Source organism: Mesoplodon bidens (genome assembly GCF_964165515.1).
Source record: "Mesoplodon bidens genome assembly, chromosome: 4".
Taxonomy (NCBI): domain Eukaryota; kingdom Metazoa; phylum Chordata; class Mammalia; order Artiodactyla; family Ziphiidae; genus Mesoplodon; species Mesoplodon bidens.
This window is the reverse complement of record NC_138160.1, coordinates 115,575,814-115,647,902: the sequence shown is the minus strand read 5'-3', so window position 1 is coordinate 115,647,902 and position 72,089 is coordinate 115,575,814. Positions and strand designations below refer to the sequence as shown.

At 39.7% G+C, this 72,089-nt stretch overlaps 3 protein-coding genes and 1 pseudogene across 4 annotated transcripts; 2 read left to right on the top strand and 2 right to left on the bottom strand.

Annotated features, from left to right (window-relative positions):
* Positions 1-1,636: 1,636 nt before the first annotated feature.
* Positions 1,637-9,216, top strand: LECT2 (leukocyte cell derived chemotaxin 2; the record flags this gene model as incomplete). The annotated part of the gene is given in 5 exon segments (XM_081231956.1): positions 1,637-1,682; positions 3,120-3,215; positions 3,218-3,224; positions 4,697-4,833; positions 8,996-9,216. Coding segments are annotated over 5 exon segments (453 nt in total). The 3' UTR covers positions 9,163-9,216.
* A 5,132-nt stretch (positions 9,217-14,348) lies between these two features.
* On the bottom strand, positions 14,349-25,692 carry LOC308615280 (F-box/LRR-repeat protein 21). Its single transcript, XM_081230579.1, has 6 exons — positions 25,527-25,692; positions 21,839-21,934; positions 19,363-19,729; positions 18,750-18,872; positions 15,621-15,792; positions 14,349-15,282 (listed from the first exon to the last, which is right to left on the bottom strand). The coding sequence occupies exons 2-6, from the start codon at positions 21,919-21,921 to the stop codon at positions 14,639-14,641; spliced, it is 1,389 nt and encodes a 462-aa protein (XP_081086705.1). The 5' UTR covers positions 21,922-21,934; positions 25,527-25,692; the 3' UTR covers positions 14,349-14,638.
* A 26,434-nt stretch (positions 25,693-52,126) lies between these two features.
* Positions 52,127-52,945, bottom strand: LOC308616359 (small ribosomal subunit protein uS2-like; annotated as a pseudogene). Its single transcript has one exon. The product of its transcript is annotated as a small ribosomal subunit protein uS2-like (transcript).
* Positions 52,946-62,485: 9,540 nt separating this feature from the next.
* IL9 (interleukin 9) lies at positions 62,486-65,682 on the top strand (the record flags this gene model as incomplete). Its single annotated transcript, XM_081232614.1, has 4 exons — positions 62,486-62,767; positions 63,008-63,040; positions 64,284-64,415; positions 65,572-65,682. Exons 1-4 carry the CDS (start codon positions 62,654-62,656, stop codon positions 65,680-65,682), a joined length of 390 nt encoding a protein of 129 aa, XP_081088740.1. The 5' UTR covers positions 62,486-62,653.
* Between the last annotated feature and the right edge of the window lie 6,407 nt (positions 65,683-72,089).

Below are 72,089 nucleotides of genomic sequence, written 5' to 3'. Positions count from 1 at the left end.
GGTATATACTCTAACTGGTATTGTTTAGTTACTGCTGCTTAACATACCACCCCAGAACTCACTGGCTTCAAATGACAACCAGTTATTCTTGCTCACACATTTGTGGGGCGTGCTAGGCTGGCTTCAGGGGGCTGACTTGGCTAGGGTGACTGCTCCAATGTGACCTGCATTCTCTTCCTGAGGCCAGCAGGTGAGTCTGGGAACGCTCTCCTCACAGCGATGGCAGAACACAACAAGGCAAATGGAAAGACACAGACCCTGTAGGACTCAGGCTCTATGGACACATTGCCACCTCTCCTTCGTTCTATTGGTCAAAGCAAGTCATATCACTGAACTACAAATCAGAGGTCGGGAAAGCTCCTCTGCCCCCAGTGAGACACAGCAAGGGCACTGATGCAGGGAGGGGTGAAGAACCAGGGCCACAATCTCAGTCTCCTGCAGACCCTGACAAATTACTTAAACAGGGATGTTTCCATAGGAAATTCCAGGGCCTCAATTAATATTAAGCATAAAAAGGCGGAGGTGCTAATACATGTTTGGAATATACAGAAAAGTAAAGAGAATAATATAACAAGTACCCATGTATTGACCTTCAATAATTAATAAATTAACGTTTTAACATATTTGCTTCTGATCTTTTTCTTTTTTATAAAGTATTTTAGAGTTTAAGCACTTTACATATCCTTTCACAATTCTGTTTCTCCCCCTCCTCAGAAGTAGCTATTATCCTAGAGTTAGTTTGTGCACATTTTTGTATTTTTACTATACATGCAGCTATTCACAAAGATAATACATTTGCTTTCAAAATTTAATAAGTGGTTAAATTCAATCCTGTGTATAACATTTTAAAAGTAGCTTTTTTATTCAAAAGTGTTCAACAGTAGATCTAGCTGTTTTAAAACATAGACTGCCTTCACTTGAACTGCTAAATTATATTCCAAATGTTATTATTATACTCCATTGTATGACTACATCCTAAGTCATCTTTTCCTCTGCTTATGGATACTCTGGATATTGTTAATTTTACATTGTTACAAACAAGCAAACATTTAAAATCATATATTTAAAGGAAAAAATATAATTTTATCAAAATAGTAAAATTATTTGCAAACATTACACAGATGAAATTGAACTGATGATCCAAAAGAACCCAAGGGATATATGCTAAAGAATATGTTATAGAGGGTCATACATTATTAATGGTCTTTTCTGAAATATGTCCTACCCAGGAAATGAAAGGTAGATCTTCTAGAAGATAGTACTAAGCATTCAATTTTTCACAGGATATTCTCCCACCAGTCACAGCCCAGGAAAGAGTCACTCTTCACCCAGCCTTATCACTTTCTGTTAATATTTAGTCAGCATTTCCAATAAAGTTAGCTTCCTCAGAACAAAAGCTTTTACATAGGTCCTACATGTGAGCCAAACAGCTATCCATGGAATATTAGAATCTGATTCCCCCCCGTTCTCGTATTTGTTTTGTGTGTCTCATAACAAATTAAAGATATGAGAGATGCAGCATTCTAAGGCTAAATAGCTAGAAAATACTAATTCAAACTTGAGTATTCTTCAAAGAGAGTGTAGGGGCAATCCTAAGTATCAGAGGAAGAAGCATCCTAAGGGAGACCAAAGCCAAATGTTTTCCACAGGAGTCCTCCTTCTGGCTGTTTTGATTTCACCTGGTAAGTCAAAATTACAATTTTACAATCTTGGCTGACTTCTGAAAACTGATTTCAAGGATAGATTTAAAAGTCATTAACATCACAACCACAACAGAAACTTGTCTATTTGGTTATTAAAAGTGGAACAGGAAGGATACACGGGGGAGAGGGGTGGTCCTCAATGATTTCCACCTGAATGTTCTGTTTCTTTAATGAGAGAAATAGAAAAGTCTTTCTGTCTTAGTCTAGGACTTAATCGGAACAAAATTAGAAAATAAAATTTTGTATAAGAATCTGATTTATAAAACTCCTGATACAGACTAGTATGGATTAGGAAAAGGGGAACTGACACAGCAGAAGAGAAAATGAATAAATTAATAAACTGTCTAATGTATGTCTCAATTCTGAAGGATAAATATTAGTTGCCAAAGAGATTTGAAGCTTGGCTCCAAGGTATAAGACTTATGAAACCCACCTTTTAGAGGTATATTCAAGAATAGGCTTAATGGCCATATTCTGTAGCTTCTCTTCATAGAAGAGAAAATATAGAAGATAGAAGATAAAATATCTTTAAATAAAACCAACAACTGAATTAGCAGATTCTTGCTTTTGCTTGTTTTTGTTAGTCTGTCCTGAAGTAACAAGACGAGTTTCTTAACGCATCTCTCTGTGAACGTTAACAATTGGAAATCCAGGAAATTTAATTCAAATGAACATTTATCAAGTGCCTACTCTATTAAAGAGAAGTCGCACTAAAAACAAAGTTTGCACAAAATACACAAAGAGAGCCAGCATCCTCCTCCATGTTTTTACTGCTTCATAATTTTTCAAATAATTGTTTTATTCCCTTCCCCACTTTCTCTTCTCACTCCAGTCTAGGCTAAATTAGTTTGACATGTTCTCATTTCTAAGAATCTCCTCTTCTATGTTTGCAAATATGAAAGAGATTTATTTCGTGTTAAATAAACTTTGCTAGTGCAGAGTTTGCTTCTGCTTTAATTCAAACATTTTCTTGGATTTGATTATGAAGACTAGCAATAAAGAACATTTCAAAATTACTTTAGAATTTCTAGAATTATTTGTTTGAGCCATGCTGTTTATTTTGTTTAACCTAAACACAGTGGTCCCCATACCAAGTCATGAGCAAACAAAAATCTGAAAAGTGCAATCTATACCATTGTTTAATGAATAATCTGAAATAAACTATAATGATAAAGGTAAATGCTTATAAAGAAACACACAAATACTCTACATGTCATAAAACAGACTTCCGTGACCAGGGGAAAAGCCCATTTTATAGCTGAATCAGGAGTTAAAGGAAAACTACACCCCTTAAACCACAGAAAAATTAGAAAGTATAGTGAAAACAGAATTTTTCAATCTACTGGGAGACACAAGGATAGTAGAGATTGGGAATATGTGGTCAGGAAACGTGCTTCTCCTGTTTCTCCTTTTTAGCACTGGCTGGGCCATGGGCTACTATATGTGCTGGCAAGTCTTCCAATGAGATCAGGACATGTGACAGCCACGGCTGTGGCCAGTACACGGCTCAAAGATAACAGGGTTTCACACATAACGGTATCCTCTTTTGGCTCTTAACCTCTTTGCTTAGTGTCCTTGCCCGAAGTTTCTTCAAGTGCTCACCATCCTCTCCCTCCCGACAGCAGGAAAATTCAGAGATATAACCAGTTACGTTACCATGTTTGGAGCAACTTCCAAGAACAGGGCGTCAACTCTGGGCTCTGAATTAGGAACAGAGCATTGAACAAGGGCCAGAGAGAGGAGAGCAGTGTTTTCTCTCAATGTTTTCACACATTGACTCATCTCACCTGGCTTTTCCAAGGTGAAAGCCAAACATTACTGTCCCATTTTATAGATGAGGAACTTGAACTGGGGCACCAAAGGGTTAAGGGACTTGCCAAACACAGTTGGAGGTGATGAAGGCTGGACTAGAATTCAGGCTTTTGGATCCTCTTCCCAGCAAACCATGGTGTTACTGACCCAGGCTCTGGGAGGTGAACACCAGAGGCTGGCCCTAAGCAGGTAACCTCTTCCAGATGGTGAGAGACACAGCTGTGAACTTTCAGCAGTGCACAGTACTACCTTGGGAGTGCCACTTTCTGATGAAATAGCCATGTGTCCAACTGTATCACTGATCTCCATCCTAATCACAGAACAACTCTCACTCACACAGATACTACTTACAAAGCAACCTCACATACCTGGAATAGGGCTAAGAGACAGGACATAGGGGAAAGTGGCCTCTGAATTGCCAAAATTAAAACTCAATTAGTTCATACCCTAAACTTTATACACTTGACTCATTCAATAACTTACTGGTTCCTCACCTGGAATCTGCTCAATGTTGCTTTACACATTAATGCTAACAATCCTTATCAATCTGACTTTCAGGTAGACTAGTAGAAGGGAGAAGAGGCTGGTGGAGAACTGGCATAGTGTCAACAGTGAGGACTGTTGGAGACGACAAATCTCACAACCTTGGATCATTTTATGTTTGTGCTCCACACACTTTAATAAATGCAGGAGGTATCACTCACTATATTAAAACCATACACAATAAGTGATGTTTGTAATGACTTATGGACCACTGAGAGAAAAATAAGACTAGGGTAACATATGATTCTTTTATAATAAGTTCCCAGAAAAAGTCATCTCTTTTCTAAGTGGTCTGGCAGGGGTCAAGATTCAGGTATCTATAAAATTTACTTACACGGATTGCCTCATTTCCCCAAAATGCCATATAATAATAATGGCTAACATTTTTAAAGGCTTCCTGTGTTTTACTATCTTAAATGTTTTAACCTTTATAACATGGTTATTACAACCTGCAGAGAAGGAGGTGAAAATTGGGTAAACAGAGTGAGGAAACCTGGGACATGCCAAAACGTTCCAGCAGCTTCAACTTTTGATACCCTGGTCTGGGAACAGTGGGCTAACACCATGTTCTTGGGCAATAAAATTCCCAGGGCAGTTCCTCAGTCTGTTCATTCTTATTTACATCCTGGAAATCACAGACTTCACCAGGGTGTGGATGTCTTGTGCTCGGATGGATCTACTGTGTATGCACCTTTCACCGGAATGATTGTGGGCCAGGAGAAACCTCAGAAAAACAAAAATGCCATCAATAGTGGTGTTCAGATCTCTGGAAGAGGTAAGGGGTGGTGTATATACCTGTATAATGCCTATTCTATACAAAGACGTTTCATTCTTCCTTCAAAGTGACAAAACCTAGGACCTAAAGGACAAGGGTACCAAACTAAAACAGCCCATGCATTTTCAAAGATGTTCCACCACTTTCCCTGAAGTCATCTTCTTTATGCATACACTCCCCACCTAACTCTATAGTTGACTGAAGGGCTTTCTTCCTGAGGCCCCATGTGGCTTTGCTTAACAATCTACAAGCAAAATCACTTTCAGCATTACAGTATTAACTGTAATGAATAGACGCTTTCATTCACCCAAATCCCACAATTCGAAAATGTTGGCATTTCTGCAAGAGTTGATGTGAACTATTTTCAAATGCTCTATGTTCTAGGTAAAGCTGGGTCTCCTGGTACTCCAGGTTCTGGGCTTATTGTTTGGTTGTTTTAATTCTATTGATGTAGAACATACACACAGCAAAGTGCACAAAGCAAAAATGGCCAGCTCCATGAATTGTCACAAAGTGAGCACACCTGTGTAGCCTGTTGGTTACACCAGATCAAGAGTATCAGCAGCAGTCCAAAGACCCCTTGTGCTACCTTTTAGTCATAATTCCCAGCAAGGGTGATTACTATCCCACCACATATTAGCTTTGCCTGTTTCTGAAAATGATTTAAATAGAATTAAACGGCATGCAGTTTTTTGAGTGGGGCTTCTTTTACTCCACATAAGGTTTGTGAGATTCATTCATGTTTTTGCATGTAGTTTAAGTCCCTTCATCCTTATTGATGTAGAGCATTCCATTGTATGCATATATCTTCATCTATTTAATCATTCTTCTCTAAACAGACATCTGGGCAGTATCCAGTTTTAGGCGATTATGAAAATGCTGCTATGAACTTTCTGTACATTTCTTTTTATGAACATAAACATGCATTCCTGTTGGGAGTGGATCCGGAGGACACTCCTCTAAGGCTGTGAGAAACACTCTGTGAGGGAGCCCACATCCTTGAGGAGTTTATCTGGTGGCTATCCTCTCTAAGCCTGAAATGACAAGAGGAACTACTGCCACTGAATGGAGTCCACTCAGAAGCCAAGGCTGTCATGGTTATCCAACAGGGAGCAAAGCTGAAGCAGTAATCAGATACATCAGAAGCAGAGACCTGTGGCATTGTCTAGTTAATCATGGTGACCTAGAACTGAATACATGGGCAGCCTACTAAAGCCTTATTTGACTTGTATAAATGGAAACACTCTAGGTCTGATGAACAAAATTCTGACTTCAATCATGACAATACTGGGTCTCAAAACCTTCCTCCCAACCCCATCCACCAATTCCCAGACTTGAGCCAGTTCACAGCCCCAGAGCCCCTTGAATGAAAGGGAGGCTGAGTCCTTCTGAGGAAAGGCCCTATTACAATGCCAAAAATTTATACTGTAACCCTTACTTCTAGCCATCCCCAAAAGGACCTGCAGCTTTTAGCAGGATGATTGTATACTGGGGAAGAAGACACTCGCTCAAAACTGACAGTAATTCCTAAAGACCCAAGCCACTATAGTCCATCAATCAGACTAGGGGCTTCTAGGGTCAGGTGATCAACATAGTTTTTTCCTAGGGTGCATCTTACAGTTGACCTAGTGCATCCACATATCCACCCTGTGGTAATTTCGCCGGTACCAGAATGCATAACTGAAATCAATATACTCAGCAACTGGCAGAATGCTGGAGGAGTGGAGTTGCTGGGTTACTTGGTATATGTATCTGCAGTGCTACCAGGTACTGCCACCCAGTTTCCCAAAGTAGTGGTACCAATTCACAGCCCCAACAGGAGTGTATGAAAGTTCCAGTTGCTCCATACACAATACTTGCTCTTATCTAGCTACCTTTCTCATTTCAGCCATTCTGATGAGTATGTAACGGTATCTCACTTAAATTTAATTTGCATTTCCATGATGGCTAATGATATTGAGCCCCTTCTCATATTTATTGATAACATGGATATTGTCTTTCGCAAAATGCCTATTCATGTATTTTGCCTTCTTCTTATTGGTATGTGGGAGCTTTTTGTGTCTTTTGGATATGAGTCCTGTGTCCAATATATGTATTATAAGTATCTTCTCCCACTTTATGGGTTCCTTTTCACTTTTCTAATGTTTTTAATAAACAAAAATTCTTATTTTTAATGCAGTCCAATTTAGTAATATTTTCCTTTACTGTTGACACATTTTTATTACCCGTTTAAGACACATTTGCCTGCCCTAGTCATAAAGGTATTGTCCCTATGTTTCTGGGTACAAGCTCTATTGCTTCATCATTCATACTGAGATTTATAATCCATCTGGAATTGGCTTTTGTGTAAGGAATGAGACAAGGATCAAAATTTCCCCCCATATCGACATCTGACTCAGTACCATTAACTTGCCAAGACCATTTTTTCCTTACCGCACTACAGTATCTCTTGTCATAGATCAGGGTCTGAATATACATAGGTCTGTTTATGGTCCTTCTATTGTGTTTCACTGGCCAGTTTGTCAGTCTTCCACAAATACTGCACTGTCTTAATTACCATAGCTTTAAAATACATCTTGATATAAATAGTATAAATCTTCCAACTTTGATCTTCTTTCAGATTGTCTTGGCAATTCTTGGGTTATTTGCATTACCAAATAAATTACAGAATCAGTTTGTCGATCTCCACCAAAAATCTTGCTGGGACTTTGGGTTTGCATTCATCATACAGGATCAAACTGAGAAGAACTGTTATCTTAAAAGTAATGAAAGTCATCCAATCAATGAACTTGTTAAATCTTCCATTTATTTAGGTCTTCTTACACTGTTGTATTAGTAGCTTAATTAGAGTTGTATTAGTATCAATGTAGAGGTCTTGCACATATTTTTGTTTAATATATGTACATAAAGTGCACCTTATTAATTTTCCATAGATCTTCTATAACAGTACTGTCCAACAGAAGTATAATAAAAGCCACATATGCAATCTTAACTTTTCAGTAATCATATTAAGTAAAAAGAAACAGTGAAATTAATTTTAACAACATATTTAACTTAATACCTCCAAATTATTATTTCAAAATGCAATTAATATAAAAATTAGGAATATTTTACTTTTTGGGGAGTACTGTCTTCAAAATCCAGTGTGTATCTTATACTTAAAGCACATCTAATTCAGATTAGCTATTTCAAGCACTGACTAGTCATATGTGGGTAACAGCTACTGTGTTGGACAGGACAATTTTATAGCCTTACTTACGTTTTCTGTCCACTTGACCTGTTTTCACTGATGCAAGTGTGTTGAAGTCTTCTGCCACTACTGGGTTTCTATCTATATATCCTTGTACCTCCTGTATTCTCTCCTTTATATAGATGGTTTCTGTGTTATTTACTGCATAGATAATTATATCTTCATCGGATTTAGCATTATACATTGTCCTCCTTTGTCTTGTTTCAATGCTTTTTGGCCTGAATTTCACTCTCTGGTAACAGGATCATAATCCTTGCTTTCCTTTTTCCTTCCATTTACATAGCAAATCTTTTCCAGTCCTGAATTTTTAGCCTTTTCCAATTACTGTTTTATTGTATATGGCATAGAATTGCATTTTGCTTTCCAAGCCAATAGGAAAATCTTTTTACTATATGAATTAACATTTATAGATACAACTCATATATTTGGTCCAAACACTGTCATTATTTTATGTTGTAATTATGGTATTATAATGGTATTATCTCTATTTCTCTATTTGATGGGTCTTCGTTTAAAATTTTTCTTTTGATATTTAAAAAGATTTGTATTCTTGTGCCTGTTATTTCCATTTTTCTTTGTCTTTAAAGTCTAATAGTTTTATTGGAATCTGTCTTGGAGTTGACATTGTTCTGGGTCAATTTTCTCAGTTACCTGGTGTTTTTCTGCTATTCTTCAATGCCTTTTTAAATACTCATTTGAGCCTATTCTTCCTTAGGCATCTTGTAATTTTAATCTTCATTTCTGATATGATTCTGTCATCTTCTTCTACTCCCTCATTGAGTTTAATCAACCTTCTTTTCTTTTTGTATTTTTTAATTCATTTCTGGGTTTTTTTTTCTTTTTTTTACAATTTCTGATTCAAGGCTACCAAAACCCAGATAATGAATAATTTTACTACTTCTTTTCTTTTAGGTTTCTGTATTAAAATGTTCTACATTAAGCCAATTAAATATAAAGGTTCTATCAAGAAGGGAGAAAAACTGGGCACTATATTGCCCTTGCAGAAAGTTTATCCTGGCATACAATCTCACGTACACATTGAAAACTGTGACTTGAGTGATCCTACTGTGTACCTATAAATGGAAGACAAATAACCAGATCTTCTAAAGAGAGAGCCACCTTCTTAAAACCTGGGTGCATGTTCTGCTTTTCAAGAAACCTGTGTTCAAACAGAAACATGATGAATGCAAGAAAGAAAAAAGCATGTTGGTTTCAACTTATTGCCACTTTGATGTTTTGAGGGTCAATTAATCTCTCAGGTCTGATCTGTAATCTATGGGATCTGGGGTGTGTTTTTTCTTAAAGATTTCACAGTCCTGAATACATAAGATAAATAAACATATGAATTCAAACTGGTCCCACTAGCTTTCTGCTTGAAAATAAGAAAAAGCCTGAAGTGTTTTTAGGGTACAAGAATAGAGTGTTGTACAATGCTAGACACATAACCTGATAAATATTAGGTGAATAAACTGGAGGCTTCTTTTTTTTTTTTTTTTTTTTTGCGGTACGCGGGCCTCTCACTGTTGTGGCCTCTCCCGTTGCGGGGCACAGGCTCTGGATGCGCAGGCTCAGCGGCCATGGCTCACGGGCCCAGCCGCTCCGCGGCATATGGGATCCTCCCAGACCGGGGCACGAACCCGTATCCCCTGCATCGGCAGGCGGACTCTCAACCACTGCGCCACCAGGGAGGCCCGGAGGCTTCTTTTGAGTTAAGGTAGTAAAGAATTTCAGCAATAGCCTTAGGTTTGTCAAAGTGCTTGGAGGGTGAGGGGTTTACACGGGTAAGACAGAGTCTGCTGGCCTTTATATCCACACATTCCCATGCTCTATCTAAGCAGTTGATCTTCCAGGTAATGAATGACAGCAGTCCAAGGTAATATGGAATATTCTAGATTTCAGATTGCATTACAGGGAGTACTAGAAAGAGAAAGAGGTCTATCCTAACCTGAAGTATCTCATGGAACCAAGTCAGTCAACCTCATCTAGCCATACACCTATCATAGCTACTGATTCTTACACATCATTGTATATCCTTATTATTCTGTCCTGGTTATGCTGACAACAGGTACAAAGGAGAAATAAAACCATATGAATGTTCAAAGGACCAGAAATAATATGGCTCTGTAGATTTTAGGCAGTCAGTAAGAAATGAGTAAGGAGAATTCATCTTTCTGGAAACTTTCTTCATGAATTTTTGCTTAAACTCTTTGGAATGCAGAAAACTCCTGTAGAATGACTCCATTCCTAGTGTAGATATGCTATAGGAAATGCAGTCAATTGAACTTTTTTACTGGAGAGAAGTGGCTGCATTTGTACACTAGGACATATGTATAAGAATGTTCATGAATCACTATTTGTCATAGCACAACCTGGAACAACTCAAACGCTCATCAGTAGGAAGATGGACAAATTGTGGTTTAGTTATAGATGGAATATTATACTGCAGTGAACCTCAGCTAAACATAACAAAATAGATAAATCATAGCAATATAATTGAGTAAAAAAAAAAAAAAAGCCCAAAGGATCACATATAGCATGATACTCTTTTTATAAAGTCAAAACAGTTAAAGCCAAAATGTAATTTTTAGGAACACATATACATATGTGATAAAAATATATAAAAAGGAAATCAAAGGCTTCCCGGGTGGTGCAGTGGTTGAGAGTCCACCTGCTGATGCAGGGGACACGGGTTAGCGCCCCGGTTCGGGAAGATCCCACATGCCGTAGAGCAGCTGGGCCCGTGAGCCATGGCCACTGAGCCTGTGCGTCCGGAGCCTGTGCTCCGCAATGGGAGAGGCCACAACAGTGAGAGGCCCGCGTACCGCAAAAAAAAAAAAAAAAAAAAAAAAAAAAAAAAAAAAGGAAATCAAGCAAATAATGAACACTAGTTATCTCAGGACTGGATAGGGAATGACCACACAGAAAAATTTAAGTTACTATCAATGCTCTAGTTTTATGGTTGGGAGGTGATTTCATGAGTATTTATTATTATGAAGAAGATGTTATGGAGGCAACAGGACTTACAGGTGGGTGTCCAGGAAGAAGAAAGAGTCAGTGACGGCTCTCAGACAGTTTAGAGTCTATACAACACAATTAGTATCTTCTCATATCCAGCTAGATACTATTCTCTACTGTGTCATAACATCTTATACAAGGCTAGCAAATGAATACTTTAATTTTTGGTTAAAAAGAAGAAAACTATAACACCAGCACTGTGTGGTTTGATTATCTACCATACTCATCTCCTTAGTGCCAAATAACTTTAGATTGTTTCCAAAGATTAATTTGTTTTCAACGGACAAAGGCTGTGTTCCCACTGAGATCACAAAAAAGGAAATAGCATACAGATTTCAAAGGCAATTTTAAAAGGAGCTCTAAAATGTTTGAACAATGAAATATATGCTTAGCCTTCTAAATAATCAACCTTCTGAAGTGACTGTTTTAAAAACCAGACTCATTACCTGGAACGGAGAGCTTCTCCAAGGTAGAGCAAGAACACTGCCTTCTGCCTAGATTTCCACAAGCACTCTCATATCTGTTGAATGGAAATGCAAACTTTAGACTAAAGGACTTCTTTCCTAGGAATCAGCGCCCTCTGGTGCATTATATCAGAGGTTTTTTTTGTTTGTTTGTTTTTTGTTTTAATTTCCTTTTCCTTTAGGTTTGAGTGTTAAAGTGTTCAGATTAAAGTATTGTAAAGGTTCAAATGACAGAGAAGTAATAGCCCTGAGTAACTTAATTTTCTTTACTGAAGGCGATTATAGTATATATTAAAACTTTGGTGTCAGATATTAGGTTAAATGACTATAAAATCCATTTTTATTTAGAAAATGTTTTGAGTTCTCTCAAAGAAAGTAATTAATGAAAGAACAAGATAAGTGGCCAATTTAAGAGGCCAAGGCTAGAGAGGGAATAATTATTACATCCTTGTGACAACATTTATCACACTTAGCGCATATTAACAACAATACATATAACATTAAAATCTGCCTATCTCCCCAATATTTAGTAAAATACAAATGAGGCAAGGCTTATAAGGAAGGAAAAAAACAAAGAGGATCCTATTTTTGTGTCTCTTCAATATAACCTACAATAGAACCTTTTCTCCCATTCTCTCCATTTACAATTTGCCCACAAAATTATCCTAACTTTTCCAGAACCCTCTAACACATGCAAAAAAAACCATTTTAAAGAACAAGTTTGCTTACAGAACTACAATATTTTTCAAAGGCTAATGTTTGAAATCCATCTAACATTGAACTCACTCATTTATCTAGAAACCTCTGTTCTTAGGTAAGCAGTACTTTTCATGGACTTCCAAAGTAATGGCGACATTTTCATTCGATGGAGCAACAAAAATACTCTACTTCCTCATCTTGTTTTTGGCTATCCTAAAATCTTTGCTCTTCAATTTATCAAAAGTAAACCAGATCAACCAGGGTCATTTAACTGAACTGATCAATTTTACTCTGAGTTTTGTTCTAAGAGTCACTACAGCGCTTAGCTAACTAGGTTTGAATACTGGGCCACCAAAGACCACTACTTAGAGCAGCAACTGCTCATTCAATGCGAAAGAGGCCACTGGTACTCATTCTCCCTCCATGCTAGTGGGCTCACCTCCCTTCTCTAGCCCCTCTCTGTTTTGCTTCATTATCCTCTAGTGCAAACACCACTGGCATTCTATCACCTCACCATTCAGGTATATACACTTAAAGTAACACCAGGTGAGACTGGAGGTTCATCTCTGCAGTGTTTCCACCACTACTCTGATCTCCAATCAGACTGACCTCTCCATCTCACGCCGTTTCCTTTATGGTTGTTTGTCCTGTGGTTCTAATCAGACTTTAAGCTGTAATATGCTGCTTCTGCACTCTCCTGAAATCTCAAAGTATAAATTACATGATCTGCAATAGTAATAACTAACTTTAAGAAATGGGTTTTACTTTTGAACCAGAAATATCGGTCCCACAAGCATTTATTGAATGTGTTCTGAGACTTTCAAACACAAAGGTGAATGAAATGCCTGTTCTCAGAGTCACAGTAACAAAGACCGTGGTACAGTGGTGAGAGTATATGCACAAGAACAGTCTCTAAATAAAGGGATATAAACTGTGCTACTTTTTAAAATCACCATTTAGAAATAACAATATATTTTAATTCCTTAATAGATGAGAATATTTAAAAATTTTTTCCTATAAAAATATTCAAAACTGGAAAATAATGAACATATTTCAATTTTTTTTAGTTTAATTGATTTCTTAGAAATTTAAGGTATTGGGGAGAGGACTTAGAGGAAAAAGTCTGAAAAAGAAAGTACTTATATAAAACTTGCTGAATGCCTACTATGTGCTAAACACTACGCTAGATGCTGGGGATACAACAGTGAGTAAAACCCAGCCTTGATCTTGCAACGATGGAGCTTACAGCACAATGGTTGAAGCAGATAATAATCATACAAGAGCAAATTACAATAGTGATAAGCACCACAAAGGGAAATCACAGAACACTGAGACTCACGGAGGCTTCCCTGAGGAAATGACATCTAAAGGAAAGATGCAGCAAAGAGAGTAACTGAAATAGAAAGAATATGCACAAATGCACTCTGAATAGAGGGTTCATGGCAGTCTTAAGGAACTGAAAGAGAATGGGAGCAGAAGGGCAAAGGGCACTTGGTAGGAGAAAACAAGGTCAAAGAAGCAGGGAGAAGCCAGACCTTGTAGGGTCTTGTGGGTCATTTTAAGGATATATGTTCACCTTAAAGGCAACAAATACACAGCCGTTAGAGTTTTAGCTGTGTTACTTATTAAATTCTAAGACCACTTCTGCAAAGGATCTGGCATAGTTTCAGATACACAGTAAATATATTCAGTAAATGCTGATTCCCTCCCAAGCACACTCTGAAAAATTTACCTTTTTATCTCAGTAGTGTATTTAATCAATTAGCAATCACAGTATCTTTAGAAAATGAATTAGCATTATTTAATTTTAATCTAATGCCCATTTTCTCCCAAGTTAATATAATAAAGTAGAATTCAAAGTGCACTGAAAATTAGAAGTTATTTATTGAATCATAATATGATCTTACATAGTGCTAAAAATGGAGTACAATTAAGCCAGCCTCTGTATCTCTATTTTGACTGTACTCTTAGTTTTTAATACTATTTTGTAAAATATATCAATACCAAGATGAAACAAAAATGATTAATATAAAGTTGTAAATGACATAATTTAAGGGATCCAAAGCTCAATATTATAAATTTATTTAGCAAGCGAAAATATACCTTCAAGGAAGGCTGAGGAACTTATCTAGAAACCAACTGTTTCTATCAACTATCTAATACACATACAGTGTCTGTGCCCTATATACGGTTTCTGTTTCAAATTTCTCTTATTTTCTCATATGTTTCTGCTGTAATCCATTAAGACAGTTTGCAAACAATAAAATATTTTACCTAAGACATTTCAGCAATGCATCTTAAAATTTACATTTGCAGAGACAGAAAGAAGCTAATTTTATAGATTAAAAAGAAAAAGTTAAGAATCTTTGGTAATCAATTACCAGAGAGGCATGACATCAGGGAACCATACTCTTCCCAGGTATTTGGAGACTTCAGCATGAATGTCATCTAGGCTATAATCATCATCAGGGATCAAAACTTCCTCCATGATAGACAGCTGGGTTAGCCTTCTCCCACACAGTCTTACAAACGCAATGAATGCACTGCAGCTAACTTCACATTCACTGAGGCCCAAGGCTGTTAAGTTTTTACAGTGTTCAGCAATACAAATAAGTTCATTATCAAGAGCCTGAAGACCATTAGCACATACTACTAACTCTATTAGTCGTGGACAGTTAAGACCTATCCGTCCTAGAACTGCTTTGCTTATGGAACGACCAAAATAAAGGTGAGTAACAGGGGTTTCTTCTTTGAAGAACATCTCCAATTCCTCTTCATATAAAAAGAAGTACATAACAACATTAACTCCAGGGGAGTGTTTAATGAGTACATCCCAACTTTGCTTTTTAATAGAACGAAATTTGATTTGTCCAGGATTTTCACTCACAACATCTATTCGAAGATGTTCAAGGTTAACATGGGTCTCACTTGAAAGTGCCAGGAGAAGTTCATCACTTAGCATGTAATAATTTAATGCCAGTTCTCTAAGACCTTGACAATGGTCAGCTACACAAAGGATTCCTGCAGGAAATGGGGAAAAATCCTTAAACACAAAGAATATGGAAACTAATGTAACATTTTGTGAATTTAAATTTGATATTATTATTTGCTAAAATAGACGTAATGATTTCCGAGGAGAGGGATGCCAAGATATATATAATTATACATGTAATAAAAAATATCCGTAACTAAGATACTCCTAGGAGAAGCAATTTAAACTATACGTAGCTTATACATTAAGAGGTCTTTTGAAAAAAGATGAATGAATTATGTCTCATAAGCATGTAGTTTTCAATAGGAAATTGCATTATTACTACTATAATAAAAAACATCATGCGAGCTTAAAAAATATAACCTACCATCAGATGAAACATGAGGACAGCTACTCATTTTGAGGCGTCTTAGAGTATCACTATTATTGGCCACAAGAATCTTCAAAGAAGGATCATCTACTGGTGTGTCTTCAATTTTGATTGATGATAATGATTTTGAGTTGACAAAAACAACTGTAAGTGCTGACACAAAATGAGACTAGCATGGCAATAAGAAAAAATAACAAAAACATTATTTAAACATCTATAGCTTCAATTAAGTAATTAATTAAAACTACTTATATCAACATGCTTACACTAACATAATAAAAGCAATCAACATATTACTATTTTTCATAGTGCCATTAGCCAGTAGAAGACATTTCTATAACAAAGTATAGTTTTATACTTTTACCATTAATAAATGGAATGGTAAGAAAGGAAGAAATTTCAAAGATTTCATAAACACATCTTCCAACTATTTTCAATCTTAAGGATTTGTTTTTCAATATTAAAAGGATATAATCATATTTATTTCCTAGGATAGAGGTTGGCAAGTTATGGTCCACCACCCAAATCCAGTCCACAGCTTGTTACTGTATGACTCATGCGTTAAGCGTGGTTTTTACATTTTCAAATGGTTGAAAGAAAATTTTTAAGAAGTAATACTTTGTGATATGTGAGAAATATATGAAGCTCTTTCTGTGTCCATAATTAAAGTCTGACTGTAATACAGCCATGCTGCCTCATTTATGTAATGCTACGTCTGCTTTCACACTACAGTGCTAGAGGTGAGCAGAACTTATATGACCCACAAAACCTAAAATTGTGCTTTCAGGACCTATTCAACCCCTTAGCCTAAAAGAAATAGAAATCTTATCTGTTTTATTCACTCCTGTATTTCCAGCAACTGAAATAGTATCTGGCACACAGTAAAAGGTCAATATTTATTGTTGATGAATAAATGAATAAATGATGTCATATTCTTCCAAACTTTTTTCTAGCAAATTATCTAAACAAAGATACAGTTTGAAAACTTTCTGTTTTGAAGATTGACAAACTAAAGCTTATTTACAGTTTGACTTCAAAATGGATGGAATTTCACAAGTTTTCAGATCCAGTATTTTTTGACACAGAAAGTCTGGAAACAAAATCCATGCATGATCATTTTTCCTTTTTCAAAATCAACCTGGATTCTATCAAAGGCTCTATTGTCCCTATCAGAATGACCAAACTGGTTATACATCTCAATTCATTTATAAGAAAACATTGGTTTATACTAATTGTAAACTGAGTTACACAAATTTTTAAATGGTGGACAGCTAATCCTCTTTACTAAATTTTATGGTGCCAAAAATTATTAGAGGAATAGAAATAGATCACTCATTTTCCTTAAGAAATATAAGGTTTATTTTCCTTTTAATCAACTCTCACCCAACTCTTTTAGTACTGAAGGACACATTTAAGCATTAGAGTACATATTTCATTACAGTAACAATATATTAGTTTAGTACTTCTTATGCCTAGCAAAATGCTGTATTTTTACATTACTTTCCTTCAGTTTACAAATGAAAAAACTGAGGCTCAGAGAGATCCACAACTTTGCAGAGCTCATTTTGCTGTGGAGGCAGAGCTTGAAATGAAGCCTGCTAATCGCTGGTGCTCCACTCTGGTGACTGCATCGGCTAACCCAGAAGCTAGCCCTGGAAGCTGATGTGCAACATGAGAGACAGCCCAGAATCTAAGAATTTCAGTTTGATCTGATTCCCTAGCTCATAAACAAGGAAATAACTATTTGGAAGTAGTAAGTTTTCATCTGGTTACTTAAATTACTTGAATCCCCAAAAGACCCATTCTTTTCAGGCTAGCAGAAATGCTTGCTAGAAGAGAGCCATGACCCAGTTAACAAGAAAGGAGATGCTACTATTCCTCTGTCCTCTTCCATAGGAAGGCTTCCATTAGCCAGTTTTACTAACAACCATAGTGTAGTGCTTATTACATATCAGGCACTATTCTAATTCTGGGTTTATAATGGTAAATAAGCAAAATAGAATCCCTGCCTTCAAGGAGTTGATGTTTTCTGTCTGAGGAGAAGAGAGTAAACATGTTAAATAAACAAGGTGATTTCAAGCCCTGATGAAGGATATAAAGAAAATAAAATACTGTAATACAGTAGTGAGTAACTAGAGGAGGGGGTGTTGTTTTAGCAAAAGTGGTCAAGGAGGGCCTCCCTGAGGAAATGGCCTTCAAGTTGAAGACTGAATGAAGAGAAGACAGTCTTCAGTTTCTGTGGCAGAGACTGCTAGTTGCTTCCTAGGAATCATCCATCCTTTCGTTTTTGGTAATCTGGTTCCAATTCTTAGCTGGGCACATTGCCACCCAGCTAAAAGACTGTCCTAGCCTCCCAGAAATGTGGTGTGGGCACAGAGCTAGGCTGGCTGACAGACAGAAGCACCATGAGGTACTTATGGCTAGTCCTGTGGTACTTACAGCTTGAAAAAGGAGAGGGCACACCCTCCTCCCCCCATTTCTTCCCTCTAGCTGTCTAGAACAAGGACGTGATGGCTGGAACTGAGAAAGCCATCTTGGGCAATGAAAATGAAGAAAACACCTTGGAGAGAATGGAGCGCCTAGAAGGGGTGTGGTTTCCAAACAACTTCATACCAGCTATGGACTGTGGCACCTATGGATTTCTTTAGTGTAAGAGAAATAAACCTCAGTCATGTTTTCAAGCCACTGCTGTTTTAGAATTTCTACTGTAAGGATGTAATCATCATCCTAATCAGTATAGGACATTTAGTTAAACATTATATTGTTCCACCTCCAATGGAAAGACTATAGAATTACAGGAAAGACATCCACTATTGGCCCTACATACTCTACGTTCAAAGTAACTAAGTAAACTGGCACTTGAAAATTCTAAGTATAACATCTAACTTTTATATTAATGACATCTACTGTGAAACAATTACTAAAATTACAGAATATATCTAAAGAATGAAACCATGCATCAGCTATTTCATCAAAAACAAGTGCCAGTCAACAGAAAACGGCTTTAAATAATTATTTGAATGCAAGTAGGGTTATGGTCTGTTTTTAGGAATAGAATTATTTTTGACTAGTTCGACAATATTTAAGAATTTTAGTAGATCTCACAAAAATGTCTAGCATCTTTACCTTTGACACATTCATAAAACTTGGCTTGGCCGTTGAAATCAAGCCCAAAGTCTGGATAGAACAATTTACCAGCTGAGAAAGTATATCACAGGCAGCTTCCGCTGATTCAGTACTACTATCAACCTATGAAGACAATTTAAAATCTTAATTTCCTGAATATAACTTATCAGAAAGTTAACGGCAATGTAATTATTTAACAGAATTCAATTGCAAAACCATACTTATCCCTTCAAGCTATAAAATAAATTAGAATTTTTTCTCTATACACACTATCTCAGATAAAAAATGAAAAATAGAAATGAGGACAAATGAATTTTCTAAGCACTTTAAACTTTCGAATCTTATTTACACTTTCAAATTGTATTTATACTTTCAAATACAATTACCTGAGTTTTAATAATGGCATCTACATGAAGGAAACTGAAGTTTAAATTATTCAATTATAGCTCAAGTGCAACACCTAAATCTATGCAAGTAACAACAGATAAATAGGAAATAGTTTGGGATTAAAATTCTGCAAAATTCATTGATTGCTTCAATATAATGATCTAGTTATACATAAATGTCAACAAAACTCAAGTCATTGTTTTTATTTAATGTTTATTTTTCTTACCTTAAAGCTGACGTACTGGAGATGGGCAGCATGCTTTTTAATGATCTGCTGAATGAGATCAGGATGAGTGGAGTTAAAATATGAAGTAGCTGACTTGTTCAGTTCAAACTCAAACTTTCTCCAAAGGTCAGGAATATGAAAAACTTCATTCCATCTCCTACATACAGAAGATGCCCGGGCCCGATCCATTAAAGGAAGATACTGAAAAATGCGTAACACTACATAGGGAGGCAAACTCCCCCAGTCCAGAAGGACAGTGTATGTATGAGTCTGGTTGAGAGAAGAGTAGAACCCAAGTTTAGGCTGTTTCACTGCTGGTGAAGACTGGACGACTTTATTCACAACAGATAAATTGTTCCTCTTCATTCTGTAAACATTAAACAATGTTAAGTGATCATTTTCCCCATATTTCCATCATATATTTTGCTTTAACTGTATGGAATAACAACATTAGAAAATGAGAAACAGTTTAAGACAATTTTGAAAAGAATTTTCCACTTTCATGCGTTGATAGGTACTACTATGTGCTAGGGATACAGAGATAAATAGGAGGGGACCTGCTCTCAAAGAGCTATGGTGAAACGGCAAAATACAGTGATAAATGCCATCACTGAAGTTGGGACAAGTTGCAATGGAAGATTAAGGGAAGGGCATGTATTTGAGTTTGTATGTGGGAGGGAGTGGTTGGGGAGGCTTCCAGGAGGAAAGGTCCAAGGAAGCAGTGTAAGTGCCAGGTTTATTCCTCGTCAATGACTGTATTCTCACTATCACACTGCAATTGTGCTAAGAACTCCCAGGGGGTCTGGGAGCCGGTAAAACATAATTAAAAGCATAGATCTGGGTAAGTCCCAGCTCTGCCATTTACCAACCATGGGATCTTGTCTGAGCAAATTAACTTAAGCCTCAGTTTCCTCATCTGAAAAGCAGGGAGAACTGCAGTACCAATCTCATAAGGTTATTGAGAGGATTAAAGTATCTTAAGTGCCAGGACACAGTAAGTGCTCAATATATGCTATAGTCATTGTTGTTATATTAAATTGTCCAGTGACTCTTCCTGAATAAATTTTATGACATTACTTAAGTTGGAGCACAATTCTAACAAAAAGTCAAATGACCTGTGACAATGTTCAGATGACACCCAGGACACGTGAGCTGCAGAGAAGTGGAATATAGCAGGGACAGAAGCTGTGTGACCAGCATACTGGGTCCTTACCAGCCAATGTAAAATAGCAAAGGAATGAGCATTCTTTCCCAACGAAAAGAAATGATGACTCTCCAGGTATTAGTCAGCTTGAGACACAACTAAGTTCCAACAAATTTCAGGTCTAGATATACCCCAGTATATAATCCTGTACATATTTTACATAAGAATCTAAAGTATTTTAAGTATACAATAATTTAAAAGGTAAAATAATGATATGAGTAGTTCTGAACTTATGCTGACTATTTAACCCTCTCTTCACCCCTGAATGTTAGGAATGTATATGTGGAAGACTTGGTGTCATAACTGAAACCTACCTTCAAATCTAATGAAATATCTATTTAATACGTAAATATCTCTGTCTTGTGAGTCACTCTGTCTGATGTGAAACATTTCTTAACCACAACATAGAGTTTGATCCCAGAAACAGGAATGACCTATAAAGTCACTGAACAAAATGAAAGGTCATCTTTAGGGTATGGAGAAAAAAAGGAAAAAAAACGTATCTCAAGCATCAGGCAAAAGAGCTACTACACACTTTAATCTGACTAAGCCAGTTATGTGCATAACTGAGCAATACAATGTAGAATATATGAAACTGCTGACATCAATAATTCAAAGCATATACTATTTTAAAGGGCTAATTCCCTAAAATGAAATACAATGGCCCAGGGAAGGTAAAGGAATGGACGCTAGATTCTCAACTCTGATGTGGAGCACATTTATTGACATTTGGCTTGTTACTGTTTTATTTGGTAGCCTACAGAATGGAGAGTTAAAATTTTACTAAGGAATTACAAAAAAGTTATCCCTAAAACAATCCGTTATTAAAAAAGCAGTGAAGACAAAAATAAAACAAAGACTTCATCCAAATGTCCAGTTAGAAAACTGCCTTGCAGTTCTAAATAAAGGGATTGTGCTATACATTAAATCTGCATTAACATGGATTAAACGTTAAACCTGTTTATTTATTAAAATCATTAAATTGCCAATTCACTGACAGAATCACCATAAATAACTTAAGAATATTAGGTACCAATAATTCTATCATAAGTAACATCTTAGTTTTCTTTTTCCTCATGTACATTAATTTTCAGAATATAAAACCCATCCACAAATCATAAATTTTATATATAATAATTTTATAGCAATGAGCATCAGGAAAATATTAGAACTCAAGACAAGTTGATCTTTATTAGCTTGAAATTCCAGCCTAAGCATATACAATCACTTTTCAAAACTGATATTTCTTTTTCAAACTACCAACTGTCTTACCTAAAGAAGGCTTCCAAGTTAGAGTCCCCTCTGGACAAGCGAAATGAAGTAACTGCTGCCATGGGGTGCTCGCCAACATCCATTTGATTTCACTTCCTAGCTTGGCAAAACACCACAAAAACACATTTATCAGAATATATAAGTAAAAACCCAATAATTTTTATGCTTAGGATATTTATATATCATTGTATATGCCGAAAGTTTTTGTCAGGAAATTATTGATTCCCAAACTGTTTTCTACTCAGAAGAAAACCTGTCCATTAAAAACAAAACAAAAAAAACCCACATTAGCCTGATAAATGGAAATACCGCAACACTTGCCAGGAATTACATGTGAAGTTCTGCTCAAATAAAAGGCTGTGTGTGGATCAAACAGTCAAAGCAGGGCTCTGAAAATTCACATTTTAATAAACACATATGGAGAGGTATTACAAAACATTTAAGGTAGCCCATGATTACATTTATTTGTTCATAGGCTGTGTAAATCTTTCAGTTCTAGTTTTTAGCAGCACATAACGCCACTAGTTAAAATAATTAAGCAGACAGAACTTTTATTTTTTATCATTCCCATATGAACGTAGTTTGTTTGACTAGTCTGCTGTTAACATAAGCTTCTGTGGTTTTTATTTTTTCACTTATATTGAGACATATAATTGATTCATTCATAATCGATTGATTCATACTCTCTTTGAGGTTTGATCAATTTTAGGCACAGTGACTTACAAGAATTAGGAGCAGTCTGTGGGCATGGAAGAAAATAATAACAGGTCTACACCAGGATAAAACTCACTGCCTGGACATCATGAATAAGTATCATAAGTAAAAAATAAATAAATGCATTGTGCTAATTTTTGTAAGCCTAACTCAGTTACACACAGGAGGTGGAGGAGGCAACCTATCAATCCACTAAAAACTTCTCTTAAATCTCTAATGCCTACCATCTGCTAGCTCTCAACTTCTCTCTGAAGCCTACTCCTAAAATAGAACTTTGGAGGACAGACAGGGAGAATGAATTAGAGGTCAATATCCACAATTTGATTTCCCCACTGCCAAGTGTTGTTCTACTATCATCCAAAACACTATTTTCCAGATAATGGCAAGGTCATCTCTCTCTGCTTTACATTCCACTCCAGAAGTAGGCAGAAAGGAGCCACCAGGTACACTTTCAGAGGAACACCACAAATAAGAGAAAGAAAAGTCAAGTGACTTATATTTTCCTAATCAGACGACACACAATTTTATTTACTGCAGAAAATTTTCTACTGAGTTATCAATACAGCTAATTCTGTGTGTGCAGCCCATTCTTTATGCTAGAGAACACTGAAGAGATCTGGTAAAGGTATATAAATAGGGAATCACTACCTAAGACCCATAAGAAGGTGGTACCAAAGTACCTAACTCAGATCAGTTCACTGGAGTCTTTAAGATCAGATGAATTATTTCCCTGGTGGCTGAAGGAATTTGACTGCTGTTTTAGAGTCACTATCTGAAATTGTGAGGGCTGGTGGAAGACAAAACCAGAATTCAGAATCCCATTGGGTGGTAAGCCACAATTTGGAAAAGGGAGAGATGAGCAAGCCTGACATTGATCACAACTCTAGAGTATAAAGCAGGTTTGTAAGCACTTGGGAAAGAATGCAATGATGACTCAAAGTCCACTTGGTGGCTTCACTATCCACCGTAACCCAATTTCCTTTTTCTGATAGGTTTATTAATTTGGTAGATAAGGTGACCCTGTGAATTGGAGCCTCTAAAAGTATCTAAGAAATCTCCCACAGTATTCTTGAGGGAAAGATAATCAAAGACAGGTTAGACGAAAAACTAAACATCCAAAGCCATATCTTCTGCACCATCACCAGATTCTTCCAGATTGGTGAAATGAAGAAACAGAAGGCACTTTTAAAAGTTTCAAGTTTTTAATAGTCGCAACAGTAGAAATATTGTGTAAATACTACAGATAAAGAATAAAAATTCAAAACTATCTAAAAGGTTAGACAAATTTGTTGGAAGCAGCAAGATGAAGATGAACAGAAATAATGAGCAAATGTCCTTTATTTAAGCTACTTTTCTAAGGTGGTACACTGAGAAATCAGGTTGCTGCCACCACAGGCACATGGCCTCTGCTAAGGGGTCTGAAATCCCAGTCACCAGTGCAATGACCTGGGAGGTGTGGCCTGGCAGGAGAGCAGAAGATTTATTCCAAAATATAGCTTTGAAACACACAGCATTCTAATAGAAGCAAATTGTGCTGAGGGGCAAAATCCTCCCACTAAACATATCCCAAACAGAGGACAAAACAATTTTTAGGGATATTTTCAAAAATATTTATGTTCTTTGCAGCCCACATGACCCCTAAGTTCCATTCTAAATCTAAAACCTACAATTTCTTAAAATATGAAAGTCAAATTACAATATCATCAAGGTTTCAACAGGAGAAAAATAATTAATATTTATGTCAAACAAATCTTTCCTAAAGCAGTAACTGCCAACTTTTTGGTGTTATATTTTTTCATTGATTTAGCAATTTTCTATACACTCTCAATAGTCTCTGTTGTATTAAGATATATTTATTTTTCAGGAAAACTTTTAATTTTAAAATAGGTATGTTTGCTTTTAAATGACTCATATGAAAACTGAAGTTTTCAAAATACATGTGGATTCAAAACACCTTTTGAGATGCAAGGAGAGTGGTAAACAGAGCTTGAACTGAGCTATCTGTTAAAAATCCTTGAAAGGGGGACCCAGCTGTTCCCCTCTCTTAACCTTCCCCACCTCTCCTCCCAACTCTGGAAGAGAAAAAGGAGCGAGCACAGGAAGCCAGGCCCTCTACGGGGAAGACTTCGGACGTGGGGAAAGCCCCATCTTAGTGCTGGGTACACCAAGGGATCCAACAATTAATACAAAGAGTTCAGGAAGGCATTTTGCAACATTTTTCTGAGGAAATAATCATAATTTTTCAACTTTGGGGAAATTTTCTGGGCACAGGTGCTAAAAACAAAACCAGTACACCTAAAAGAGTACAGATTCTTCCAACTCACAGGAAAGGCTTGAGTCTACTTTTCTCCCAGACAAGCCTTTGTAAATCTAAACTTTTAACACGATCCTCCTGTAAAGGAAAACCCTTCAAGTAGCCGTGCAAAAGCAACCGCGTGTATCAGTTATCACTTAGCATTCTCATCAACTACATGGATTGGAAACAAGTAATGCGCATTTGAGAAAGAGAGAGGTTAAGACGAATATAATCCTTTCAGAGCTTACCCTCCAAAGATGAACAAAATGATTGAATTCGGGAAACCTGGGTCCCGAGCTGGGCCCTGCAGAAAAACCACCACGGGAAGAAACTAACCACCTGTGGCTGTAAAACCAGACGAAAGACCCGACCTCAAGGCAAGTCAAATGCGGAGGTGGAGGTTGGCAAGGCGGCCTGGCCTTGGGCCGGGTAGGGTCGTTAGCCAGGGCCACCCCCTCCCTCTCCCCGCCTCGGGCGGCCCCCGGTGGGCAGCGCCCCGGCTGCGGAGGCCAGGTCACACCTCCTCGTTCCCGGAGAAAGCGCGCTGGGCGGGGCGCCTCCCGGTCCCCAAACCACAACCCGCCCGAGTCAGGACCCGCGTTCTGGCCCGCGGCTTTCCAAAAGCCAGCGGAGGCGCAATCCCCGCAGACCACAGCGCCCCCCAGAAGGAAAGGCTACCTTGCAACACAGAACCGCGTGTGTTTCCGCGAGCGCCCCGGTGTTCGTGGGCCGGGCTGCGGCGGCGGGACCAGACCGCCCCGTCCCAGCTCGAAGCCGCTACACTGGACCGGGCTGCACTGGGCCCGGAGAGAAGACCCCGGAGCCCGCGGGCGTGCCGCGGGTGTCTCCCAGGTCCGCCCCCGGGCGTTCACGCATGCGCGCAGCGCCACTTTTCGCGGGAGGCCGGTGCGCGCCAGCTCACACCTGCGCCGGAGTCCGCGGGGCACCTCTTAGTTGGTTAGTGGGAAGTTTCTGCCCGCCGCCTTTACCGAAATCGCTGTGGCCACCTGCGCCGTGAAACTGACGACCAGCCTCTCCGAATGGGAGTGAATTTGCAATTCCAGTTTCTACAACTTAAACCTCCCTGGAAAGTGCACCCTTTATTAGTGTACAAATAATTGAAACTTAAAATATCAAAAGTGTTAACAGCTCAGTGTTAAATAGGTATATATCACTTCCTTGTCCTGCTCCACATCTCATTCCCTGGGGATAACCACTGTTCATTGTGTAAATTACTAGACCTTCGGTACATACCCAAAAGTATCCGGTGAGAGGCAAGGATTTTATTACTCTCATTTGTTAGTTTGTAAAAAACCTGAGATCAAATTGTATATGATGTTCTGGAACTTCTTTTGCTTACTACACCATGGACATAGTTCTCTATCAACACATATAGATCCCCCTCATACTTCTTTTTTTTTTTACAAACATCTTTATTGAGGTATAACTGACAAGATAAACTGCACATGCTTAAAACATACAATTTGATAAGTTTGGACACCTTGAAACCATTGCTGCAGTGAAGGTAATGAACATATGAATTTCTCCCGAAAGTTGCCTTATGCCCTTCTGTAATCCCTCCTTCAACCTCTCCCCCGTCTGCTTTCTGACACTATAGATTAGTTCGCATTTTCTAGAATTTTTTTGTAAATTGAATCAGAGTGTGTACTCTTTTTTGTCTGGTTATTTGCACTCATAATTGTTTTTGATTCACCCATGTTGTTGCATGTATCATAGTTCTTTTCTTTTTATTGCTATGTAGTATTCCATTTTATGGATATAACACAGTTTGTTTATACATTCACCTGATGATGGATATTTGGGTTGTTTTTGGTTTTTGGTTATTATAAATAATGCTGGTATGAACATTACACATCTTTGTATGGACATATGCTTTCATTTCTCTTGGGTGAATACCTAGTATGGAAGAGCTGCATTGTATAATAGGTGTATGTTTACTTCTAAAAAAGACTGCCAACGTTTTTTCCAATGAGGCTGTTTTATATTCCCACCAGAAACGTATTACAGTTCCATTTCCTCCTCATTCTCACCCACATTTTTTAATCTAATAGATGTCTAGAGGTATCACAATGCAGTTTTAACTTACATTTCCCTAGTGAATAACACTGTTGAGCATTTTTTCATGTGCTTATTTGCCATCTGTACAACTTCCTTGGTGATGTGTCTGTTAAAGTCTTTTGCCTAATTTTAATTGGGTTGTCTGTTTTCTCATTGAGCCTGGAGAATTCTTCATATATTCTGCATATAAATTCCCTCTCAGATATATGACTTATAACCATTTTTTTCCAGTCTGTGACTTGCCTTTCTACACTCCTTCAAAAGGGCAGAAATATTCATTTTGTTGAGGTTCAGTTTATCAATTTGATCTTCTAAGGATCATGATATCAAATCTAAGAAATCTTGGCCTAAGCCAAGTTCACAAAGATCTTCTCCTATATGGTTTATAATTTTAGATTTTACATGTAGATGTATGATTCATTTGAGTTAACTTTTGTATATGAATCAAAGTTCACTTCTTTTGTATATGTATATCCAGTTATTTCATTACTAGCTTTTGAAGAGACAATTGTTTTTCTCCACTGAATTGCCTCTGCATCTTTGTGGAAAATCAGTTATCCATGTATGTGTGGGTCTATTTTTAGACCCTCTATTCTGTTTAATTGATATATTTGCCCATCTTTATGCCAATACCACACTGTCTTGATTTCTGTAACTTTATAATAATTATTAAAATCAGGTAGTTTTAGCCCTACAACTTGTTCTCTTTCAAGACTGTCTGGGCTATTCTATATTCTTTGCATTTTAGAGTCAGCTTATCAATATCTACAGAAAATCTTGCTGGGATCTTGCCAGAGATAACCTTGAATCTAGAAATCAATTTGGGGAGAATTGGTATCTTAAAAACATTGTGTTTTCAAATCGATGAACACAATATATCACCCCACTTATTTAACTCTTCCTTAATTTCTCCCAGCAATGCTTGAGTTTTCATACAGGTCTTGCACACATTTTTTCCCAGAGATATCCCTAGGTATTTTATAGCTTTTAAAATGCTGTTGTAAATAGTATTTATTTTTATATTTTAAATTTCTAATTATTTGTTGCCAATATATAGAAATATAATTGATTTGTGTACATTGATCTTATATCTTGCAACCTTGCTAAAATCATTTTTTAGTTCTAGAAGCTTTCATTGGAATCTAGTACATTCCACTGGATTTTCTACATAGACAATCATGTTGTCTGTGAATAAAGACAGTTTTACTTCTTCCTTTCCAAAATACATGCTTTTAACTTCTTTCCCTTGCCTGATTGCTCTTTACCTACAGTACAGTGTTGAAGATTACTGGTGAGAGCAGACACCCTTGGCTTGTTCTTGAGCTTAGGGGGAAAGCATTCAATCTCTAATCAGTAAGTATGTTGTTACATATAGGCTTTTGATAGATGCCCTTCATGGGGTTGAGGAAGCTCCCTTGCATTCTTACTTTGCTGAGAGCTTCTTCTTTTTTTAATGAATAGGGGATGTTCAATTTTGTCAAATGCTTTTTACGTATCTATTGAGATGGTCTTACTGTTTTCTTTTTTAATTTGTTAAAATGGTGAATTACATTATTCCTTTTTAGATGTTAAACCAATCTTGCATTCCTGGAATAAACTTGACTTGGTCATAATTTATTATCTTTTTAATCTATTGTTAAATTCAATTTGCTAAAATTTTGTTTAGAATTTCTGCATCTATGTTCATAGGGGATATTGACTTGTAATTTTCTTTGCTTATAGTATTCTTCTCAGATTTTGATAACAAGTAATGCTGGCCTCATAGAACAAGTTGGGAAGTACTTCCTCCTCTTCAATATTCTAGAAGAGTTTGTATAAAAATGGATTATTTATTCTTAAATATTTGGCAGAACTTACCAATGAAACCATCTGGGCCTGGAGTTTATTAAGTGGGAAGGTTTTTATCTATAAATTCAATTACTTTAGTAGACATAGAGCTACTCATGTTATCTATTTCTTCTTGAGTGAGCTTTGGACATTTGCATTTTTTAAGAAATTTGTCTGTTTCATCTAAGTTGTTAAATTGACTGGCATAATATTGTTCATAATATTCTCTTATTATCCTTTTAATGTCCATAGTATCTGTAATGATGTCACTTCTCTCATTCCTGATATTGGTAATTTGTCTCTACACTCTTTTTTTACTGGTTCAGTCGGGCTAAAGTATTAACAATTTTATTGTTTTTCTCCAAGAACCAGCTTTTGGTTTCACTGATTTTCTGAATTGTTTTCTCTGTTTTGTATTTCACTGATTTCTATTCTGATCGTTATTTCCTTTGTTTACTTTGAGTTTAATTTGATATACTTTTTCTAGTTTCTCAAGGTAGAAGTGGAGTTCATTAATTTTGAACTTTCCTTCTAGTCTAATATAGGCATTTAGTGCTATAACTATCCCCCTAAGTACTGCTTTAGTGGCATATCACAAATACCTAAGTTCAGGGAGTCCACTAAACTCAGCCTGGGTTCCCCCTTCCTGTATAGCAGTCTAGAAGCTCTCAATGCAGTAAAATGGGGGCACTCATAGGGCTTCTGATGTCTCGTGTCTTGAAAGCTGTTGTTTCTAATATTTTGTCTCCTCCCCACCTTTTTTTTTTCCATAGAGGGTAAATCTAGTCCCTGTTTATTGTGGTTGGAATAGGAGGTCTCCCCCTCATATTTTGTAGTGGATGAGTGAGAAGTTCCCCTTATATGGAAAAACACAATTCCTTTAACTATTATCCTATTGCTGAAATTTAGTTTTTACTATTATGAAAATCATGTCTTAGTGCACTTCTGCATATATTACTGAATAATAATCCTAGATATGGAATTATTTGTTCAACTACATTAGATTTTGACAGATACAGCCATATCTAAAATAATGCTGGACAGACAATTGTGATATACTTCATTTCAAGCTAAGGACCACAGAATTATGCCAATAATAATTTTTTAAAAGAGCATCTCTGTATAGTCCTTTTGTAGGGAATGTCATTGTCATGCTATGAACAAATAGTGATTCTGGTGGTTTGAATCAGGATAGTCTAGGTTATGCTGCATAACAAATAACTGCAAACCACAAGGATTTAACATGACAACGGTTTAATTCTCAGTCATGCTATGTTTGTCTCATAATTCAGCTGGGAGCTCTGGTCCCTCTTGTCTTCATTCTGGGACCAAGAATGATGGAATAGTTACTATCTAGAAGGTTATCAGTCTGTGGCAGAGGGGAAGAGACAGTGGGATGCATAATTGTACCTTATGCATCTAACCTCACGTCAATTCCATTCTCATTTCATTGGTCAAAGCTCATCAAAATGGCCACACTCAAATTTAGGTGGGTGAGAAAGTGCAATTCTATCACATATCTAGAAGGAAAAACCTGGAATATTTGGGAACAGCCATAAGGACTGTCATATTAGTAAAATTGTGCAACCAAAATGTCACCAAAAATATTTTCAAGGATAAAAGAATGTCTCACTTTGGGGAATTATCAAGTTCAGGAAAGGACTGTCCCCAAGACTGCAGTCACTTCTGACACCAACTACAGATACCAGGGATACCCAAGACCATCTTGCTTCTGACACCATTCAGGTAGTCCTCAAGACTACCCTCAGATTGATAATTTGCTATCAAGACTCACAGAACTCACTGAAAGTGGCTATACTCATGGTTATGGTTAATTACAGTGATAGGATACAGATCAAATCAGCCAAGGGAAGAGATGCATGGGGCAAAGACCAGGAGAGTTCCCCATGCAAGCCAGCAGTTGTCATCTCCCAGTGGAGTCATGGGCAACACTACATTCTCCAGGCAACAATGTATGGCAATATACATGGAGTATTGCCATCCAGGGAAGCTCACCCAAGCCTTGGTATGCAGAGTTTTTATTGGGGTTTGGTCACATAAGACATGGTTGACTGCCTGTGTGACTGATTACTCGCCAGCCCCACCAGAGGTAGAGATGATACCACATGGCCCGAAGCCCTCACCCTAAATCACATTGTTCGACTGTTTGGTGTGGCCCAAAGCCCCAGGTAAACAAAGACACTCTTATCAGGCAGAACATTCCAAGGACTTAGAGATCACATTATGGGAGCTGAGGGTGAAGATGAGACCTCTCTTCTGGTAAGGATAATTCTGTACTACACAGGGGTTAAATCATATTTGATTCAACATCATTTCAAAACTCTACAATTAAATTGTCTCTGTATCCTACTGGAAAGAAAAATACATTTGAATTATATCAGTAATAGTTGCTACTGAATAAAAATTCTTTATTTTTGGTAGTGTGATGGGAAAAAACAATGTCACATTTGCCAAACACATTATCTATATAAAAAGACCCTCTAAAAGTTGTTTTTGTTACAGTTTGTCCCAACTGAACCCTAAAATCCATATAATTATGCTCTGAAGATCTATCCTACCTTCCTTTTAAGAACTTGGTTTTTAATACTTAAAAAGATATATAAGCTATTTTCTAAATAGGCTAAGACTTTTTGATTTCACTTCATATCCCTTTAGATTAAGTTTTCCCCAAAGGAAATTAGTAAAGGTAAAATTAGTAAAGTAAAAATTAAGGCTTTTAATTTTAAAATCAGAAATGCCAGTTAGTGTGTCCCTAAATGTGGAAGAACTTGCTGCTGTTTTTACTGTATTCAAACACAGTATGAAGCCCCTGTAAAAAGAGGGAATTATTAAATGAGCATTTCTAAATGGGTCAGGGTTAGTCATCACTGACAATACTGATTCAAAGCCACTATCCTGTTTTGAAAAGTGAATAAAATCAAGGGGATTGCATGGAGCTCAAGATTTCATAAACACCATGTCCTATCTGGTGTAAGGTAGCCTTGTTTTGTACCGTCTCATGGATCTGAACTTATCATTTCTTAAAACAGAGAAGAAAAATGATTGTGAACCTGTTGCTTTTCACTAATGCTTTTCTAGTCAAGCTTTTATAATGCAAAGTCTTTAAAATAAAGTATAACTTTGAATTATGTTCAACTTTGTAGACTACCTGGTTTTAAAAGCTGTAACTCAAGTAAATGATTCTGCAAATATACTTTGTTTTAAAAAGAAACTAATTTATTGCTATGTTTAACTAAACATTTTATAGAAATACTTCGTTAATTTAGAGATAATTTTCTGCAGTCACTTTATTTATGAAAGGCAAAATGTATATTATTAATTTGATTGTCAGCACTAATCCGGGATTATAGAGAGAAACAGGGTCAGCCATTTCAAATCATTTGATAAAAGTAGGTTAGTAGGTTATGTTTTATAGCTGTCCTGGTGATCAGCCATTTCTAGAGCATTTCAAAAAGTAGTCATTAGCAAGAATGAAAATATCTTAGCTTTTTTAACAAGAGGAAAAATTTAACGCTGAAATATTTTCCTTATATAGAGCAGTAAACACTTTCAGTGTATTAAATTTTCTTGTTTATGACATTTTCCTATGTTAATTTAAAATCTTTGAAAAACAACACATCTTAAGATTGGAAATTAACTACACAATAGTTTAATTTGACTTACTGGTTTTAAAAAGAAAATGCTCCAGGGGCTTCCCTGGTGGCGCAGTGGTTGAGAATCTGCCTGCCAATGCAGGGGACACGGGTTCGAGCCCTGGTCTGGGAAGAGCCCACATACGGAGCAACTAGGCCTGTGAGCCACAACTACTGAGCCTGTGCATCTGGAGCCTGTGCTCCGCAACAAGAGAGGTCGCAATAGTGAGAGGCCCATGCACCGCGATGAAGAGTAGCCCCCGCTCTCCGCAACTGGAGAAAGCCCTCGCACAGAAACGAACACCCAACACAGCCAAAAATAAATAAATAAATAAATAAATTTTTTAAAAAAAGAAAATGCTCCAAAGTAGGGTTTTTTAAAAAAATGATTATTATTCATTATCATAAGGGATATACTATATTGCCAGTCAATTACATTAGATCATAAAAGTAGAACAATTGTCAGAGGAAATAGAAAAAAAATACTATAACATTTAGGGGAAGTAATATTTTAAATGCTACAGCATAGCAGTAGACTGGCAGCGAACACACCAATCAAGTACCCAAACAGAAGTAGGGCAGCTCTTCGTTACCAAGGTAATAAGGAGACACTGAAAGAACAGGCTCATAGACATCAACAGAGTTTGCCAGTCAACACCAATGGTAACCAGTGCAAGACAGAGAACAGAGCAAGAACAAACTGAGCCACACAGTCATCTGTGCAACACAGCCAGATGCTCATGGCAATAATGTTCACTACTGCTCACGTCACTGCTGATCACACACCTACCACCAAGGCTCCTAGATGGTGGTATTAATTAAACTACTCCATCAGTAGACATTCAAACAGAACACAGCATGTCTGGTTTTTACATTTCCCTGTGTGGACTTCCCCTATTGAGTAAAATTATAAAGCTCAACACTTAGAGAGTTACATCTTTAAACCTTTCAAATGAGCATTCTTATTTGAGCCTTATAAAAATGGGGTGAGGTGTGCAAAACATGTCAAATAAAAATCTAAGTGAAACCACTTTCCAGACCACATGTGTACCCAGCACGTGGCGTGGTGTGTGCTCTAAGATGGTCTCTGAGGAGGAGTCCAGGCTTTTGAGAAGGCACAAAGCTTTGGGCTTAGGAGGAACGATTTTCCTCCAGAAGCGGGGAGCAGATCTCATGTGTGAGAATTGGAGCTATTTTCTTCCCCGGATGGTGATTCACAGAATATGTATTCAGTTTGGGTCAAATCATAGTGAAAGAGTATATTTTAGATCCTCAAATCCTTGTTGAGCATTTTTGCCCTTATGTTTAATAAAAGACGTTTTCTCTTCAGAGAAATTTCTGTTACTCATATTCCTTTATCAACATCGATCACACCTCCTTGCCTTTAGGGAACTTTTCAAATCTTTGAAAGGAAATCATGACAGCATCCACTATTGAATGAAGTGTGTTTCATCAAGAGCAGGTTGCTGTGGAGTCATATCCTGAAAGTGACTCGTTCTTTCTAGCAGAAAAATTGTATGGGTACTTCAGAGGAGAACCGAGTCAAACTCTTATTATATTGATGTATTTCCCTTTGGAGCAGTTTTCATTTTGAATCCAGAAAAAATAACAAATATCAAGCTTGTAGAATGCCATATATAGGTTACCTTTGACAAGTGACGGTGATGATGTGCAACTACTTCACTGACTTCTGAGTATAATTCAGTTGCATTTCCTTGAATTAACTACCTAGAAAATTATGCTAAAAACATTAATTAATAAATCACAGCATTTCTTATGCAATATCATGGCATCCCTAGCACTTTTCCTAAATGTTCTCAACACAGAGTTAGAACATTATTCACAAAAGGTAAAGGATTTGAGTAAAAGTTCCTTTTCAAAAACTCAGATTGCCCTGTATTCTGGACATTGCATAAAACCTATTTTCAAATAGCCTAAATTTAATTTAAAATTTTTTGGCTAATATTCCATAGAAATATATTGAGAATTATAATGACTTTACTCCTGAATTACGCAGAAAAAAAAAATCCCCAAATAGTTTTTAAAACAAATGCTTCAAATTTTAAACTTTGGTTTGCAGCCTCTTGTAAAGCAGGAAAAATGATGGGAAGGCATCACCTTTCTCTGACCAGAAGACATCACATTAGCCTGTTCTTTTAGCTTTGGTTTGTCCTACTCCCAACCCAAATCACAGACACTTTTCTAAATATAGGACAATGACGTACAATGATGTTCCGAGTACACTATTTGATTATGTCCTATTCCATGGCAAAGACTATGGATGCAGTCTCTGGTTCTCCCTTGGTTCTTCTGGCTGTAACCGAGCAGGACCCTATGGGGCCTTCCCGGGACAGGCCTTCCCCCATATCCTCTGCTTTAGCTACTCTCTGAAGTGCCTAGATAACAGTATTTGATGCAAATTTCCTGAGTTGTTTTGTGGATGTGAAACCCCACACCACCACCACCAAATGGAAGAACTACTTGGAGACCACGAGCACATGGCCCCAGGCCTTCTGGAGCCTAAGCCCCGATAATGTTAACCCGTGACAGCACCCCGATGCCTCACCGTACGCCAATGAGAGAGCTGTGCACAAGCTGACCGCTTACCCCGTGACCCCCACTCCCCATCTCCTGGCCTTTAAAAACGCTTTGCGGACCCTTCAGGAGAGCTCGAGGCTTTTCAGGGCGTGAGCCACCTCCTCTCCTTGCGTGGCCTTGCGATAAGGCTTTCTCTGCTCCAAACTCCAACGTTTCAGTTTGTCTGGCCTCACTGTGTGTGGGGCACGTGAACCTGCGTTAACATGGCCACTCCTCTCCTTGGCCGCCCCCTCTCCCAGCTCCTCGACCTCTGCCCCGGCTCAGTTCTGGGAGCACTTTTTTCTCTATTTATGCTGATTCTCTTGGTGACGTCACCCCTTCTCCTGACTTGAAGCTCAATCTACATGTTATTGACTCCCATGTCTAGAGCTCCAGTCCTCCCCTCTCTCTTGAACCCCAGACTTTTATATCCAGTACTCTCTTGGACTTGGATTTCCGATAGTCATCTCCAATTTGTGCCCAGAGTGACTTCTAGATCCTCTTCTTCAAAACCTGCTTCTCTTGCTGTTTTCCTATCTCAGTAAACAGCAACACCATGTTTTCAGTTCAGGCCCAAAACTTCAGAATTCTCTCTTTTCTTTCGGTAAAATCTGTCAGCAAATCTCAGCTCTAACTTCAAAACATGTCCAGAATCTGAATACCTCTCCTCACCCTGACTGCCACAATCCTGATCCAAGCCACCACCATCTCTCCTGAGTGTCTGGTGGCCCCTAACAGCCTCCTTGCCTCTGCTCTTGCTGCTATGATGTATTCTTAATGTGGTAGCCAGAGGACTCCTATGAGAATGTCAGGTCAGCCATGTCACTCCTCTGCTTGAAACCCTCTAATGGTGTCCTTCCGCTCAGAGTAAAAGGCAGTCCTTATAAGGACCTAAGAAGCCTCCCTACAGTCCGCTGTCTGCCACCCCATCCCTTTGACTTCATCTACTACCTCCTCCCTCGTCCGTCCCTCACTCTACTCTCTGTTCCTCAAACCCTCCCAGTATACTCTTGCCTACAGGGCCTTTGCTATTCACTTTGCCCTCTATCTAGAATGCTCTTTCCATAGATATCCACAGGGCTTACTCCCTCTTCTCCTTCAAGGCTTTACTCAAATGTCACCTGCTTTATCTTCTCCTTAGTACTAACAACTGTGTAATATACTATATGTTCTGCTTATCGATTGCCCCCACTAAAATGTAAGCTCCAGGCAGGCAGGGATTTTTGCCTGTTTTATTCACTGCTGTATCCTCACTACTTAGAATAGCGCCTGGCACATAGTAAGTACTCAAAGCATAATTGTAAAGGGCATGAGTAAATGAATGTCTTGTCATCTCACAAAATTGTTCCAGTAGACAGAAGATGGATAGATGGATGGATAGACAGAGCAAGCCTATATATAGATAGGTTGGTATAACCTGTCACTACCACTCCCCCACCCCTACTCCAAGAAAAAACAGCACAAGTACTAAGACAGAATTACAGACAGAACTTCTCATTTTAGGCTAAGGACAGCATATAATCATTACACATTTTATATTTTTTAGAAATTAAGTATTAAATAATACCTTTCATTTGAACATCTTAAAATGTGTTTTTAAAAAAAAGAGTACCATAATTACATGTACTTATACATCACTTTAAACATCAGGTAGCAGTAGAAGGCCTAATGGATTCAAGATCTCACTGGCTTTTGACACCTTTGTAATAGAACAGAAAATGAAAGAGGAGCCCAAGCAGCAGGCTGACATTTACAATATGTCATTTAAGCCTTAGAAAGTCTATTGTTGCCTTGCTCATTAGCATGAGAAAAAAGTGAAATGACATGTTGACTATCAACAGAGTGCCCTGGTGACCTTGGGCCAGCCAGTGACCTCAGTTAACTTCACTTGGTTCTTCCTGTCTTCTTACCGCATCGCAGTTGAGCAGATTGCTCAGAGAAGGCTTGGCGAAGGAAGGGGGGTTCACTCTTGGCACTTTTTTCTTAACCAGAAGTGTTTTCCTGAGGTCAAAGTGTGAGTGACACATATGCTCTGTGTTGACCACACTTACAATCTAAAGACAAGTGTCCTTTATCAGACTGAGCCCCTACAAAGCTGTCAAATGTTTAGAGTGTGGCTTTGGTGCCCTGGTCTCCTAATGGCATGCCCCTCATTACCTTAAATCCCCTCTTCTCATGCCCAGAACCCTCACTCTTCTTACTTTCAAAACTAGCACACAGGAAAGCCTCTGATTACGGCTTAAATAAGCTGCCTCTTCCAAAGTTGTTATATGTCCTTTTGGAGAGATCAAAGCCAGAAATAAAATGAATGAAGTGCCAGTGGTGACGTTTCAGGAATCAACAAGCCAGGCCACTGTGTTTGGGGGCAGGACTTTGACTGCCAGTGCCCTGGAGATAGAGTCAAGTAGGCCAAACACTCACAACCCCTGCACCCCAAGCATCTCCAGCACATAGCTGCTCTACTTATTAAAATAAACTCTGCCCCATGGGTCTAAAGTCTGAAAGAGACTCCAACAGGCCTTGAATCATATGTTCACAGACTTCTGGAGGACCTTATAAGTCATTTAGTGTAACTCTCCCATTTTATAGGTGAGGAAATTGAGGTTCCTAAACGTTAACTGCTGTCCTCTGAGCCCCTCAGTGCACATTCCATGTCTTGCTTTTGTGTGTGTTTGGAAATGACTGACTGCATTTCTTGCAAAAGGTCCTGTAATTCAACATAGTCATTCATTCTATACATCTTCTTAGTCAAAAGCAGTGATATTTGATTGAGCTTGTCAACCAGGATGCTCCAAAAATGCCTGTGTTCTAGGAATGCAAATCATATAAACTAATAAGAAGATTTTCAAGTTGGGCCCAGGAGGAATTAACTTGTCAACTGCCTCCAAACTAGAGTAGCCCATGACCTCAGGCACCAAGTGGTAAATCAGTATTACCTGCTTGAGCAAAGAAAAAGCATGGTGGTGTGGAGAGGACACTGGACGGGAGAAGGTAGGTATGAGTTTTAGCCCAGACTTCATTGCAGTCTAGCCATTTCACTTTTGGCGAGTACCTCATCTCTTTGGGAAATAGAAACCCTCCTAGTAAGCAACCAAACTTACTACCATCCGCTAGGACAGGGCAGAGAAATGAGCAAAGCAAATGGGCCATAGTTTTACTTTAAAGGAGAAATGTCTCAGTGTTCAGTGTCTCCTCATCTATCAGAGGCTTGGAGAAGCAGATTGCCTGGGAAGGCTGAGAACACACTTGTGCCATCCCAAGTCTTTCCAGCTCTTTTCTGTGGCCAGAAAACGGACACCAGGTGGCAACCAAGAAGATCCCTCCCCAAAACCAATTTCAGTGGTAGACATATGATCTGTACGCGAACAAGGATAGTACCTACTCCCCTTCAGAGGGCAAAGTGAATAGCAACAGAAACAGGGCCAAAGGATAGCCATGTGACCAAAGCAGACCATTCTCAGATTTCCTCAGATTGGTATACAGATCTTGGGAAACAGGAGTCCTTTCCTCTAGAGTTAATAAGTTGGGATAGTGCAAACGTGAGGTTACAGTGGCTCCTTCCTTTGAGCCCATAGTGGAAGTCCATCTGCAGGAGGAGAGGTAAGGCCAACACAGAGATAAGCAGAGCAGAGAGCAGGACACTGTTCCCACAGTGCTGTCTGATTCCCGGATTCAGCCATGCCTAAAGATGTTTGACTTGAAAATTTCTCTTTTTTGCCTGAATTAGCTTTAGCTGGATTTCTGTCACTTTTGATTAAAAGAATCCTGAGTAATACATCCTCTAATTTTTCAAACGGGGCAAGTGGGGTTCACACAGAGGGAGTGATAGACTCAAGGTTACACAGCACACTGGGGACGAAATTTGGACTTGAAATCAGATCTACTGATTTCCATTCCAACACATTTTCTACTGCACAGTGCTTTATATACTCTATCTTGTGAATTATTCAACACTTTCTAAGTGAAGTACAGGTCTTTTTCCATACCATACTGCATCATGGCAAAATTCATTTATTTAAGCAAAAGATGAAGGATCATTTGCCAAAGAGTCTTTGATATGATAAGAGAATTTAAACTAATTGATTTGTGCCTAGGTAACTCCAAATAAAAGATTCGATCATGCCAGAATCAAAGGTAGAAACCATGTACTTGATTCTATTCTTTGGCCAGTGGAACATCTACTGTGTTCCAGGCACAGAATAAGGTCTTTTATAAATGTGTTCATGTGTAGTTACTTCACACTCGGTTTAATGCATAGTTGAAACTCAGTATACACAGGAAGGAAGGAAGGGAGGGAGGGAGAGAGGGAGGGAGGGAGGAAAGCAGGCAATAAGGGGGAGAAAGAGGAAAGAAGAAGAAAAGTAGAGTGGGTTTCAAGTAAAAATCAATTGTTTTTTCTACTGTTCAACAGAGCGTATATTAATAACTAGTATCTTACAGTAATCTCAATAAATGCCATGAAACCTAGTCTGCTATGCCACTACTGCTTCTCCTAAATTGAACAGAAGAAACTGTGAGAAGAGAAACCTCAAGTCAGAGCCTCAGACGACAAGCCCATCTTTGGAAGACTGAACGTTAGGAACAAATAAGGTAACAGAAGATGGTGACCCTTGATAAATGCCCTAGTTGTAGTAGTTCCATGAACTGGTTATGACAGGGCTCAGTCACAAGTAGTAATATTCATTTACAAGGGCTGTAGAATAAACTGTGTGAAAATGGGCGGTTCCTGGATTTAGTAACACAATGAATAATGTTTTAGAAAACCTGAGCACTTCATGAGGAATAGATGTTAAGATTATTCTATTTGAATTATTGTTTAGTACGTGTTATTATCATTCTTTGTGATCAGACTTTTTAAACCACAACCAGGATGAAGACAAAAGGTGAAAAAATAAGTTTCAGAGTCAGAAAATAAGATGGTAATCAGGAGAATATGTTTTGCATGGCTTTGTAAAAGTACCCAGACACTTTCAAACTTGCTCTTTTCTAGTTTTAAATTCAGTAATGAAAGACAACACCCCAAAAGATTCCTTAATATCATAAACACAGAACTGAAGGGCATCTTTTACCATGTTATATAATTTAGACATTATAAAAAGGAAGGGGTGGGGAGATTTCACTCTCACCCTCATGAAATTAGCAAAATGGAATATACTATGTGAATTATTTGTTAAAATAAGTTTTTCTTTAGGTAAGAAATCTTTGCCTTAACTCATGGTAATCTAGACATCAATAGTTTCCATCAATAGTTTTATATTCCAAGTAGAGTACATCATAATAATTATTTCTGAACTTTTGAAATACTGATAAAACTTTACATAAGCATGACTTTTGTTAAGGTTCGCCAATGGCACTGATATCAACTTGCCATGTCATTTATTATTGAAAAACGTATAACATGAGTGTATGGTTCACTGTCCAGCAAACTGCTCACTGGTTTCTTGTGCTTATTCTTCCCTCTGTGTGTGTCGAGGGCCATGTCACTGTCTCTCAGAGAAACACTAAAGACTTGACTTTGCCAGTCAGCAGTGCAGTCTTTTTATGAAACACCTACAATAGCACCACATGCATCTTCACCATTCATTCTTTAATTCAAGTGTTCATTCAACAAATATGTGCTATTCATTGTTCAAGACTCTGAAAACAGAGGTGGACCAGACAGAAATGGTCCCTGCTTTTGGTACTTTTATTCTTGAGAGAGAGAGAGGAAATGTTTTCATTAAAAAGATGATTTTAGAGGTTGGTAAATGCTTTCAAGAAAACAAAACAGGTAATATGATAAAGGGTGTGGGAGGAGGGCGGTATGAATAGGGGCATTTAGAAAAATCCTTCCTGAGGAGGTGACATTTGAGCTTGAACCTGGATGACGAGAAGGAGCCAGCCTGCATTTCCCAGCATGAGGGGACATCAGGAGCACAAAGAGTGGACCGGCATCGTGCAGGAGGGAAAGAGAGAGAGTGGCCACGAGTGAGCGTGATGAGGCTGAAGGAGGAAGCAGGGGTCCCAGCATGCAGGACACCATGGGTCACCGGCTAGCAGGTGGTGGGAGGAGCTGAAACTCTGTGCTAAGGGTTTGGGGAAGACAGTGAGGGTCTTCCAGGGCAGTGATATCTGATTCATGTTTTTAAAAGATCCCTCTGGCAGCTGGTGGGTAATGGACCATAGGGAGAAGCTTAGGAGTGAGGAGGGGTGCTGGTTCTGTTTATGTAGGTTGGATCCTACCCGAGGAAGGCAGGCAGAGTAGGTGAGTGGGCTTGAAATCCAGCTTTTGCACGACTCACCAAGCCCTGTGTCCAGCATGGGCCTACGTTCACCTGGAGAAAGGCATATATTTTTCTATCACACATAATGCACCATATGGGCAGGAAGCAGCCTCAGGAGTGAGAACAGGGGGGAAGATATTGAACTAATCTTTGTAGGGATAATAGTTATGGTGCAGAAAGAAAGAAGTGAGTTTAGGATATGCCTGGATGAAGAGCTGGCAGGACTTACTGATTGATTAGATGTGAGAGGCGAGGGGAAAGGAGAAATCAATGCTGATCCTTAAACCCATGGGGTACGGTGCTGTCACTGACCGAGGGAGGGAAATCGGGGAGTGGGCTAGGTTATTTTTAGGAGAGGGGTCAAGAATTCAATTCGGCAAAGTTAGCCTAAGATGCATGTTAGGTGTCAAACAGTCAGACATATGAGTTGAGGAAATTTTTGATTCTATTAAGTGTAACTCAGAAGTGTGAAGAGATCACAGCCTCTTACATCTTCCTCGAGATCCCTGACCCACTGAGGGATGGGGGCAGGTGGAGGAAGAGAACTAGAGTCAGCCCAGTCTGCTATTCTTCAACTGAGGGAAGAATTTAAACAGGTTCAGTCTCTCAAATTTCCATCCCATCACTCCTCTCTCCCCCAAGATGGTGGGCACTCATGGTACACTCCCAGCAGTGCCTGGCAGGAGTCTTTGTTCCTTTTGGTGTCCTCTACCACCTCTGGATTCTGCAGCAGTGCACCTTGTTTGCATGGCCCTGGTCACTGCTTGCCCTTCTGGTGTTCACTGCTGAAGCTGGCAGCCTATGGCTGGTGAGAGCTCAGTTAAGGCTCTGGGACTCCCTGGGTGATTCAGCCTCTTGTCAGCTGGCCCTGTCCAGCCCTCTGGGTGCCTGCCATATTCTCCACCCAGCTCCTGACCCGAACCACACTGTGGCCCTATGAATGTTTACTAGCTCTCTACCCAGCCATGGTCACTTTAGGAACATGTGGGCATTTCTGAGTCCCATCCTCATCACGTGGGAACTGAGGACAGCTTTAGAGAGTGACCACCCAGCCCTATCTCTGCCTGACCATGCCATACCACTGATTTTACTCTGATATGTTTGTCCACCATCTGCCTCCCATCACCCAAGCTGGCATCAGGCCCAGATGGGAGACGATCTCCTCTCTTAGCCTCCAAAGTAGACTGAACAAAAACTCTCATTGTCTGCCACTTCTGCCCCACCTTCTTTTCCCAACAAGCCTTTGGTACTAGAAGAGGTGGGCTTCCAACTTTCATTCATCCTGGTCCATTCTTCTCCTGCCCTGGGAAGCAAGCATCACAGCCCAGACAGCAGAGATGGGGTGGGGGCAGGGAGAATCTTCTCCCTATATACAGAATTCTAATATAATTGAAGGATACAAAAATTCTTTCCAGTCACATTGCGATGGCCAAGGGATTATGGGAAATGGTGATATGATTATTCAGAGGGAAATGCAATCTAGACATATTTAAATATATTACACTTGTAACACTGAAACTGCCAGTGCTGGAGATACAACTGAGAGAAACCAGCATGTGGATGGGGTAAAGCCAGGAATGAAGGAGAGCATCTAAGTCATGTAGAAAAGCACTGAGAGTCCAGAACCAAGTGCTGGGGCAATCTAGTACAGAGAGGCTGGACGGGGCCAGGAGCCAGCAAAAGACACCGAGAGGTAGTGCATGAGGCAGAAGAAAGTTAAGAGCATGTGCTGTCACTGGGGCCACAAGAGGAGCAAGCTTCCAGAAAAAGGGAGTGTGCAACTGAATCAAACATTCCCTGGGGGATAAGCCTATAAAAAGACCCTACCCACACTCTGATACTGACCCTGACCCTACCTCAGACCCCCAATGCTTCCTTAGACGGATAATAAGGACAAGTTGGAATGAATAAAACAAATACCTTATCTAAAAGGACCATTAGTAGCAAAACTTCATAAAATCGTGTAACCATTGTTGACTAAGATGATACCCTCTTCAGCAATTTCTGCACTCTTTGAGCCAAACTGAAACCCCATCAGGATGACTGAAGTGAACACTGGCTATGGGACAGTCCCTGCCCTTACTGAGAACTTTTAGAGATACTGCACAGGATCTCTAGTCTGCCTCTTATGCAGCATCATGAAGAGCAAGGTGACTTTCTTTCTTTGCTTTGCTTATCTTTTTTTCTGAAATCAACTTGGAAAACACATTAGTCTTTCATTCTTCTAGGCAGACACTAAAGCACATGGTTTTGTGGGTGAGGCCTCTGCTGGCTCCCATGCTTGGTGTCCCAGGCATTCTGGAAACAGCAGAAATGCAGCCAGAGATGGTGCCTTTTTTTCCACCGAAAGGAGCCGTGAAATAAACCCCTGGGATGTGCATGGTGCCTGTGGCCTGATGCTTCTCCCCACCATTGCTCTGAGTTCATGGTGCCTGCTACCCCGACCCTGACCTTCACTTGTAACTGTGACTGTGGCCACAATTTTATTAAGTTCCTCTATTCCATTTTACCTATTTAATCAAGTTAATACTATCTAGACTATGGAAAGAATACAAACAGTGATTGAGTTTGAACTGTTTACTTTAATGGTCAACCTGAGACAGAATGAGCTAATACAAAGAGCTTGGGCTGAATCCTGGCTCTGCCTCTCACTAGCTTAGTGACACTGGAGGTCTAAGTAATCCAGTGGGTTGTGGCGTGGGTAGTGAGAAACCTGCCCTCTAAGCTGGGCTGGGTTTCTAGGACCTGTCACTAGCCATGGAGGAGGAGCAGGGCTTGCCATGATTATGAGGAGACCAAGTCAGGAACCAAGGAGACAGTCATTTTGATGCACTCCATCCAAGGGAGCAGGATACAGAGGTGGAAACTGAGACAGAGGCCAATCGTTTGCATATGGGGCCAATTCCATAGAGTTAACAGATCTGAGGGGGTGCATAGGAAGTGGATTCTACCACAATCTTCAAGTGCTGATACACAGAGCCCTGTCCCTTTTGAGATAGAGACTGCAGCTGGATGAGTCAGCCAATCCTGGGGCTGGGAGGGAGCTGCTTAGGGTATTGGGATGCCCAGACATTGGAAAGTTACCTCAATTCTCTATACCTCAACTTTCTCACTCCAAAATTCCAGGTAGTAATGCCTTCCGCAAACAATTGGTATGAGGTTTAAAGTGAGGTAATGTACACAGAATATCTAAATTAAAAGCTGGCTTACAGAAAATGCTAAAAGAATTACTGTTAAGTGAACAACAGAATGAAAATTTTCACCTGAAGCTCTTTCCATAATTTCAAACTCAGCATATAAAAAATAAAGTTCATCATATCCAGGACTAAGATAGATGTTTTAAGTCCACTTTTGTAATGTGCATTCTTTCCCAGAGTCCCACAGAAACAACCCAGCCATACCAGATAAAAAATTATGTATCCCAACTGGAGACTGGAGTAGGGTCCGTCCTTACATGTGGTAGGCCAGCTCCTCAGATGACCCCAATGATCCCCATCTCCTGGTATTTGTGTGTTCTTGTATAATCCTTTCCCCTTGAGTGAGAGCTGGACCGAGTGATGGGGTGTCATTTCTGTGATTAGGTTATAAAAGATCGTGACTTTTGTCTTTTTAGCAGGTGCTCTCTGTTGGTCACTTTGGTGAAGCCAGCTGCTATACCGGAGAGGCCCATGTGACAAGGAACTGACAGCAGCCTCCAACAAGAGAGGAGCCAAAGTCCTCAGTCCAAACAGAGGAACCGATTCCTGCCCAAACCACGTGGGTTCGAAAGCAGATCCTTCCCCCAGCTGAGCCTTTGCATGAGACCACACAGCCTTCGTTGACATGTGACTGCAACCTTGTGAGAGACCTTGAAGTAGGGGAACCAGCTAAGCCATGCCCAGATTCCTGACGGACGGAAACTGCGAGAAACTGCGAGATAATCAATGTGTGTTGTTTTAAGCTGCTAAGTTTTGGAGTAATTTGTTACCCAGCAGTAAATAACTAATATGCCAACCTTGTCATTTTATGAGGTTTCAGTTGGAATGGCCCAGGTAGGAGTGGAGTAAGGGAGGGCTGGTCAGACATCCCACCATGAGAGGACGTTCACCTGGGGTAACTGAAGGGATTGCCATTGGACCCCCTCAGGGAGCTAGAGATAGAGCAGGTTACTATAAAAGGAGCGAGCAGACTGTTGGTGGGAATGTAAACTGATACAGCCACTATGGAGAACAGTATGGAGGTGCCTTAGAAAACTAAAAATAGAACTACCATACGACCCAGCAATCACACTACTGGGCATATACCCTGAGAAAACCATAATTCAAATAGAGTCATGTACCAAAATGTTCATTGCAGCTCTATTTACAATAGCCAGGACATGGAAGCAACCTAAGTGTCTATCGACAGATGAATGGATAAAGAAGATGTGGCACATATATACAATGGAATATTACTCAGCCATAAAAAGAAATGAAATTGAGTTATTTATAGTGAGGTGGATGGACCTACAGTCTGTCATACAGAGTGAAGTAAGTCAGAAAGAGAAAAACAAATACCGTAAGCTAACACATGTATATGGAATCTAAGAAAGAAAAAAAAAAGGTTCTGACGAACCTAGGGGCAGGACAGGAATAGAGACGCAGACGTAGAGAATGGACTTGAGAACACGGGGAGGGGGAAGGGTAAGCTGAGATGAAGTGAGAGAGTGGCATGGACATATATACACTACCAAATGTAAAATAGATAGCTGGTAAGAAGCAGCCGCATAGCACAGGGAGATCAGCTCGGTGCTTTGTGACCACCTAGAGGGGTGGGATAGGGAGGGTGAGAGGGAGACGCAAAAGGGAGGAGATATGGGGATATATGTATATGTATAACCAATTCACTTTGTTATAAAGCAGAAACTAACACAACACTGTAAAGCAATTATACTCCAATAAAGATGTTAAAAATAAAAAAGGAGAGAGCAGAGACAAAGTTCAATATTTTTTTGTTTTGAGTCTTTTACCTAAAGTACCTAGAGCAGGTGCTAGAGACCAAGGGGAGTGGAATCCAGTAACCTTGCTTAAAATCTGCATCCTTCAGAGAAAGCTTTTCACAAAATTCAACACCCATTTATGATAAAAACCTTGCAAAAAGTAGGCATAGAGGGAACTTTCCTCAACATAATAAAGGCCATATACGACAAACCCACAGCCAACATCGTCCTCAATGGTGAAAAACTGAAACCATTTCCACTAAGATCAGGAACAAGACAAGGCTGCCCACTCTCAACACTCTTAATTAACATAGTTTTAGAAGTTTTAGCCACAGCAATCAGAGAAGAAAAGGAAATAAAAGGAATCCAAATTGGAAAAGAAGAAGTAAAGCTGTCACTGTTTGCAGATGACATGACACTATACAGAGAGAATCCTAAAGATGCTACCAGAAAACTACTAGAGCTAATCAATGAATTTGGTAAAGTAGCAGGATACAAAATTAATGCAGGGAAATCTCTGGCATTTCTGTACACTAATGATGAAAAATCTGAAAGTGAAATCAAGAAAACATTCCCATTTACCATTGCAACAAAAAGAATAAAATATCTAGGAATAAACCTACCTAAGGAGACAAAAGACCTGTATGCAGAAAATTATAAGACACTGATGAAAGAAATTAAAGATGATACAAATAGATGGAGAGATATACCATGTTCCTGGATTGGAAGAATCAATATTGTGAAAATGACTCTACTACCCAAAGCAAACTACAGATTCAATGCAATCCCTATCAAACTACCACTGGCATTTTTCACAGAACTAGAACAAAAAATTTCACAATTTGTATGGAAACACAAAAGACCCCGAATAGCCAAAGCAATCTTGAGAAAGAAAAATGGAGCTGGAGGAATCATGTTCCCTGATGTCAAACTATACTACAAAGCTACAGTAATCAAGACAGTATGCTACTGGCACAAAAACAGAAATATAGATCAATGGAACAGAATAGGAAGCCCAGAGATAAACCCACGCACATATGGTCACCTTATCTTTGATAAAGGAGGCAAGAATATTCAATGGAGAAAAGACAGCCTCTTTAACAAGTGGTGCTGGGAGAACTGGACAGCCACATGTAAAAGAATGAAATTAGAACACTCCCTAACACAATACACAAAAATAAACTCAAAATGGATTAAAGACCTAAATGTAGGGTCAGACACTATAAAACTCTTAGAGGAAAACATCAGCAGAACACTCTATGACATAAATCACAGCAAGATCCTTTTTGACTCACCTCCTAGAGAAATGGAAATAAAAACAAAAATAAACAAATGGGACCTAATGAAACTTCAAAGCTTTTGCACAGCAAAGGAAACCATAAACAAGACCAAAAGACAACCCTCAGAATGGGAGAAAATATTTGCAAATGAAGCAACTGACAAAGGATTAATCTCCAAAATTTATAAGCAGCTCATGCAGCTCAATAGCAAAAAAACAAACAACCCAATCCAAAAATCTGCAGAAGACCTAAATAGACATTTCTCCACAGAAGATATACAGACTGCCAACAAACACATGAAAGAATGCTCAACATCATTAATCATTAGAGAAATTCAAATCAAAACTACAATGAGATATCATCTCATACCAGTCAGAATGGCCATCATCAAAAAATCTAGAAACAATAAATGCTGTAGAGGGTGTGGAGAAAAGGGAACACTCTTGCACTGCTGGTGGGAATGTGAATTGGTACAGCCGCTATGGAGAACAGTATGGAGGTTCCTTAAAAAACTACAAATAGAACTACCATATGACCCAGCAATCCCACTAGTGGGCATATACACTGAGAAAACCACAATCCAAAAAGAGTTATGTACCAAAATGTTCATTGCAGCTCTATTTACAATAGCCCGGAGATGGAAACAACCTAAGTGTCCATCATCCAATGAATGGATAAAGAAGATGTGGCACATACATACAATGGAATATTACTCAGCCATAAAAAGAAACGAAATTGAGCTATTTGTAATGAGGTGGATAGACCTAGAGTCTGTCATACAGAGTGAAGTAAGTCAGAAAGAGAAAGACAAATACCGTATGCTAACACATATATATGGAATTTAAGAAAAAAAATGTCATGAAGAACCTAGGGGTAAAACAGGAATAAAGACACAGACCTACTTGAGAATGGACTTGAGGATATGGGGAGGGGGAAGGGTAAGCTGTGACAAAGCGAGAGAGAGGCATGGACATATATACACTACCAAATGTAAGGCAGATAGCTAGTGAGAAGCAGCCGCATAGCACAGGGAGGTCAGCTCGGTGCTTTGTGACCGCCTGGAGGGGTGGGATAGGGAGGGTGGGAGGGAGGGAGACGCAAGAGGGAAGGGATATGGGAACAGATGTATATGTATAACTGATTCACTTTGTTATAAAGCAGAAACTAACACACCATTGTGAAGCAATTATACTCCAATAAAGTTGTAAAAAAAAAAAAATCTGCATCCTTGAGGCTGCTGAGGACAGGGCTTGTCCTCTGGGTGGAGGAAGACTCTGTGATGGCCAAGATGTCACCTAGAGGGAGGCTCTGTGCTAGCTGATGTCCAGCTTCCAAGACAAGAAGGAGACCTTGCTCTTGAGCTAACATGAAATTCCACCCAAGCAGCTTAGCACTGCTTACAGCACCATCCCTGTCTTGAACAAACTATTCAATCTCTAAGCTTCTAAAGAAAAATTATACATCTAAATTTGTCTTCTATGTTCGTTAAGGACTGAAAGAAATTACATTGGCTTACATAGTCTCTGTTGGGACCCATCTCAGCTGCCCATCCTGATTATCTTTCTGAACAACTGTCCATATGCATCAGCAGAGCAAAAAATTACCAAATATATAAAAATACTCAGCGGTTTAAATGGAACATTCAGAGTAAATAATACTGAATGAAAAGCGCTTAATAAAAGAGCTTCTCCCTCCCCCCACTTCCTGTGTATATATTTTTAACAATTCTTATTCTTACATTGTATCAATAAAGCAAGAGCAGGCTGTTAGGAAAGCAAATAATACGTAACAGTTCTTGAAGATAAAAAATACAATTGCACAACTGAAAAGAAAAAAAACAAAACCCCAGCAGCAATGAACACAGCTAGCTTCCATCTTGCTTTCTAATACCATTCCCCAATAAAAGGAATCCGCACTCTTTGGAGAAATGGCTGATTCTAGGACTGGGGAAGCAAATAGACAAGATGAGCCTGGAATATCTTATAGTACCAGAAAGTAATACAGTGCTCAAAAAATGAAAAAAGCCACAATGATAGGGTCAAAAGGGACACAGAGGACAATTTAAACATCTCCAAAGTGGCTAAAGCTGGAACAATTTGAGCAACCAAATAAATAAGGCAGTATTAGATTGTAACCCAAAGTGTAAAATAAATATTCATGAGTCCATACTGATATAAATAAATGAGGAGACAAATCTCCCATGCAAAAGAATCCCAAATAATTTATGTAGATACTCAGCCCTCAAGAAAATGGAACACAGCTCCCTGCTCCTTATGTGTGGGCTATGTATGGTGACTTCCTTCTACAGAGTACAGTATGGAAAAAGGAGAAAAGAATAATCAACAGTAAGAAACCTGACAAATGCTACCTCAGCCAGATGATCAAGGTCAGCATCAGTAGGGATAAGTCATGTTGATGTATGTACCTTTGATATGATGTGACAAAAATAACAATTGACTTCTGTGGTCTTCCTCCCAAAACACACAACCTCAGTTTAATCATGAGAAAACCATCAGGCAAATCTCAACTGAGGGACACTCTCTACAAAATGCTTGACCAGTATTCCTCAAAACTGTCAAGGTCATCAAAAACAAGGAAAGTCTGAGAAATTGTCACAGCCAAAGAAAGCTTAAGGAGACATAACGACTAAATGTAATGTGGTGTCCTGGATGGGATCCTGGAACAGAACAAGGACATAAAGGAAAAACTAAGAAAATCTGAATAAGGTAAGGACTTCAGTTAATAATAATGTACCAATATTGGTTCATCAATTGAAACAAATGTACCATGTACAGAAGTAACAAATGTACGATGTTAATAGCTGGGGAAACTAGATGTGGGGTATATGAGAACTTTCTGTACTATATTCACAACTGTGTTGTAAACCTTAAACTGTTGTAAAATTAAAACTTTACTAAAGATCAAAAAAGAAGATGGAAAGATGCTGAAGTAAGGTATGGGGGAGAGTGAGCCTGAACCAAATAAATTAGTTAACGGTCTGACAGTGGGTATCAGATTTTGGAGAAAGAGAAGTTGGATGGCTGTATCCAGGGTCAAAGAACTTTAATGGAAATGAAAGCTTTGGTGGAATTCTTAATTAATCATTTTTATAAAAATGGTGCATGATGGGCTTCATGAGCTCATTACATACTATTTGGAATGCACACTGAAAATTTTAAGTTAAAATATTCATTGGTGGGGAAAAAAACCCCAATAGAGGCGGTTAAACAACAGATTGGATTCTGCAAATAACTGAATTGGGAATTAAAGGACCCAATCCAAGAGCTCCCCAAGAAATCAGGAGTAAAAACAATGGTAAGAAATTTAAGGGAGAAACAAAGGCATGAAAAATAAGTTTAAGACATTTCAAAATATGTACAATAGGAATTATAGGAGGGACAAAAATGAAGATTGGTGATCAAAAAACTAATAGAAAGATTTTAACTGGAAGAAAGATTATGATCTTAAGATCAAATGGGCTATTTGCTGGTCAGGAGTAAAAAGAATAGCCACAGCTAGACAAATTCTGGTGAAATTTCTGAGTTCCAAGGATGAAGATCACGTGGATAGGAAGAAACAAAAAGGTTTCATCCAGAGGAAGAAACCAATAGAAACTTCATGAAGTAAGAAAAAAAAAACTGAAATTACAGACTATTAAGAAATTAATAAGAACAAGCAAGCCACACCCCAAAATCTACACAAGGCTGCTGACTGTGTTCAAAAGACTGGCTTCTTATCTAGTAATAACTATGTGATCCTGGGCAAGTTACTTAACTTTATAAAGCTTCAATTCCTCACCTTTAAATAATAATATCAACTACTTCCATGGTGCAAATTATGTGCCAGACACGGTTCTAGGGGCTTTATGTGTATGAATTTATTTATCTCCCCTAACAGGCCTATAATGTAGATTATATGATTATCCCATTTTACAGGTGAAGAAATAGGAGCACAGAGAAGTCACATGCACAAGTTGCAAATGGCAGCAACTGTAGCTCGAGTCTGCACTCATAACCACTATGCTAAAGACTTCTTATGAGGCCTTATGGGGTGTTATGAGGATTCAGTGAGATAATACATGTAATAGTGTACTCAATAACTGGAGCTACTATCTGTTTAAAAAATGAAGCAAACATGTGACTTAAGGAGCTAGCAGAGGAACAATAAAATAATCTAAATCAGGTAAGAAGGAATTAATAAACGCAATAATAATTTATAATTTAGCAAAAATGCTAAATTAGAATAAGAAAAATCATACACAGCATTGATAAATAAAAGCATAACTTGATTGTCTGAAAATAATCAACTATACAACTTTCCTACCAGTTTCACCAAAGAGAAAATGTGGGCAAAATGCACAATATCACTACTTTGTTAGCAAAACTCTGGGATCATCTTCTAGGAAAATGCGCAATAAAAAAAAAATCAAGAAGTGAAAAACCTAATAGAGCACTAAAAAGATTTAAAAAAACAGAAAATGCCAGAGTTAACTTCCGAAAGTCATCAGAACCAGATTTTATGGACAAGTTCTTATGAGAACTTAATTCGTTCAGCAATGCTTTTTTTTTTTTTTTTTAAAGAAACGGTTGTTTTTCGTCAACCTTATTTACATTTTCTGTTTAAGAGTCTGCGGAAGAACAGCTTAAAGTGACTTGGCGGATGTCCCTACCCACTGGCTGCAGTGCCGTCCTGGGAGGCGGGCTGACTCATCTTCAGCGGGGAGTCCCCGAAGAGGGTAGAGGGCCTCTGTGCCTGCAGCCCAGCCTGCCACCTCCGGTTGAGGGGCCGTAAATTCGGGAGCTGGAGCAGTCCGTTCACCCTGAAGTTCCTCCGTGCTTTCAACCTTTTCAGCTGTAGCCGGCTCTCCCTTTGCCATCTCTTCACGGTCTCCGTAGACGTAGAGCAAGCGTGACTTTCCGCGGGTGCTCACGGGACATGGCGCCGCGCAGGCGCAGAACTTCCCCGGCCGGCATCCAGCACATCGGATACCCTGAGTGAGCGCCCTTGCCCATGTGTGAGGCGACAACGTCCACACGGCGCCGAGGAGAGTGTGCCTTTCCCAGAGACATGCGGGGCAGGCCCTGGGATCAGTAACCATCGGAAGTTGCAGTTCCCAGAAGGCTGCCTGGATCTGGTTAGTGAAGTTTCCAGGAGTGAAGTGTCCAGCAATAGGAGTGGTGCCACTGACTGCAGCAAACTTTAGCACAGCCCACTGGCCAGTAGTCCTGGAGGATATGACACGACACCAGCAGGATTTTCAAAGGCAACAATGGCATGAACTGCCAGCAGAAGCTTCTCCTGGTTCTCCTCAGATTTATGATGTAGATACCATTACTTTTTCTTGTGTAAACGTACCGTTCCATTTGGAAGTCAAGGTTGGTGCCACCTAAGTGGGTTCCTGCTGCTAGGAATTTGAGGACATCCCCTCCTTCATTTGCAGGACCTCAAGGGCTCCAGACATTGTGAAAGTTTCCCTTTAAGTTACGACAGGAACCCAGAACAGTGCCACGGACCCCTGTCTAGGTAGAACAGAAAGGACAGCAAATAATCTAATTGCTGTGTCCCAGGCACTGTTGTCACTGGGTTTGTGGAAATGAACAAGAAAAATCCCCTGCTTTCCATGGAGGTGTGACGGAACACTGAAAATTCTCAGGCTAATTAAACTCTTATAAAGTATAGAGAAAGATGGAAAGCTTCCTAACACACTTTATGAGGATAGCATAATCCTGACCAAAACCTGAAAAAGAAAGCACAAATAAAGGAAAATTAAGAATGAACTTATGGATGTAGATGATGCACGTAATGTATTAACACAACAGTTTCCCCTTCCAAAAGAGAATTTGGCCTTTCCTTTAATTTTTTAGTTCTGTTTCCCTGAAAACCAGATGAAGGTAAAATATCAACTGGGCCTGACTGGCAAAGAATGTCTGGACTGGGAGGACTACCAATGAACTATAAATTCCTCATGGGGACATCACAGCCTTGGGCTCCCCTGAATGCAGGGGACTTGGAAGCGCCCCCCATTGGAACTTTTCCAAGAGATATTGACTCCTATGGGGCACAAAGCCTTTAAGCCACCACCATCCTATCCCCTTGCAGTGGGAGTCTTGCTACTTCACACCTGAGCCATCTCATGTGGAGGGCTAAAGGAATGGCTCCTGGATGACCGCTCCCATGGAGAGAAGCAACCAACGCTGCCTTCCTGCAAATTATGTCCATCCTCTACCCTCCGGAGGAGGCAGGTACTGAGTGTGACCTAGGATAGTCTTGTGAGTCTGAATGTTTAGCTGAGTCCATATTTAGCTGAATGTTTGATTGAGCCTAGGAAGACCTCCCAGTGTGCATTACAAATAAAAAATTCAAAATAAAGGAATAGCAAGTTGAATCCAGCAACGTGTTAAAATGGTAATGTAGTATGACCAAATAGATTTTATTCAAGGAATGTAAGGATGATTCAACATTTGGTAATCTATTAAAATAATTTATCACATGAATAAGTGAAAAGATAAAACTCATGGTCCTGACAGGAACTTAAAAAGACACTGTAAAATTGAGAGACATTTCTAATAAAAACTTAGTAAACTAGAAATACAAAACCATTCTTTATGATGAAATCAATAGCAAACATGATATTTAAATGGAAAACACTGAAAGTATTCCCAGTAAAGTGAAGAAAATGGCCACGAGGCTTGCTATGACAACAATGGCATTTCCTTAATTCTAGCTGTGAAATAACAACAACAAAAGGAAACAAGACACAGTATTCTAAAGAAATTGATTATAGCAGCAGGGGTCAGAAAACGGGCTGGCTGCTTGTTTATTTTTAAATAAAGTTTTATTGGGACAAAGCCAGAGCCGTTAATGTATGTAATGTCTCTAGCTACTTCCCTGCTACAGCAACAGAGTTGAAGAGTTGGGACAGAGACCATATGGCCTACGAAGTCTGAAATATCCACTAGCTGGACATTTAAGAAAAATTTGCTGATCCCTGGACTAGAGGATTATTATTTTCAGATGAGAACATCTACTTAAGGAAAAAACCAAGAGAATCCATTGAAAATCATTAAAACTAATAAGAGGGTTCAGTAGTTGGTGGGTATAAGATAAAGATACAAACATTAATCATTTTTCTCTTGTGTTGGATTGCATCATTTGGCCTAGTTCCTCCCTCCTCCCCATATCCATGCTCTTCGCCATATAACTGCTACATCTCCTCTCACCACAGGCAAGGTGCCCTGCTTTGCTCATTGACCAGCCATATGACTTGCTTTCGTACTGGCATGTAGGCAGAAGTGAGGCCTGAGATGAAACTAAGCGTTGGGCTTTACTCCTACATGTCTTCCACTACCATGAAAAGAACTTTTACATGGGATTATCCCAACGGTCTCAGGTATGTGGAAGCCAGGCCCAACCTAGATTAACCAACTACTGCAAACCTGCAGATATATAAGTGAGCCCAGACAAGATCAGCAGAGCTGTGCAGTCAAGCCCACCTGAAGCCCATAACTATATGTGAAATTAATGATTATTGTGGCATGCCACTAAGGTGTTGTGGTCTTTTGCTACATAGCAAAAGCTAACTTCTATACCTATAGTATTAGCAATAACCAGATAGAAAATGTAACCCTGCACTCAATAGCTATTAAAATAGAAAACACTTCATCTCTTTCTTTACCCTTTTTACCCAACTACCTACTCAACATGGCCCCTGGATGCTTAATAGGCATCTCAAACTAAACACATCTAAAACAAAATTCACCCCATCGCAACTCTTCCACTCCAATACCTGTTTCTTCTGCAGTCTTCCTTATGTCAGTTAATGACTCTTCTCTTTATCTCTCATCATTTAGCCAGCCCACCAGCATATCTATTGGCTCTACTTTAAAAATACATCCAGATTCTCAAGTATCTGTCTACCACTATTGATACCACTTTGGTCCAAGCCACCAACAGCTCTTATATAGACCATCTCAATAGCAGCCTATCAGACCTAACTATAAAAGGCAATCAAGTCTTCCACTCTTGTGTCCCAGCTATTCTCCATGCAGCAGCTATTCTTCATGACCTAAAATATAGGTCAGATCATGTTATTCCTCTGCTCAAAGCTCTCCAATGGCTCCCACCTTATTTCGAGTAAAATCTTAAGTCCTCCTCACTGCCTATCATGCTGTATTTGATTTGCTTTCTGGCCCCCTCTCTGACCCCAATGTTTCCATTCTTTTCTTCAATCACTCTACTATAGAAACACTAGCCTCCATGCTGTTCCTCCTGCATGGCAGACACACTCTATCCTCAGGGCCCTTGAGCTTTCTATTCTTACTGCCTGAAATATTCTCCAAGATATCTGCCTGACGCACTCACCCACTTTCTGTGGACCTCTACTCAAATCACCGTATCAGAGATTTAATACTGATCAAAGGGCTTCCCCTGGTGGCGCAGTGGTTGAGAGTCTGCCTGCCGATGCAGGGGACACGGGTTCGTGCCCCGGTCCGGGAAGATCCCACATGCCGTGGAGCAGCTGGGCCCGTGAACCATGGCTGCTGAGCCTGCGTGTCCGGAGCCTGTGCTCCGCAGTGGGAGAGGTCACAGCAGTGAGAGGCCCGCGTACCGCAAAAAAAAAAAAAAAAAATACTGATCAAAATCACTGACCACCTTAAAGAACATAACTCCCACCTTCTACCACTCACTGTTTCCTTACCTACTTTTGATTTTCATGGCACTTATGACCACCTGACATATTACCAAGATATTTGTTTGTTTATTGTCTTTCTCTGCTTTCTAGAATGTAGGCTTCCCAAGACCAAGTATTTTGTTTTGCTCACTGCTTTATCCCCAGAGGCCTAGAACAATGCTCAGGATATAATAAGTTCTCAATAAATACTGTTGAATAAATAGGTAGACCTGGGAATAAACTTCACAAAACTCTGCAAAACCTGTATGAAAAAAGAAATATAAAATTGAATTGAGGGAAATAAAAAAAGGCTTGAATATATAGAGACATATCATCATCCTGGATGGAGAGATTCAATATTTCAAAGACATCATTTTTTCCTAAATTCAGTTTATATTGAACACAATCCCAATTAAAATCCTAATATGATTTTTTTGGGGAGGAAACTTATCAAAAGGATTCTAAAACCAATCCAGAGCTATAAATGTTTGAAGCCATCTAAGGCACTTTTGAAAATGACAAGTAATAAGAAGCAGGCAGATATTCCCAACCATATATTTAGATATACAGAAGAGCCACAGAAACGAAAGGTCACGGTACAATAGCACCAATATAAGTAGACATGTCATTGGGACGAATTGGAGAGTCCAGCTAAGCAGATAAATCCAGTTCACACTGCCAGCTGTGTGACTAAGGTGACAGCCTCTCTGAGCTTCAATTTCCACATCTATAAAATGGGGCTAGTAGGGGCTTCCCTGGTGGTGCAGTGGTTGAGAATCTGCCTGCCAATGCAGGGGACTCGGGTTCGAGCCCTTGTCTGGGAAGATCCCACATGCCGCGGAGCAACTAAGCCCGTGAGCCACAACTACTGAGCCTGCGCGTCTGGAGCCTGTGCTCCGCAACAAGAGGCCGCGATAGTGAGAGGCCCGCGCACCGTGATGAAGAGTGGCCCCCGCTTGCCACAACTAGAGAAAACCCTCGCACAGAAACGAAGACCCAGCACAGCCAAAAATAAATAAATAAATAAATAAATAAAAATTAAAAAAAAAAATGGGGCTAGTAAAGATGGTCAAGAGGCCTGAGTCAGATAATATACATAAAGTGCTTAACATGTCACCTTGTGTGTAGTAAGGGTTCAACAAATTCTAGTGTCTTCCCCAGTGGGATCCAGAACAGGAGTTCTTATCCTTTCTTAATTAGATGGACACTAGTAAACTAGCCATAGCAAAGGGGGTCCCACGGTCTTTAACTAATGTAGGGGCAGGTTTCAGGTAATGATGGGCTGTGTCGATAGGAGGGTGTGAAAATTCCATTGACAAAGGTAGCCTGGATTGTTATTCACCAACAGTGCAGAGGAGGAGAGGGGAGGGGAGGGAAGAGAGGATGCTGGTCTCGGAGCTCTGTAAACTGCATAGGGGCCAGTCTGAGAGCAGTAGGCTCTGTGTCCATGGGACCCAGAATTTCCTTAGGAGGGATGGATGCAAGGGGAGGGTGCTGGGCACTCAGCTAGAAATCACCTCCTTGGGGGAGAAACCCCTAAAGGGATGACAGCACAGCCAGTGGGGTTTGCCCCATCACACTTGATTGAGAAATACTAACTTAGAAATAACTATTTGATTAAGAAATTAGTGCTTGAGGATTCTCATAACTAGTTATCGCTTGGTTGTTTACAGAAAAAAGTAGAATGGGTTTTACTTAGAAACTGAGTGCCTTTTTGGGGGTGTATCATTTTGTGCTGTGGCTTCCTAGAACAAATAACCATTTTGTTTTATTCCCAGAGAAATAATCCATGACACATGGGGTTTTATCACAAAACAAAAATGTCAAACTTTATCTTTAGAACAAAATAACTGGTTGAGTATAATCTTTTGTCATTTAGTGTAAAATATGTTATCTATGCTAAATCTTGGTAAGCATCTTACTCTCCAATCTTCTTGATAAAATAGGTGAGTAATTAATTTCTGAGCTTGGTGTATTTCCTTTGTAAGGGATCATTTGCATACATACATTTTGATACTGAAAGAAATCCTAGAAGCTAAACTTCAAGAGTTGTAGACTTTGCGTAGATAAACATCTGCTGTTTAATGGTGTTTTGAACTGCAGAGCTACAATTTAAGTACTTTTAATTCTTTTCTTTTTTATAACTGAGTGGGTGGGGAGATGGGAAAGAATTGTTAAGAATAGTCACCTCTCTCTCTCTCTCTCTGTTTCATCCTTTACAGATCTGGAATTCTCACACCTGACATGCCTTCCTCATGTAGTTCAATGAGAATTGAAAAGAAGAAGAGATTAAAAAGTACTTCAAATTTCTCAAGGGACTACAGAACAGGAAGGTTTATTTTGTTCATTGCTGAATCACTTTCCTGGCTCAGGTTTTTAAAATGTTATATTTGCTCTTTTTTTGTTAGTGGTCCATGGAGAACATGTATTGGTCATTTCGTAAATAATATAAATTTAATAAGCTTTTACAAGATTAACTGTATTCATCATTCATTCATTTAACCAGTAATTCCTAAATACTTAATATAGACTGCACCCTGGGAATACAAATGAACAAGAGTCAGTCATCGTGTTGGCTCTCACGGAACTTACAGCCCACAAGGAGGAATAGACCCTAAGACAGAATCATGCAAATTGCAAAGACTACTATGGTCATGGAGGGCTTCATGGAGGAGGTGGCTTTTGAGTTGAAACCTGAAGGATGAGAACGGGCCATACATGGAAGAGCTGAGGAAGAATATTCCAGGCAGAGCTCAGCAAGGGCAACAGCCTGGAGGCTGGATATAGAAAGAAACCAACATGACTGGAGGGTGGTAGGTGAGGGGAGAGCAGAGTATGAGCAGAGACTGGGTCAGAACAGACCAAATTTCCAAATGGAAACGTGACTCATTCCTGAAGAAGTATTCCAAATGGAACACTCCTATCCCTCCGTGAGGTAGGCCTAGGTGATCTGCCCCAGATTCCTGTGTGGGTGAGTGTTGATGGTACACTGATGCTTGGAAAGGCTAGATAACCTGCCCAAGGAGCACCAATGTCCACTGATCACCTATCCCCAGCACCAGCTCTTAGCGGGTACATAGGAGGGTGGGTGACCCGAGTCTAGCTGGTCAGGCCAGGATTTGGCCCAGGAAGAAAAGGATGTTAGTTCACCCACTTTTCTTCTGACTTCAATATGCAGAACTGTTCCCAGTAAACCAGGGCCTACTTTAGATACCACTGATGGTGGGTCATGGCTATACCAAGAGAAGATTTTTTGCTCGTGGGACCATCGAGCTCATTCCACAGACAGCTGCAGGAAATGATGGGCCTCCAGCACTGCAGAGAATCAGGCAGCCGAAGATTCCAGGGTCCCCACTTCCTTCCCCTCTGTATGGAGGGCTGACTTGAATAACAGAAGGACAGTGGGAGAAGAGACACGTGAGCCACCAGCTCCTAGCTGTGCCCTTCCCAGGAGTGGGAGATAACAGATGGTATCTTCTGAAAATGAGGAATGTGGTATGTGAACTACCCTTTCTGGTAAAGGGTCAGATAGTCAATATTTTAGACATCACAGGCTATATATGGTCTCTGTAACACATTCTTCTTTGTTTTTATCTGTTAATTATTTTTTAGTAACACTTCGAAAGGATTAAAAACCATTCTTAGCTTTCAGGGCTTACACTGAATCTGGCCAAGTAGGTTACAGTTTGTTGAGTCCTAAGCTAGACTACATTGCCCTGTCAAATTTCAAACTGAGGCTACTTAATCTGCATTACACGCTGCATAAACATTTCTTTTAATCTTTATAAGAATTCTCTGAGATAGGCCTTATATGACAACCGTATCCCCATTTTCCACACTCATAGGTGTTTTATGGTCAGGAGATGGAAGCTTGGAGAGGTCAAGACATCCACCCAAGGCCATGTGTCTAACAAACAATAGAAGCAAGATCTGAACCCAGGCAGTCTGTTCTCAGGCTTCCTGGTCTTAATCAAAACACTATACTATCCCCCACCATTAACTAGAGATACGGCTTTGGACAAATCCATTCGTCTTTCTGGGTACAGCCCCCATCTGTGCAGTAAGAGGGGTCTTCCTCAGTGTGAGAGGCACACCTGATGCTGTGTGGAACGATTTCCATGGTTCATACACACAGCATTAAATAATGTTGATTCACACAGTGAGATGACTGTCCTTTCAAGTCTCTTAAATCTTCCAATGATGTCAGGGAAAAAGGTTCAATATGACCCTCGCATATCTTTTAACATCTCTCCAGCACATGGTATTTTCCATTTCTATAACAGCTTTCCTTTTTTACTGAGTTTCAAGGCTCAGCGCCTTCAGTAGGCAGTGATACCTAGCTAGAATTTAGTATCACTCTTCTATTCTTATTGTTACTTTCTGGTGTTGCTTTCATGGTTTTATTGTTATTGTTTTTTATGATTATTTTCTATTTATGTAAAGTGTTAGTGCTGCTATTGCTGCAATTCTCTTTTCCATTCCTTCATGGTTATAAGATTGCTGCTGAAGCTCCTGCCATCACATCCATGCCCAAACTGGAATAAGTAAAGAGTAAGGGCAGGTTTCAGCTACTTTTATCTCCTACTACCAAGAAAGCAAGAGAATTATACAGACATTGCATTAATCAGAACATGTCACATGGTCGCCTATAGCAGCAAGAGAGGCTGAAAAAGTGAATGTTTGGCTGGACACATTGCCACCCTGAACTAATCAGGGTTCTACCATCAAGGAAAGGGCATAGATACTGGACTCGGTAATAAAAGTGTTTGCCAAAGTCTGGGAAGGCTTTGAACCTTCTTCTTAATGCCTGGAGAGGACAGGCCTGGAAGTTAGAGATGCGGGAGGATTTGGGGAATTAAGCAGAAAGCCAATTTCTTTTTACCTTGTTTGCCACCAAGATAGTGTGGCCACATAGAGCCGCCAAACACCAATGATCCATTGTCGCTCGTAAGGAACAACGTGCAACGAGAAAAGCGATAATGTCACACGCTCTTACAGTAGTAAGAGTAGTGGTGAGAAATCTTACAGGTTTGTCCCCGTTGGCCTCTACGGCACAAAGTGCCAAGCAAAGTGCCTTTTCAGTCTCTATTATGTAGAAGATATATTTTCTTAAGCGCACACACCTCCAAATATGTACCCTAGAAACTAGGTCTGAAATCTTATAAAATCTCAGTTTATGTGCACATTTCTTACTATTTCAAAAACTTTTCACATTAATGATTTGACCCAACAAGGATTTAGTGATGGCCCACTGTTCCCCAGGCACCTTCCCAAGTGCTAAGGATACAGGGGTGAAGTAGACCCACAAGAGGTATATATCCTGATGGAAGAGGCAGACAAAAAACACAGAGAAGCAGGAAAGCCAGAATATTAAGGACTGAACCTGGGAGTCAGACTTCTGGGTTTGAATACAAATTTTGTTGCTTTCTGGCTGTGTGGCTTTGGGCAAATTGTTTGCCTCTCTGTGCCTCAGTTTCCACAGCTATAAAATAAAATAATGAGGATAATTATACTACTTCCTTCATAGGGCTACAGTAAGACTGCTTCCTGGCTCATAGGGATTAGAACAGCTTCTCCAAAGAACCAAGAAGCTAAGGTGCAGACAGCGTTTTAAAAGGTAAAAAAATGGGGATGACAAATTAGTACAGACCTCATTTGATGACTGTACACATTACATGGTTTAATTCCCATAAACTACTTAGAATTGTGACTGGTATGTAATAAGCACTCAATAAATGTTAACTATTATCTTATTTTGAGCATGGAGTTTTTACTGGATGTTGCACAGTGCTATGTAAGTTCCCTAAAGACACTAAGGAATCCTCCAGGCCAGTTTTAACAGGCACTGTGGCTGCATTCTTGTGCTTAAGTTGAAGACTTCCTCCTTCAGTCACTTGTTCCAGGATGCATTTGTGTGAGGTAGGGAATCTGGCCCCAAGCATGGAAGACAAGTTTAAGATTTGGGAGTAAAGTATAGTAAGATTGAGGTAGCAATGACGAGACTGAGCTTGCAAAAACTCTGATGACAGAACTGCTCTCCTGCACTATTTCTCATCCTCCTCGGCCCCCTTCGTCAGAATACCAGTGACTGGCTATTATATCAGCATTTCCAATAAAGTAAAAAGGGGAAAATACAGACCTGGGCTTTCATGGAAAGTATTTTCACTCTCACAACCGGAATCTCTGCCTTCAAAAAAATTATTGTTTTAAGATCTTTAACTTTTCCTGCAGCATCTTGATACCAAACTTTTTGAAAAGCATATTTTTCTGAGGAATGGTATTTCGTGGGACAATGTAACATAGTCTTTGCCAGGTGACTCAGTTTGAGATATATATATACACACAAATATTTTTTCAATGTCAAGTGGCCCAAATTTACAGAGAAAAAGTGGGCATTGGTATCAGTTTGATGTTAGGGTTTTTCCATGTTTGCAGGGCAGCTTTAAATACAACTTGATTTGAAGGCATTTGAAGGCCAAGCTCCAGCCCCTTGTCAAGATGCTCCTGGCCGTGGTCTTTGCCTCTGCCCTGCTCCTCTGCTCTGCGGCCAGCCAGGGGTGTTTGACCTCGACAGGGATCAGGGATGTCGAGTACCTCATCCACAAGCTGCAGGTAAGCTGCAGAAGGGGGCGCCAGCGGGAAAGGCAATTATTAAAAATTTAAGTGAAATATAAGAGGATGAAAAATGCACCACTCACCATGGGTTCTTGTTTCTCCACTTACTTTTTTAGAAACATCCACCTTCAAAATGCAACTGCAGCACCAATGTGAGTAAATGCTCTTCTAAGATCTTTCCAAACTAATTTTAGTTTTCACATCTGGAATCTTCACTCTGAAATTTCTCTTTCGCAGGTGACTGATTGTTTGTGTCTGCCCATTCCTTCGGTAAGTATAGTAAAAGAAAATAATCTTGATCATGTTTTTTTAAAGCCTTTAAGTCAAAATTAATTTTTCTATTTGATATCTGAAATAAGAAACTGTTACTTAGTTACAATTGTTACAGATTAGTAACAATTTTAAAAACCTTTCAAAATCTTGAAATTCTATGCTATTGATATACACATTTCTTTGCATTTAGTCTCCTTGAGAAGTCTGAACACTTTTCGACATTTAAAAAAGAATCTTGAATGTGTTTTTAGATTAGTGGCCATGTGCACAATTAAATCAAACTGGGACTGAGAATATAACAAATGAGATAGTTCATATCGCGCTGTTTTCTAATCCATTTGCTGGTATCTCTAGGGTTGCAAAACAATGTAAATAAAATGATGTCCTTCTGTCCTTCCACTGGCCTAAACTCTCTACATACTTTGCCTTCTCCCTCCCTCCCTCCCTCCCTCCCTATCCTTCTGTTTAGCTGATTTAGAGTGGCTACTGCAAGGTTTGAAGCCTGCCTTCCAGGAGGATAGGGTGTCTGAGATTGTGGGTGGAAGGATAGTGAAAAAGGTTTCCAGGGAGCCATTCCCCACTTTGGCAGAGAGGAAGCGTGGCAGGAATTTCCTGGTTAAGGTGAGGAAGCAGCACCTACCCAAGGTGCTGTTGTGCTTGACTCTCTCACAAGCCAGGCCTGGGAGAACCTGAGCTTTTCACCACAGCTGAGGTCAGGTGTCACTCCCTATCACAGTCCATCTATTAGATGAGAAGAGCATATTATGCCTTCTGAGGAGGAACAACACATTTATGGCCCAGCCCATTCTCTCAGTTTTTAATCCATGGTTTTAGCTACTGCTGAAACAATGGCAGTATTCAACTGGCATATCCCATCAGGCTGGTGTGAAAAGGCTTTTCCTTTCTCTGTACTTTCAAACTCACTATGACAAGACTTGGAACAAGGAAGCATCCTTTGAAAAGTAGACTCAGTGCTGGCTGTTTCCTGGGGTCCACAGACCTCATGTTCCCTGGGGTGCAACATACTGGAAATCTTCAGGGAGTGTCACTGTGGGAAAAGGGCCTTACCTTGAAATATTGAAGATCATTTCCTAGCCTGGCAAGGGACCTGTCTAAAAAACAATGCAAGTTTAGATTACATTGGTTAAATTAAAATAGCCTCTAAAAGCATTCTCTTTGTGATTCCTACTCAAAGCTGTCCTCTGAGTGTTTCTTTTCCTAAATCCTTGTTATTTACCAGGACAACTGCACCACAGCATGCTTACAGGAGGGTCTGTCGCAGATGACCAACACCACAGTGGAAACAAGTTTCCTGCTGATTTTCAATCGGGTGAAGAAAACAGTTGAAGCCCTCCGGAACAAGAAGTGTGGAGTGAGTGTGTTTTTATCTGTGATGTGCTCTGGTTAGTTATTTTTGTGTGAATGTCAATGCCAACTCCATCTGAATGAGAAAGGGTGATAAAGTTGGAACTGGTAGTTCAAGGTTGATTAGGGACATATAAGAAATTTAATCAGACAAGAGAATTAAAGTGAGATCTGCCCGGATGGTTCATTGTTCCCTCTCACTTTAAAAAACACTCACCCCTGTGTTGGCTTTTACTTCTCTCCACCTCTTGAATAATGAAAGAATCTAGCCTGATTGTAATTAGAAGCTAAAATCTAGAGAATCAGGGCTGTAGGCCATACAGTTCTAAATTATCTTAGAGATTCAGTTTGCCGAGTGGATAATCTGGCCTGTAAGTTAAAGTTTTATTTCCATTGGCCAAGGAGGTGTTTAAAGGAAGACACATCCACATCCAGGTGGAAGCTTGTCATCTGCCCTAAATGTCCATCAGCGCGTCCTCTTCTTGAGCATACACCCTGGTCGCTGGAGGAGAGGGGAGGGAGTGAACTTTTTTCATTACCGTCACCATGTGAGGGCCCCTCCTCACTCAGCTACTGAACTGCGGGGGTTTCTGCCATCAACAGCATGCAGTTCTAAATGCCTAATATATACTGTTTCATTGAATACCTACCTTAATGACAGTTGTCAGATTTACCACCCTCACATTGTAGAGGAGGAAACTGAGGCTCAGTGAGGTTAACTGATTTGCCCAAGGCTGCATATTTAATAAGTGGCAGCACTGAGATTTGAACTCTGGCCTATGGGACCCTTAAATCCCGCTCTTAGTCATTGTGCTATAAAATGACCTTGGAAGGACAGCCAAAAAGGACAGTAACAAAATTTTAATGAGGAGATTTAGAGATTTAGGGTGTGTGTGTGTGTGTTAGGGTGTGTGTGTGTGTGTGTGTGTGTGTGTGTGTAGCAAGCAGACCCCTGAAATCCTACTTCAAAGTCAACCACCTATGCCACCTACACAAAATGTTAGCAACTCCCATCCATTTGCTCCATGCCTCGAGCCCCCCACTGCCAGCACACCCCCACCCCCACTGACCATCTCACCAGGCTCTGGGCAGGGTGGTACGTGGGGCTGCTGGGTTCCATACTGTTTTAGTCACTCTGCCTTTGTCAACTTTTATCCCAACAGTCTTTTGCCTGTGAACAGCCATGCAACCAAACCACAGCAGGCAATATGCTGACATTTCTGAAGACTCTCCTGGAAAGTTTCCAGAAAGAAAGGATGAGAGGCAGAGTGTGAAGCTCAAATGTTATTTATTCTATTTATTGAAATTTAGAAAGCCTCCTCTTTAAGTTGTTGCAATTAAAAAATCAAATAAGTCATGCTAAGTCAAAATCAGTTTTAATAGTTTGTTTAAAATTTTATGTCTTTATTTTGGAATAAACAGATCTTGGATAAAAACTCAGTCTGGTCTCTAGGTGCTTATTTGTTCCTTGATGCTGAGAACAAAGAAAGCTACAAGTCTGTCAATGGGCTGATGGGTCAAATACTCCTGTAATAACAGTAAGACTCGTTATCCTCAACACAGACTTGAAGCCTCGTGAACCGTGTCTGGGGCTGTTAGGAACAGGGCCGCACAGCAGGAAGAGAGCGGCAAGCGAGCAAAGCTTCATCTCCCGCTCCCCATCGCTCCCCATGGCTCGCATTACTGCCTGAACCATCCCCCAGCCCCCCCACACCCCCTGTCCGGGGGGAAATTGTCTACCACGAAACCGGTCCCTGGTTCCGAAAAGGCTGAGGGCCTCTGGTTTAGAGGAATCTACTAAGGGCAGTATTTTTCTAGGTACTGGTAAAATTTAAATTGCTTCTCCCTATGGGGCTAGACCATCTTTTGGTACTTTTGGTGTCAGTAATACATAAAATTCAGAGCACCCAGAGCCAGGATTCCTCAAAGGGATTTCTGTCGGTTACAATGTCAAGAAATATCCATGTGACCTGCACAGCAAACAGGGCTTGGCCAGAGGTGAGGTTCTCTGATGATATGGGCAGTGTGGTCCCTGTAGCTGTGCAGCTCCATTAGTGACGGGGGTGGCATGAAATTTGCCCTCCACCTGCAGCCACGCCCCTCCCGCATAGGGGAAATGGAGGAGTTTTAGCAAAGGGGGCCCAGGTCAGGGGAGTGTTTTATTCTTTGGTGCAGAAATGGTGGGTCCATGGGTCCATCCAACCATAATTATTTTAGTCTTGGTTTTGACAGAAAGAGCCGAGTTTCTCAGTGATTAACTGATGGTGACATGTCTATCAAAGGGCAACAAGCTGGATCTCTAAGTCCAGAGGCTTTCTGCTCACTGGTTTAATCTCTGTCTTCCCTCAGTGCTGAAGGCCATCAGGCATGTTGCAGGGGACACAGACCTCCATACAGACAGACAACAGTCATAGTCTGTTGACCCATCAGCTTCCTGAGAAAAGGGAAAACATCACGTGGCAGGGGGGTGGGAGTGGGGTATAGGTTCTGTCGAGGAGGTTTCCTCAGGACCTCTCATAGCATGAGAATTCATGCTCCAGCTATTACTGTTTTTATGAGTATCTCCCAGCATCTCCTATATTATTTCCTCCCTGAGACTCAGAGTCTGACCCCTAAATGTCCTCCGCGTCCTCCCTCTTGGCACCCAGCTCCCAGCACCAGAGGCCTGCCCTGCAGGGTGGGTCGAATGCAGGGTCCGGCTCTGGCTGCTGTGCCGGCTCCCTAGCTGGCCTGTGGATTCCCGTGGACAAAACGCTGAGAAAATGGTCTATCAAATAACATAGTTACTATTATTTATTAATATTAATCATGTAATGATTAAGCCCTTACTCTATATGTACTAAGCATGCATTATCTCATTTAATCTCCTAATAAACCGTAGGAGGTAGGTATTATTATTTCTGTTTTACAGATGAGGAAATTAAGGCTCAGAAACGTTAAGTGACCTTCCCAAGGTCCCACGTGTGCTAAGAGTTAGAGTAGGGATCCAACCCCAGCTATCTCTGATTCCAAACTCTGCTCTCTACATTCTGCTCCTTTCTTACTCTGTGTATATCGTGTCTGTGTTGTGTTCCCTCTGACTACAGTCTGACGGTAAAAAAGATTCATAATAATATGGGTCCACATCCCATTTTCCAAAAACCTGGGGGCCAGAGAGCTTTCAGAATTCAAACTGTTTACCTGTTTAGAAAGAGAATACACAGTTCACACTTCATACATTACACAACATCCATAGCAGGGCCTGGGGCAGGACCCTGTAATTAAACACATTAATATTCTGCAAAAAACAGAGGGGCGATCGCGTGAGGTAGTCAGCTTTGGCAACCAAATGAGTCTCAACAAATCTTGGGCTTTCAGAGCTGCTTGGATTTCAACATTATGATAAGGGATTTGTGGGCATTTCTTTAGCTCTGGCCCCACTTACAGAAAGGGGGGCCCTCTCTTTGCACTGGGCACCTCCAGGAGGGACGGAGACCTCTGTGGCTCCCTGGACAGCCCGCCGTGGCATCCAGGTCGTGTCAGCAGGGCCTTCTCCTCTCCTCTCCTCCATCCGGGTTTTCTGAATGACTGGCCCCAGACGCAGAGCTGTGCCACATTATACAACATGGTTTACAGCCTGCAGCCTTGGAAGCTGTCCCCTCAGCAATGCTCACCCCACACGGGCATCACAACAAGGACAGACGCTGGTGGTTGGTGATGGTTTCACAACACAACCTGGGGATGCAATCAGCTGCTGGAGAAGATGGGCAGAGAGATAACCTGAAACCCACTGTCACAGCTTAGTCACCAGCAGAGCTTGGCGGTTTCCCTTGGCTTTTCTGCAAAGGTGGCATTACCCACCGGATGCACCCCTGCAGCCAGTTCAAAGCAGGATTCTCAGGGCCTGCCTGTGATGAGGTGCCCTGTCATTGCTCCCCTTCCTGTGCCAGAGGAGATGAGATTTATCTAGAAGTCACCTTGGAGAAAGGAGAAAAAGAAGGACTAACATTTATTGTTTGCTGTGTACCAGGCACTCGGTTAATGATGTTTTGTTCAATATCTAGTTGGATCTTTACAACAAGCCCATGAGGTCAGTGTAGAATTATTGTCTGCAATTATGCCTAGTGCGCAGATGAGGAAACTGAGGCCCAGAAAGTTTACATGGTTACATAACTTGCCAGGGGCAAACTGCTCACAAGTGGAAAAGCCAAGATTCCAGCTCAGGTAACTGACTCAAGAGCTACATTCATAAATCTGACCCACAGGAGGGTGTCGGCTCTCAACACAGTCAGTCTCAACAACCCGGCTGTCTTGTCCAGGTTGCCAGGCCCCCAGCAGAGTTGTGCCCAGGAGATTCCAGATCAGGGCACATTGTCACTGGCCAAAGCCAAGCCCAGATGCTTCTGGCCTGAAAGCTGACCAGTCCACATCCATCTGTCTGTCTCTCCCTCTCTGCCCATCCATCCCATTTGAGGCAGGAAGATACTGTGCAGCCTCAGCCCTGCAATTCCTTTCCTACCCTGCTCCTCTCCTCATTCATCCCAGACCAACACCTTTCTTCTTCTGCGAAGGGAGCGCTCAGCAGAAATGCAAAGACCATTCACCCATTGAAAGTGTACAACTCAGTGGATTTGAGTATATTCACAGGGCTGTGCAACCATCACCACAATCTGATTTCAGAACATTTTCATCACCCGCAAAAGAAACCCTGTAAACATTAGCAGCCATTCCCTATCCTCCCTTCCCTCCAGCCTAATCAACTAATAATCTACTTTCTGTCTCTACTGTATACATTTACCTCTTCTGGATTTTTCCTATAATTGGAATATGACGTGTTCTTCTGGGACTGGCATCTTTGACTTACCATGATGCTTTCAAGGTTCATTATGTTGTAGCACATATCAGTACTTCATTTCTTTTTATTTTTTAATTTTTATTTTAAAATTATTATTATTATTATTTTTTGGCCACACCGTGCAGCATGTGGGATCTGTTTCCCCACCAGGGATCGAACCCACGTCCCATGCAGTGGAGGTACAGAGTCTTAACCACTGACCACCAGGGAAGTTCCACTTCATTTCTTTTTATAACCAAATAATATTTCTTTGCATGGATATACGGCATTTTATTTATCCATTCATCAGTTGATAGACATTTGTGTCGATTCCACTCTTTGGCTATTAGGAATAATGCTGCTATGAACATTCATTTAAAGGTTTTTTGTGTGAACATGTTTTCATTTCTCTCGGGTATATACCTATGAGTGGAATTGCTAGGTCATAAGGTAATGCTACGTTTAACTTTTGAGGAACTGCCAAACTGTTTTCCAAAGTGGCTGCACCATTTTACATTTCTACCCAGCAATGTATGAGGGTTCCAATTTCTCCACTTCTTTGTCATCACTTGTTATCTGTCCTTTTGATTATAGCCGTCCTAGTGGGTATAAGGTGGTATCTCGTGGTAGCTTTGGTTTGCTTTTCCCTTATAACTAGTGATGCATCTTTTCATGTGCTCATTGGCCACTTGTATAGAGATGTCTATTCAAATCCTTTGCCCATTTTTTTTAATTTTTGAATTTTATTTTATTTATTTTTTTATACAGCAGCTTCTTATTAGTCATCCATTTTATAAACATCAGTGTATACATGTCAATCCCAATCGCCCAGTTCAGCACACCACCATCCCCATCCCCCCGCTGCTTTCCCCGCTTGGTGTCCATACATTTGTTCTCTACATCTGTGTCTCAACTTCTGCCCTGCAAACCGGTTCATCTGTACCATTTTTCTAGGTTCCACATATATGCATTAGTATACGATATTTGTTTTTCTCTTTCTGACTTACTTCACTCTGTATGACAGTCTCTAGATCCATCCACGTCTCAACAAATGACCCAATTTCGTTCCTTTTTATGGCTAATATTCCATTGTATATATGTACCACATCTTCTTTATCCATTTGTCTGTGGATGGGCATTTAGGTTGCTTCCATGACCTGGCTATTGTAAATGGTGCTGCAATGAACATTGGGGTGCATGTGTCTTTTTGAATTATGCTTTTCTGTGGGTATATGCCCAGTAGTGGGATTGCTGAGTCATATGGTAATTCTATTTTTAGTTTTTTAAGGAACCTCCATACTGTTCTCCATAGTGGCTGTATCAATTTACATTCCCACCAACAGTGCAAGAGGGTTCCCTTTTCTCCACACCCTTCCCAGCGTTTGTTGTTTGTAGATTTTCTGATGATGCCCATTCTAACTGGTGTGAGGTGATACCTCATTGTAGTTTTGATTTGCATTTCTCTAATAATTAGTGATGTTGAGCAGCTTTTTATGTGTTTCTTGGCCATCTGTATGTCTTCTTTGGAGAAATGTCTATTTAGGTCTTCTGCCCATTTTTGGATTGGGTTGTTTGTTTTCTTAATATTGAGCTGCATGAGCTGTTTATATATTTTGGAGATTAATCCTTTGTCCAATGATTCGTTTGTAAATATTTTCTCCCATTCTGAGGGTTGTCTTTTCGTCTTCTTTATTGTTTCCTTTGCTGTGCAAAGCTTTGAAGTTTCATTAGGTCCCATTTGTTTATTTTTGTTTTTATTTCCATTACTCTAGGGGTGGATCAAAAAAGATCTTGCTGTGATTTATGTCAAAGAGTGTTCTTCCTATGTTTTCCTCTAAGAGTTTTATAGTGTCCAGTCTTACATTTAGGTCTCTAATCCATTTTGAGTTTATTTTTGTGTATGGTGTTAGGGAGTGTTCTAATTTCATTCTTTTACATGTAGCTGTCCACTTTTCCCAGCACCACTTATTGAAGAGACTGTCTTTTCTCCATTGTATATCATTGCCTCCTTTGTCATAGATTAGTTGACCATAGGTGTGTGGGTTTATCTCTGGGTTTTCAATCTTGTTCCATTGATCTATATTTCTGTTTTTGTGCCAGTATCTTATTGTCTTGATTACTGTACCTTTATAGTATAGTCTGAAGGCAGGGAGTCTGACTCCTCTGGCTCCATTTTTTCCCCTCAAGACTGCTTTGGCTATTAGGGATCTTTTGTGTCTCCATACAAATTTTAAGATTTTTTGTTCTAGTTCCGTAAAAAATGCCATTGGTAATTTGATAGGGATTGCATTGAATCTGTAGATTGCTTTGGGTAGTATCATCATTTTCACAATATTGATTCTTCCAATCCAGGAACATGGTATATCTCTCCATCTGTTGGTATCATCTTTAATTTCTCTCATCAGTGTCTTATAGCTTTCTGCATACAGGCCTTTTGTCTCCCTAGGTAGGTTTATTCCTAGGTTTTTTATTCTTTTTGTTGCAATGGTAAATGGGAGTGTTTCCTTAATTTCTCTTTCAGATTTTTCATCATTAGTGTATAGGAATGCAAGAGATTTTTGTGCATTAATTTTGTATCCTGCAACTTTGCCAAATTGATTAGCTCTAGCAGTTTTCTGGTGGCATCTTTAGGATTCTCTATGTATAGTATCATGTCATCTGCAAACAGTGACAGTTTTACTTCTTCTTTTCCACTTTATATTCATTTCTTTTTCTTCTCTGATTGCCATGGCTAGGACTTCCAAAACTATGTTGAATAATAATGGTGAGAGTGGACATCCTTATCTTGTTCCTGATCTTAGAGGAAATGCTTTCAGTTTTTCACCATTGAGAATAATGTTTGCTGTGGGTTTGTTGTATATGGCCTTT

Excerpts from the sequence above, each read along its gene's own strand:
- LOC308615280 (XM_081230579.1), bottom strand. The coding sequence starts at position 21,921 with ATGGATGTTGGCGAGCACCCCATGGCAGCAGTTACTTCATTTCGCTTG. Across the intron at positions 15,793-18,749 it reads GTTTTATGAATGTGTCAAAG|TCTCATTTTGTGTCAGCACT; the intron begins GTAAAGATGCTA and ends TTGCCATGCTAG. Across the intron at positions 15,283-15,620 it reads TCCTCATGTTTCATCTGATG|GAATCCTTTGTGTAGCTGAC; the intron begins GTAGGTTATATT and ends CATTTCCTGCAG.